General features: G+C 38.2%; 2 protein-coding genes across 2 annotated transcripts; both read left to right on the top strand.

Moving 5' to 3' along the window:
• Positions 1 to 260: 260 nt before the first annotated feature.
• LOC121656113 lies at positions 261 to 8,076 on the top strand. Its single transcript, XM_042011159.1, has 11 exons — positions 261 to 315; positions 664 to 822; positions 919 to 1,036; positions 1,130 to 1,191; positions 1,323 to 1,448; positions 1,561 to 1,655; positions 1,744 to 1,905; positions 2,001 to 2,197; positions 3,401 to 3,530; positions 6,714 to 6,907; positions 7,674 to 8,076. Exons 3-11 carry the CDS (start codon positions 963 to 965, stop codon positions 7,903 to 7,905), a joined length of 1,272 nt encoding a protein of 423 aa, XP_041867093.1. The 5' UTR covers positions 261 to 315; positions 664 to 822; positions 919 to 962; the 3' UTR covers positions 7,906 to 8,076.
• Positions 8,077 to 36,142: 28,066 nt separating this feature from the next.
• Positions 36,143 to 43,461, top strand: btbd3b (BTB (POZ) domain containing 3b). Its single transcript, XM_042011198.1, has 4 exons — positions 36,143 to 37,111; positions 37,982 to 38,072; positions 40,717 to 40,835; positions 41,154 to 43,461. The coding sequence occupies exons 1-4, from the start codon at positions 36,801 to 36,803 to the stop codon at positions 42,184 to 42,186; spliced, it is 1,554 nt and encodes a 517-aa protein (XP_041867132.1). The 5' UTR covers positions 36,143 to 36,800; the 3' UTR covers positions 42,187 to 43,461.
• Positions 43,462 to 60,770: the final 17,309 nt, after the last annotated feature.

A 60,770-nucleotide genomic window follows, 5' to 3' on the forward strand; every position in this document is an offset into this window, starting at 1 on the left:
GTTATTCATACAAGTTTTATAAGTACTAGTGTGTATGGTGTTTTAGTAGGACAGTATATTTATTATTTGTGTGTGATGTTAGTTTAAAGGACAGTATATTTATTATTTTTGTGTCATGTTTGTGAAAGTAGGTTTCCACAAGACTTTTGCTTGGTGCCCATAGAGAGTTTGTAGCTCAAACAGCATGTTGATCCTCTTCCTCTCTCCAGGATGTACAGAGGCAAGCAGTCAAATCTCTTACTGAGCTGAACACAGAAGAAGTCTGCCAGTGGTTTACAAGCATTGGACTGCAGAAATGCCTCCCTTTTATCAGAGGTAAAGATTTTTTGACTCTCATCAACTGACCCCATGGTGGCAAAGCGAAATCAAGCGCTGTCAGCTTAATATTTCATTATGGTTAATCTAATAAACATAGTTAGATTTTAGTAATTAAATTTCTGCTTTACAGATGACTCAGAACAAACATACAAAAACACAAACATGTAGCGCTACATGTTTGATGTCCATATTCATTAGTAATGCTATAACATAATATAATATAATGCCTTCTTTTACTGTATATGGTCAGGTCTTTTTTAAATGCTTGTTTTGAATCAACAATCATCAATTGTCACTCAGATTTCATGAAGAATCTGGCACTGCACTTAAACGCTTCTCTTTCAGAGGCAAAGCTGTGTGGGGCAGACATAGCGTCAGTGGATACAAATACTCTGGACGTCCTTCACATCATCACGTTGGAGGACAGAGAACAGCTACTGTCAGCCATTTATAATGAGCTCCACCCTCCAAGCACCATCACTGAAACACTTGACACTTTGATTGGTATAACTTTACCTTCATAATGTGTCAAATAAACATAAAGCTACATGCACATCATGTAGACTGTAAATGTTAACTAATGCTTCCTTGTTTACTAAGAGTCCTTAGGGCCTAATAATTTAGAGGCATTTACTACAACATTGATGTCAATGACAAAATCCAAGTCTTCTCCTCATGTGAGCTGCTTGAGTAAGAATAGACGTTCCCTCAAGCTCAGGTAAATGCAATTTACTGTATATACTAGAAAAAAACAAGCAAAACATTTAAAAAAGGAATTTAACTTTGATCTCATGGCTTTTTCCCTGTACAGGAGCAACAGCCAAAGCAACATACTACAGAAGAATTCTCAAATGATAGAGATTACTATTAATGGTGAGTTTTTGTAGGTTAAATAGTATATAGTAAATTGTTTCTAGCTAATCAGATGGGTATTTGTTTTTACTTGTTAAAGTAAATCCAGCATCCACATAAGCTGTGACTGTTCTGACAATTTTGTGTTGCAGCATCAGAACGAATAGTTCATCTCAGAACTCCAATGGAAACAACAGTGGGAAAAATCATGGACTCATGTATCAAAATGCTGGGAATGACTGATGATAAGAGCTTATTAATGCTGAAAGAAAAACAAGGTGCTCAGATCAGTATACATCACACACTCCCTCCTTTTTTTTTTACCTTTGTAAGAACATAAAGTGTGATGCACAGAGTGTATACATTTTGTTCCTTTGTTCTGATTTGAAGATTCACCAGAGGAGCTTTCCCCAGATCAACAAATTGCGACTTTACTGACATCAACATTGGAGAATCAACAGCTGGAGCTGCACTTGTGTAGAATGGTAAGTTTCTATGTTTTTCATAGCAGATATACTGCATGTAAGATAAGAATATCCACATAGAAACCATCTGTGTGATTTTACATCATAGGACAAAACAACAAGTGCTGCATCCCAAAACAGTCCAGAAGTCAGCAGTTCCAGTGGAAATGGTAATATCAACAAAAATGTCCAGGGTAACCAGCCAGCTAAAGAAGAGAGGATCAGGGAACTAAACCAACAAGTAGACTCTCTACAAAACGTCATCCTTCAGGTCCATAACTCAGTTAAAAAATAGAAAGGCTTACCCCTTTTACTTTCATCTGATATTAAGAATTATAATCATGTTGTTCTTTTTGACCCCAAAAGATCCAGGAGCTCCACCATGGCCTGGTAGCATTTTGCTCAGAATTAAAGAACATGGATACAGATGTGAACTTGGACAGACTTGGTTCTGCTGAGCTGAAAAAGAGGCTGGAGCTGGTTAACAGCAGACTCAACGACAAGAAGCAAAACCTGCAGACCCTCAGAGACAATGTTAACAACTCCGTTGCTCACAAAAAGAAGTAGGTGCTCTGTTTCTGTTAATTGGTAGCTTGTTCAGCAGTGCATGAACCCCTTTTCGCACCTCCCAAATGTGCACTCATTTTAGACACACCACTCTGTGAAATTATTGGACTGTACTCATAATTTGAAAATAGTTACAAACGCCTCAGTTCACTGATGAGCATTAAGACCAGGTGCTAAGGTGCTGGAATATGTAATTTCTGTGTATATTAAGGAGATAAATGAGCTATGGATGACTGCAGTCATAAGTGATTGCATGATTGTAGATGTTAGATTTAAATGCTGCCTTTACTTCCACTGATCAAAGCATTGTGTTAAATTGTCCAGAGACCTGGGTTGGAAACAAAAGCACATGATGCTCAACATTAGTTGATTGGAACTGATAACACTCAGTTACACACAATGTTTAAACCTCATTGATCCTTGCAGACTTTAAATCTTACAGCTTGCAATAAAATCCAATATTTCCTTGAATTAATTGGTAATCATTTTGTTTGATCCCTCCTATTCTACCTACTCTGCCTTGTTTTTAGCCTGTTAATAGCAATTTTTCCGTCTAGTAGTAATACTAAACTCTGTCTTGATGCTTATTATCAGCTTGTTGTATGTGGTACACCCTCTCTCACATTACCTGCTGTTTGGCATCAAATTCAGACATCTATGAATTTCTCCCTCATTGTCTCAAAGTGGATCAACATGCTGCTGATAGACTTTTTAGTAGGACCAAAAGGCATGAAAATTTTACCCCATGTGTTTGCATCCATCCACTCGCATACTGGTATTTTACACTGATTTTAAAATCTTACAGCTAACCTATAAAGACTCTTTTGAACTGCATCTCAGACTTCCTGCTGATAGTTCCCAGGTTGCCCTTGGTGACCTGGCATTATTAAGTACTGTGAACTTGAGCTCAGTGTGCACACATAAAGTCTCTAGCTAATTTTAAACCTATTGTTCTCTTTCTAATTGTGTTTTGTCTTTATCATCTTCCATGTGATGTTTTATTGTTTTACTTCTGTAATACTGTCAAGAAAGTGCTACAAATACCTCTGGGACCTCTGTGGGTGAGAAATGGGACATACTTTGACTCCCCATTTAGAACTGAAGAAAACCTTTAAATGCTAAGACACATTTCAGAAACCAGGTTTAATTCCATGTATGTTTGTCTCTGACCTCTGAAATGTTTGCATCTTATCAATCAGACAGCTGGAGGTTCGTCTCTTGGAAAAGATGAAGCTGAATTGCCAAGTGTTCAAGGAAGAAATATCCATCGTGCATCTTAACCGACAGGCAGCCCACCTTGAAAATGCTTTGCAAGAAAGCTACCTGAAGGTACTGTTGATAAAAAATGAATACCTTTCACTGATTATCAGCACAAGTGCAGAATTTAAAAGGCACCTGGAGCTCAGTCAGTTGAGTTTAATCAACAGCATGTGAAACATGGTTACACCAATATGTGGGAAAGCTGTATGTCTGAGACAGAGAATGTTTTGATTTCTAAAAATAAACACTGAGAAACTGATATTTACACCAAAGACACTCCAGATACTGAGAGAGGCATGTTTGGTATGAAATAATAAAATCTTACTTTTATGGAAGAAACAACAGAGTCAAATTTGGTGCTTTTGGAGAGTAAAGACGCAAGTCTGTTTTTTAACCTTATCAGAACAAATTGTGTAACCGACCGTTTCTTCACAGATAATAACAGGGTTAAAGGATAAATTAACCTGCAGAAAATGCAAAGGAATATTTCTGCTATCCTGAAAGGTCAACTGCTGAGTGAATTACTGCTCTTTATGAGAGGTTGTCACAGTTCTCTGAGAAGGAACTGTACTCCAGAAATTCACAGCATTATAACTTGACACGAACCTCAGTTCAGTCTTCTCTGTTTGGTTAAGGGCTGTAGTGAATATATAGAGCAATGTAAAGTCTTTTTAGATGAACATGCACTCTTTTTTAAACAAATGATGTTTAGTGCTGATATTCGAGAGCCTGTGACCATACCAACATTGGAATGTGTGTGACAAAAGCCACTGGGAGAGTGCAATGGATAAATGGGCCAGCATGTGTAAAACTATCTGCATGCATCCCCAGAGGAGCCCACTTCTCTTTTTAATGTGGCTCTTTTATCTCATCGAAGAAGCCCTAACGAGGTGCCATGAAAGGACACACGCGGCTTTGGCTTTGAAAGGTGCCCCGTGTCACATTGCCACCCCGGGGCCACGCTTTTTTAGGTACTGAGTTTGTGGGAAAAGCAGCAGCGCTAATGTTTATCATATGACCTAATCAGAGTTAACACACAGGTCAGAGCTGAGGAGCAGCCTGGGAACTGATAGAGCTGCTGTTCAAATAAGGAACAGACCGCCCTGTGTTTGGTCTTGTAGGCTGCTCCGCATTACAGACAATAAGGAAATATTTCATCATCGGCAGTCTAATCTCCAGGATCTATTGCAACTGGAGAGCATCAATAAAGCAGCTGAGAGGGAAGGAGAAAGGAAAACAGAGACTAAGGGGAGGAGGGAAGGACAGCAAATGGCGGAAATGACTTTAAATAAGCAGTTTAGCTGGGATAACTCAAAAACTTCAGACAGACAATTAAAGAGGGGAAATCAGGAGAAATTATTGCTTCACCCACTCTTTAGTCTCATATGTTCTTGGAGCATGGAGTGAGTTTTCAGAAAAATCTTACACTATTTGCCATCATGTAAAAATCTGTAAATCAGTTTAGTCAGATTACCTACCATATTTTCAAAGTCCATTATCAGTCCCTACAGATTCTTTCTGTCTTGACTAGTTGGGTCAACTTTACTTGGAGAGACAGCAGTGAATCTAGAGTTACTAACACTCATCACTGAAATGCAATTCCTTCTGTTCAGTACCAACATTGTCAGGTCTGTCAGAATAATTTTTCAAATTGGGTTGAAGTTTTTTTTCATAGACAATATTTATTGCTACCTATGGTCCAAGCAAATTATACTTTTAATGAAATATACATAATATAATATTTTGTCATCAAGAGAATAAATGTGGGTGAAAATCACTCCTTTAAGCACTGTTTGATCTTGAGTAACAGTGCTTTAAATGCCTTTAATTGGTTTATTCATTTTCTTTGGTGTAGATGTGTGATGAGTACCCTGTGTCTGGTCCAGGTAGACTAGGATTTGATCAGATCTTGTGGATAAACAAGTGGAATATGAAGAGAAAATTCCTGGGGTTTTTGGCGTGTGTCCAAAATTTGGAAAGTTAGAAGGGAAAACGATGCATATTAGAGTCTGCTCCTTAAGGGGCTTCAGCTGAGTTTCCGTTGATATATCCTGTCTGGCCCACTTGTCTGAAGAAAGAGAAGCCTTAGCTTTGACCCCTGACCCTTGAAAGGCGGCAGCTTTTGCTGCAAGGCATTCACACGCCTTGTGGGGGGAGTGGGGAGTATGCCAAGAGGCTGGATAAGAGAACACAGGAATTCAGTGGTCAGAATCACAAGTTATTTCTGATCCTTGCAAGCTACTTGTGGTGCGATCTCCTCTGAAGCTCATCATTATATCTTGGTGGTCGCTTGGCTTTGATGCAGCCACAGTCTTTATCTCATGGGGACTTGCATGTTATGTAGTGGTATAGGTCATTTTCAAGGAAATGGTAGCTGGATTTGTTTCATAATTCAGTGGCACAGAAACAAGTTTGATCAGCAACTTACAAAAAAAGTACAAAACTCTCCCAAAACCAAGACCTCCCAACATTGCTGGATACAGATCTGGATCAAAATCAAATTCTATACCTGAGCTCTGGTAAAATTCACATTCATCCATAACTTTTTGAATAATTTTGTTATGGTAAGAATGAAGAAACTTGCCTTGTAAAAGATCTTTCAGTGGTAAACATCTCTCATATATTCAGAATTTTCAATAATACATATTAATCTAATCATTTTTAAGCAAGGAGATGAACTTTTTATTATTCAAAAAACAAAAAACAATCAAAAAAACAAAACAAAACAAAACAAAAAAAAAAAAACACAAACACTTATTTTCTTTAAGAAAATGTTTTATATCCACAATAATGCCTGGCACGGATCTATAGAGGTTATTTTATACATCACTGTTTCTTCTTTCAGACAAGGTTTTAGGTAGTAAATGTTCATTTTTAGATTGATATGTTTCAACTGTCGAGTTGTCCACCTACGACATATATATATATATACATATATATATATATATATATATATATATATGAAGAGGGTAAATGTTCTTACCTGTCCGGTCCAAAGTTTTTAATCTAAATGTAGCAAACCATCCCCTTTAGGTGTACAAATATAAAAACTGTTCTGATCTTTTCACTTCACACATCAGGAAACAGTGTAAATATTGAACTACTCTTAAATTAACTGACTGTAGATTTACTATGAGCAAGATTTTATTATAAGAAGACATGAAATACAATCCGATTATTCCAAAAAAAAAAATCCAATCAATCCTTGCTGTTTTGAATGTAAACGTGAGTCTTTGCTTCATCTCCCTTCAGGAGAAAGTTCAAAAAAAGACCTTAGCGGTTGGTAGCCTGACCCAGCTGGTGTCACCACAGTCTCCTGCCATGTTGATGGTTGTACAGGAGAACCAGAGCCCTGACGGCCATTATGGCTTTACATGTCACCTCAGAGAAGATGGTGGACTGGAGGTGCTCAAGGTGGATAATGCTCATCTCTGTGTGGGGGACAGGTAAGACTAAAACACTTCCAGTAGTCTTTCTGACCAATCAGTTAATCCAAGCATACTGACATAAGTGTTCACAGATGCACCCTAGCTAGTGAGAGTGGTGTTCAATATCATACTCATCTCATCCAGTTCTTTCATCGCTATATTTTTCTGTGTTGGGTATCTATGGAAACTCATCAGATATTGGCCCCAAAACAAGCAATAGGGTAATGTGATACTTGGATGCAGAAGAGAGTAAAAAGGAGCAGATAAAAGGAGCTCATATAATTAAGCAATTATGGAATTACAGCAAGTACATTCTTAGAAACACAGCACGCTAAAACTCACGAACACACACATGCATTCACACACAGGACTGTTGACATGGTTCTTAGAAACCATGAAATAAGCCTGCATGTGAGTAAAAAGACAGAAACACAGAAGCTGAAAAGATTCTTTCAGACTCAGTGTATGAGTTCACACACATAGACTCCTTTTACAGCTAATAAATGAAAACAGGGATGCAGCTGTCTGGCAGGTACATAGGTAAAAGCTAATGCAAAAAAAAAAAAAGAAGATATTAACGAGATCCTCATTAAAGGGATGATTTTAATATTCAATAATCAGTGATTTGTAAGTTCTTTAATACTTGTTCATCATTTCATGACTTACCTGCAGAAAAGACTCCTCTTTTTATTTTGAAGTTAAAAGATATTCTTTTCTAAATTCTTTCTGCATGTTTTCTTTGACATATTTTTATTTGTTTATGTGTGCTTAATTGGCCTCCTAGGCTGGTGGAGGTGAATGGTGTACCAGTGCTCAATGCTACACTTGAAGAGCTGACTAACCTCCTGCTGCAGGGACCCTGTGCTCAAGTTGTTGTTCTTCGCCAGCCCCGGTCCTCCCTGGCCTCCCCTCTGTTCCTGCAGCACATGGTCAGCCCCGACCCTGTGCAAACCCTCCCAGAAAGTAGCTTAGTCACAAAGGAAACTCCTCCACAGCGAAAGGTGATGGCCATTTAATGGGAGGAGGGGAAATAAAAAGAGGCAACTAAAGGGAATGTAGTAAATAACCAGTAATGTAAAGTAGTTTATAATCTTTTGTCCGTTATTAACCTCCATATGTGAATGTGTTTATAATGCTTCAGAAATGTTTTTCTTAGATTGTTAACAACTGACCTTAAGTCAGGAAAGTCAGGTAGTAATGGACATAACTTTGTTGTTGGTTAGAGATGAGTAATCGTTTCTGTTTAGTGTACGTGCAGAGTGATTCCCAGGAAATAAAAATCATACAAAAACCACTCTAATTTCTTTTAACTCCTTCTTGCTTTATACGGTCTGAAATGAATCAATGAAAAGTCAAAGAAGAAAGATAAAGCCTAACATAGCTATACTCCATAAAAGTGAATCTTCTTCCATACAGTAGAATAATTCCTGGGGGTGCAACAATGTATGCTTGATGAGCAATCTTCATCTATTTTTAAGTCAAGATAAAACCAAAGTCTGAAAATATATGATGTAATGTAACCACACATCAAAAAGCTTTGTATATGCAAGCCTCCCTTCAACAGATGTAACACCAAGATGGTCTTGAACAGTGCTCAGAGCAGAATTTTTCTAAGAAATGAGTCAAGCATCCTCTTTGTAAGATGTAATGTAATCCCCTGCGTGGTATAGGAATAAACCCTTGGGTCCGGAAATGCCTCATTTATCAGCCTCGTTCTCCCTCGTTAAGTGGCAGTGGATCATGCGTGTCTGACAGAAAGACAGCACAAACACTACCAAACCCTGACCCAGACCCCTGGGGTCCAAAGAGCCTGAGAGGAAAAGTGATGTGACCAGTTTTGCTTGTCACATGATGAGAAAGGTCACAGGTCAGTCACCAATGCATTTGCGTCTTAATGGTTTTGTAATCAAAGCCAAATGCACTCCGTATAATCCTGATGATGAGAGAGATGGCATTTTCTGCTTGCCAAACAGAACCACAGGGAGGGAGGAGTGTGACGTTGGCACATTGAAGATTTGAGAGACTTAGTCACAGGCATGGGAAATTGAATTCGACCACGCCACAACATGTTCATCTACCCACTGACAAAGATAAACCATAATGACATACCTCAAAAAGTCTAACAATGCAATGAGAAGTTATCAAAAGCCACAAAAGAGTGCAATAGCAGGGTGTAGACATGTACAGCTTTAGGGAGACATTGAAGGAAAGGAAGTGGAAACAGAACAAGGAAGAAAGAAATTAATGATGATCATGCACAGTGTCAAAAAAACAATGTAGAAGCAACTGAGGTCAGTCTGGTGTATTCTTCCATTCAGTGCAGAGAGACATGGAGAGAAATTCATAGCTCAGTAAAACTAAGCCACACAGAGACAGAAAGGAAGGAGAGAATGTGTCATGGCTGCCTTCGTGGAAATAAATTAACACTGGAGAAAATGAGACAAAATCCTATAAACACTACTGCTGGCAGGAGTAGAAAGGCACTATGGGATTCCCAGTGACCAACACACCCCAGAACACACACTTGCAGACTTTGATACTTCAGCTATAAACCGCTGCATGTTGTCTATCCAAAAAGCAGGAGAAATCTATCAGCAGGAACTTGAACTGACCATGAAACCTACAGTTTTCAAAGACGCTGTTAAGTCAAGAAGACAAACTGAGGAACCAAAGTCAGAAACATCTGCAGTGAGTTTGAGTCATACAGCAGCATCTTCCCATACTACCAAGTTGCCTCAGGTTGACCCAGCTCTGTACCTGACACGTAGTGGCACAGAGCAACTTAAACTGCATCTGGTTTGGCTTAACGGCCTCAGTAAAGCTACATCCAGCGCACACTGATAAGCTCAGAGGAAAGTCCAATGTGGCTGGATTTCTCCCTTTCACCCTGCGAGCCACGGCTTTTCACTCTTCAAACCCCCTCCTTCCCACCTCCTTCAGCTCTCTAACCACCCCATGACATTTAAGGGTGCCTGGCATCCGTTTGAAGTGGGAGAGGGGGCATTAGCTCTGGTTTCCTGCCCAAATCCCACACAAGCCAATAAAATGCACACAGGTCTGAAGCAACCAAGAACCAAAGGAATTCTTCTTCACTAAACGTTAAACAAACAAGATTGGCATTTAGCCCTATATTATACTGTACATAACAAAGGAGCATTGCTTAACACAGAGACATTTCGGTCTTGTTTTTTAATAACCTCTTTTTATGTTGTGATTGTCTTCCTGCTCCATTAGCTCTAATAGGCAGCTAATGAGATGTTAATTAGACAATAATTAGTATTACATTTAAAACATTTCACAGTCGAAATGTTCGTGCACCTTTGTGCTACACAGCTTTATGTAGTTAATAGAGCTCTAAAACCTCTACCCCCTTATATTTCAGTAATCACTCACGAGGAGTGAGGGCTGGGAAGGTCAGAGTCAAATCCCGAGGGCTTTTGATTTCATTTTGCTGAGGTGGAAATGGGACTTCTCTCTTTTCCTCTGGTAAATCTCTTACTAAGTAGCTGCACTGGGTACTTGAGAGAGTCCCTAGAGTTATTTATGTGTTGACCCTCTCCTGGTCAACTTTGCATTTTTATCTGACCTTTGCGCCTGGTGTATTCTGGCTCTACTCGGCTCTGGTCCAGAGAGGGTAAGGAGGCACTGCCATCTAGTGGCATTCTCATATACTGTTGTTTCCTCCAATGTGTTGAGCTGCTTCGCAGAAGAGAATGCCTCTCAGGACTGATTATGAAGTGATTCTGATTAGATCCTGTTACTCACACAAATCAGGCAATGTATATCAATTATCTTCTGAATGAATACCCAAGACAAGAAAAACACACTTTAAACTGTAATCAGGGATGTAATCTGGTAGATTTGTAAAGTGCAAAACACATGCACGTTATTCTTGTCCAAATACTAGGTTTTAAACAAATTGACAGGTCCTGCCAATGAACTGATAAGATTATTGATCACTGATTTAAAATAGTTTGTCCAAGTTGATTTTGTGTGTCCAATTTCCTCATGAAATGTAGTTAAATATTTGTACTGCTATCTTAAATTTGTTTCACTGTTTTGCTTTCTTTAAATAAAAAGGAGAGAACATGTGGTTATGTTAACAGCTTGTTCAAGTGAGAAATCCGTCAACATTTTATAGCAAGATTATTGGGATTAGTAAAATCTGGTGTTTGCTGCTTCCCAGCGACCCAAGTGCAGCTAATTTCTAACTGTGAGCCAGGCTCACATTTCAGACTTTTTCAGGTTATTTACTATTCAACACAGTCAAATGAGAAATAAAATAAGTAGAATGTGACTGATTGATGACTACTCTTTGAGTTTAATGTGAGTTAAACTATCCCAAATTAATATGTATAGGCAGGAACCTAAATCAGGAAACACTTTGAAGCTGCTGAGGGACATTTTATCACTCTTTGCGCTGCTCAATTAAAGGGATAATGAAAAGACCATTAGGATTAAGTTTGAGGTGTGCTTTGGAAGAGATAAATATGTTGGAGAAATCACTCTGCATAGCCTTGCCAGCAGGCAGCAATTCAGAAAGGTCAGCATAAGGTATTAGTCATTTTTTCAATCTATTCTCTGAAATATAGAGAGCATAATGGCCCGTGTCTCTGTCCAATAAAAGGTTTAATTAAAGCAAGATGAAAATAGAGATGAGAAAAATCATTATGAAACCCAATCAGCAATAAGTGGCTGGGATATTTTGAATTGAGTTGAGGAAGTGTAGAGCAGACTACAAAGGAAAAGAAATTCATTACAAAAGGGAGAAATCAAATGAAATATAAAAACAGGTGGATAATAGATCAAAAGAGTTTTAAACCTTTGATGAGCCATGGCTTTCTATTTCTTTTGATAGCTGCTTTTGGTTTACTTATAATAAAACAGAAATATCTTCCCACACTCTGAACAACAAATAGTTCGTTTATAAAGCTCCAGGCAGTATCTGGCAGTGGAAACTGCTCTGGCATTATTTCTGTGCTGTGTGGGGTGAGCTTGTCAAAACAGGAAAGAGACAAGAAAAGAGGAAATCCAAAGCAAAGATCCGATATACATTTTTACCCTGTATAAATCAGTCCCATATTTTGATGCATGTGTAAATTATGATCTATGATATGTACAAATAAAGTGACAGCCATTTTATTATGTGTAAAATATAATTTATTATTGTGATCAAAATTATAAATCTTTTCTAGCAACTGGACTGTCTTTTGAACAAACTGAGATTAAACTCTAGATGGCAGTAGATGTCTCAGTATTCGTTTTGTGAGCTGCAAGAAACATCAACCATTCTCAGATGGTCTCTCAGTGACACTACACACTTGCACATAAAGATGCTTCACAAGCATCCCAGTTTGAAAAGCTGCCAAGCAAATCCTTAGCTGGGGCTGATTATTTGCTCCTCAATGGTTTGGAAAGTAGGCTGATTCTCATTTGCAATAAAGGTTTGACACAAGCAACAGAAAATCATCAAGTTGAAGACAAGAATATTGTATGAATGCGAAATTTTCCATTTCATAACAGTCTCTCAAAAGATATGACTGTGTCGCATATAAAGGCTCTTTATCCTTCTGCTCAGCTACATTATATTTGAAACAACACTAAATTCTGTTTGTCTTCTTATTTGAGAACATATTCAAATACGTGAGAGCAGTACTGTAGATATGACATTTTGATGGGAGACATCTGCAGTTAGAAACTTGTTGCTTCCAACACATGATGCATGAAAGGATGAGTAAAAACATAAATGGTGTGAAAAGGTAACAACATAGATTTTTTCCCCCCAGGTGACTGGTTCAAACTGATACCACAGTCTGCGGTACATGCAGTCTTACATTGCACAAACGCACACACTTTAAGCACTAATATTCCTATTCAGAAAGCTCTGAGACACAAGCACACACCCATACACACAAATAAAAGAGTGTATGTGGAGTGTTTGATGGTGAGTGAACAGGCCAGAAGAGTTGGAAGAAGCACACCGGGGGGAATGATGAGAGGAAATGATGCGCATGATGAGTGCTGAATGCTTGGCCAGTGGGACAGACGCTGTCAGACTGTCTGCTAAAGGGGTGGTAGACATAGAGAAATGAATGCAGAGAGGACAGAGGAAGGAAGAGAGATATAGCCTACAAGAGCTAAGGATGATCAGTAAAATGAAAAAATTCTATTTGTCTCGGAAAACAAAGGTTTTCTCTGTCTTGTGCTTCGGAATCACAACACTTGTTAGAGTGCTACAGTCAAAGCCAGCTAATTGATTGTTAACTTAAAGGTTTCAGAGATAGAGAAACAGGCCAGCAGCATGTTTTATTCAGCTCATGTTACATAAATTCTGCCTTGCAGTTCTAATTCTTCCTTTGCAGGAGTATTTTTGTAGCCCAGAAATGTCTAGGGCTCCCCAGTCTTGTAGTGAGCGTCATTTTCTCTTCTTGTCTTCAAGCTTTTCATGTGCAGAGCGGACCCTCACACAGAAACAATGATGACCCAGTTCTGAGTTAGTCTCTGTCTTACAGCCAGTTCTCTTCTGTCCTAATCATAGTCCCTGTGCTCCAAGAGCTGATATGCTACCAAAACAAGGGAAGGAGCAAGGAGAGATAAAAGGAACGGGAGAGGCGGAGAGAAAGTCAGTATGACTTAATCCAAGGAGGAAAAGGAGAAAGAATGACAAAATATAAGGATGGATGAATAGATCTGTTTGCAGATAGCCTCGAAATAGAACGACAGAGTAGGTTAAACCACAGTACCTTCTCTGATTCTCTCCCTATGGAGACTACATCTAAAAGGCAGGATTGATGCCATGACAGGTTGAAGAAGGGAAGTGGAGGCCTGATGCACCGTGCTCCTTCATCTGCACAGATGTCTCAGGAGATACAGAAAATCAGGTCATTCTCTTCTTCATCAGGTGTGACTATTTACTTGCAACTCACTAGCAGGGTTGAGGAACCCTGTTGTGCTTATGTAACCAAAGGTAGGAGAAAACACATCTCTTTCATATAATTGAATCTCACATAAACATATCCAGATAAAAACTGGGATCATTTGCATTCTCTAACAAGCTGAGCAAATGAAAAGAGAGATGTTGGAATAACATAAAAGGTTTGAAAGCCTGTGAGATCTCTAGATTTTCTTGGAAGCGTTTAACATGAGCAACTGTGTATTTTCTGTGAGCAATTTTCACAGTGTTGTATCTTGATAATCTGTTTAGATGGGAAAAATATGCAGCATGTCTTTACTAATTTACAGACAGATAACAGGTTATTTTCAGCATTATTTAAGATGCCTGAGTGGTAGAAGGTGGAGTTCTTTTTCTACTGCATCAAACAGGCCTTGTTTTGTTTTTTGGATTTTACCCGTATCACCACTATATTTCAAAGCTTTTTTTGTGCGTGTAAAAGGTTTGTAAAGATCCCAAACCCAAAGTTGACACCAAAGGGAGTTCTATTATCCCACTATCCCACTTTCAGCTGCCTGAATTACTGCCAACATAAAATCATGAACCCATGAATGAATATAATATAGCGCATAATATTCCCAATTTGCATCTCAGCACTTCAGAGTCAAATGTGTTCAGAGTGTCTATGTTCTTGCCATTATGGGTGTAAGAGGAATATTTTAAATTTAGCAAGTTTTACTTTACCTTTTCATGTTCTGGGTCAGATGAGAAAATCAATTCTCCTCTTGTACCTGCCTGTCCTGTTAATGAGCAACCGCCAGGTAATGTTTACCTTAGAATTAAGACTGGGAACAGATGAGCCATTTATCTCTGTCCAAAGCATAAAAAAGTTCACCTACCATCATCTAATGTTATGTCTTGCTCAATAAAGGATGACTTTGTTATGAGCAATGTTAGGGCTGGTCTCCAGCAAGTTACTGCTCTTGTTAAAGGAGTAACCCACTTATTTCTGTGTACTTCTTCAGTACTATTTCTACACTGGATAATCTGTTCCCCCAAGTCTGTCCTGCTCTGATGCTAAGGCATGAATTGCTGTAATATATATTTTTTTACCATCTACATGTAGACCTACGCATTTGAAGTAGAAGGGTAAGGTTAATATTTAAGAAGGACTTATGTTAGTTGCACATTGAGTGGGGACTGAAGTTTGAGTGAAACATATTTATAGTGTATACTGTATAAGTCTGCTTCCTTGCATCATATACATTTCCCTAAATCCCTAAATGCATGATATACAGAAACTGGGGGCTCGTCTTTAAGCTACCCAAGAAAAGCATGCTATAATATTATGTGACTGTGGCTTCATGGTAATGTCACTCATGTCTACTGTAATGCAAATGGACCGAAGAGTAAACAGTGGACAAATTGTGCATCCAGCATGAATCCCTCCTTCTCCCAGACATCTCTGTCACTGGGGTTAGTGCCAGATGGGGACTGTAGGATTTGACCTTGCCTTTCTACCCATATCTGGCACAATACCCAGCAAAATTATACTAGATACCTATGGTTTACTGGGAGTAAATGTCACTTGCACAGTATTCTTTGTTTTTAAATGTAGCAGGCAGGATGGTATTCAGTGTGAACTGTTAAGGGTCTCTCTGCATCCCATGTATCTGGGGGAGGGGAAGTGTGAATCAAACAGTGAGCGGTCAAGGGTGCCAAAGTTGGAGAGTCGGAGAGTTGAAGCTGTGCTGGCAACGGACTGATTTTTTTTTTTTAGAAGGAAGGGGGGTTCTTGCCTGGCAAAGACTGTCTATTGGAGTAGAGGGACCACATCTCAATGGCTCCTAAGCTGTCTGTATTATGCTAAGACATGTATCCTTGGGGTAGTTGAAAGTCACACAAGGACAGAGATTTAGCAGTGCCAATAAGAGGAGACCAGTTACAAACCCTGGATGACATACACCACTGCATCTGCATAAATTAGTTTAAAAAGCTATGCTTACACTGGTTGATATTGCTTCACCTTATGTACAAATCTTTACAGTACCACTAAACGCCCCTTGCTATTTGCAGTGCGGTAAAAAAAAGTTTAAAGTTGAAATTTATCGCTATAAACTTAAAATCGACACCTTTTAGATGTATGGTTTAACAGGGTAATAAATACAGACATCTGTGCTATGCTTGTGCTTGTGTTATTCCAGAGTTTAACTGCAAGTGCTTCGATTTCCTTCATGTGATATATGTCTTTGACATGAAGAGATGAATTACACCCTCAGCTCATTTCCTCCTCCTTCCCAACCTTTACACAAGGTGACCTTGCATAGAACGTAATTTACAACTGAATGACATGTTTGTTGTTCAAACGTCTGCTAGGCTGCATCAACCATGCTAGTGTTGTGAGACACTGCTTGGTTGGTCTAACTAAATTGCACAATTCAAGAAGTGAATCGTATTCATATGCCTCCGTAATGTTTTCTTTATACTGATGTTTTCTTTCTGTGATGAGGCTGGGAACAGTTATAGCATGTTTGTGTGGATCTAAAAAGAACGTGATATTTCAGTGCTATCAACAACCTTCAACTTATCTTCCTGTATTTTGTGAGCTCAGCCAGAGCTAAAGGGTTTAATGTGGATTTGAAATAGAAGGGTACACTAACTTGTAAAAGATTTCCCCTATATATACTGTGCATCATATACATGCAACAAAAAATACAGCCACTAATGCCACTAACTTCCTTGACTTCTTTTGTTGTCTAAATCACTGGGAGTATCGGCTGCACCTCTTCATCCTGTCCCCATGCTCCACCAACCAGCAACTGATGATGTGAAATATTGATTTGCATGTCTATCCATATCACCATGCCTTGGCTTTGCTGTCAAGTTCATTTAGAAGAAGCCTCTTTAATGGCCTTTTGATGCCAATCTTGTGGCAGCAGCTAGAACAGAGGTGCAGAAGGACTGGGAAGAAGTCCCTTGGGGAACAAAACAAATATAAACAAGGGAAAAAAAGGACAATGTTATGTGGACATTCTCATAATCTCATAATCTTGCACTGGGTTTGAATTTAACACAGCTACTCTCTATTTAGAGCATAAACCTGCAGTTATTCATGCAAAGGGAATAAGTTGCTCGGTGCATCAAATGAGGTTGTACACTATATTTCCCAATTAGTCATTTCAGCATGGATACACTCTTCTGCTTCATGTAAACAGCCAACAGCCTTGCCTCAACTTAGGAACACACAAACTAAGACACATATATAAGATGATACACACAGGCATATACACAATGAGGGTAAGAAATGTTGCTTTATGACTTGCAAACAGAGGCAGGATGGCCTTTGCAGAAAACATGAGGTAAAAGGTTATTCTGTTGCCAATGAGTAAGGGTCAGTGTTACGTCCCTGCTTCAGTGGTCTATAGAAAGATTTCGGGCTGAAAACTAATGCCACATAGAAACCATGGGAACCATAACAACATGACCTTTTCATGTACAAGATCTAAATGACAAATCAATGTTAATGCCTTGACTCAAAACCCCATTAGTTGTCTTTTGCATGGCTACTTTTAGTTGAATTTCTTGTAATAAGAATGAGTACTGCAGCCCAACCTGAGCAACTCAGTCTAAAAAAAATCATCAGCAGCTGAAAGCTGACAGGTTCTGTTTTCCATTGTTCCCCCTCTCTCTCAGTGATTTTTGGACACTGCTTCAGTCAGACAGCAACAGTTCATCATGAAGCAAAAGAATCCAGTGGCCTTTATTCTCACTGCTCTGGTCCCTGACACTGGCTGGCTGGCAGACAGAAGAAGAAATCTACAGGGGGAGGCAGATCGGATGAGGGTTGAGGAGCAAAGACGGGAGGCAGAAAAAGAAGATGGATAGTCATAGTCTTGGGAAAGTATGAGGGAGAAAGGCCACATCACAGTCAATAAGAAAAATACTCCAAAGCCCACTTTGTGTCAGTGTCAGTGCTCTTGCAAAACACACCAAAACATATAAACCAGAGTATTCTCTGTTCTGCCCTGAAGTGTACAAAGAGAGGTGAGTCACAATATACACTTGAGCCAAGAGAGGCTAATGTAGAAGCAGCCCATGCTGGCATTGATATTTCAGGCAGCATTGTGGCACAGTCTGATTATAGGAGAAGCAGGGAAGAAAAGGTAATGGATGTGAATGGCAGGATTCCTCCCCTCGTTGCACACTCACTGAGAAATCCAAACTCCTTATTGTTATAATGTCATTAGCTCATCCTGTGGCCCACTTCTAAAGATTTGCATCATCCCCTCTAAACCCCCTGTTTATTTATTTATTTGCATGGGAAATATAGGTCATGTATTCATACAGACCATACATTTTTAATAGTTTTGCAAGCAGCCCCTGTGAGCCAATCTTTCACAGATGCAGGGTATGAATTAAGCACAAACAACACACGCAGAGCTAAGCAGAGCAGGTTGTCTTTTCAGAAGCCCGGGGGTCTTTAGAAATACCCCTGATAATATGTCTGCGGTGTGATGAAAAAACTGTTTTCAGAGTGTGTGCTATGATATTCAAAGTGAAGAGAGAGGACTGAAACTTGTAGCTGTTACTCAAGCTAATTGGCAAAAACTTGAATTTGTTATTACTCTGATAATCAATCACTTTGGATTGTGAAAACTCCATTTCTAGGAACCATAAAGGAGTCCAGAGGCTATGACTGACCCATTCTCTTTCACAGCACTTTCTGGCATTTCTACTTTTCAACAGTGTCTCTAAGGGAGAAATAGAGAAAGGCACTCTGTCTTGTTATCAGTTATCAGTACTAATCATCTTACAATCATCTTATATGAATCTTACATGTGTGCTCTTTCAAATAAGCACTCTTATAACCCCATTGAGAAAACTTACAAAACAGTCTTGACAAGGCTAAATTATCTCTGAACATGTCCCAGAATTTTCATGTGGTTATTCCAGTCTCTGAAACTCACAAAGACTTACCTGTGGAAGGAGTTTGCTTGTATTGTCTATATGGACAAGGCTAAGAGGCAGTTACGGTGTTCTGAGTATGAGTAGTTTGGATGTTTTACTAACAATACATTGCTACTGTCAGAACAGCATCCCTGTGGTATTTAGGTGGGATGGAAGAGGCAGGATTAATTTTGTTGTTCAGTTCTTCATTTTACATCCATTTAAATCTGATCAGTGAGATGTGACCTCCCAGTTTGAGAATAAGGGAATATTTCTTCCTTTTAAACAAGGTTTCTGTTGGGGATGCCACAAAGCAATAACTAGGCAATAACTGTGTCTTGGCGATAACAGGACATAAATGAAAGAGACAGGAAGATGGTTAAAACTATTTGATTCTTCACTTATTACCTTTCTCACATCAGCAGTTTGCAAAATGAGAGTGCATTTCAATTACCACCATTTTCCCAGGATGGTTAAAGCCCATTGCTTTCAATCTCCAAATTGTACAAACCTTGGTTTGGTGCTTTTGATCTCATCAGAGATGCATCAATTTAAATTGTGTTTACTTCACCATCTAATCTAATCAGTGCTGGAGACATTTAACTGCAAATAAAGAAATGTGATTGCATCAATGCAGACACCTTTCAAAACCTAATGTAATATGTTCAACATGCAGTAACACTTTAACAAGTTCTCCTCTTCATGCATAAAAGCACAAATTTCCTACAAAGAACCATCATTTAACCACAGTAACATTATTAGAAATTCAGCAACTGGTGTTAGTTAAGCTAGATAAGTAAAAGAAACATCAGTTTCTCAGCTGAGTGGAGTTAAATATTATATCTAGAATGTAATTGAGGAGGGGACAAAGCAATAAATGTCTGTTTGGGAAGTTTAGAAGGCTGAAAAGACTCTAAAAGATTCTTTTATATGTAGTTTTTTTATGCTCTGAAAATTAAACTGCAGAAAGTGCACAATGCAACCATGATTACATTAAAACATTATTTTGGTTGTTTTATCTGGGCAATCCTCTGATTACAGCCTCCAGTTTGGGGCAGACAGGTCAGACCTGCAAATCTTCTTATGCAAAATCTCAAAATTCATTCTGTATCATATCTTTTTTTTCTACTATGTTTCCTGACCATTTCTAAAATAGTAGCAATGACCAAAATTAAGAGGTACTCCTTAAAGCAATGCAGCACCTCAAATAAGAGAATTTAGAATTTTTCCCATTCCATGATGGGAAAAAATAAATCATTCCATGATTTTCTGTGTAATTTTTAGCCCTGTCCTGGTTTTTGGTGGGACGTATACCTCATATAATTTGTGAATCAATGCCATTGTCAAGAATATCGTTTAATAAACCACAAAAGAAGAAGAAGGGGTGGTAGATGGGACAGTTTAGTATTATGCTAAACTGTCATGTTTTAAACTAAAATACATGTTTTCTATAATAAAACGTTCACCTTTATGGATGCAATTTCACTGGTGACCATGGTTCAATGTAAACACAACACCTCTTAGTGAAGCTTTCTTATTTCTTAAATTGGCTAAAGGTTGTAACATTGCAGATGATCTCAGAGGTTGTATATTCTTCAAACATAATTACTGTGTGGATGAACAAATAGCCCACGGTCACATTTTGAGGAAAGAAATAGTCCCAGATTTTAAATATTTTGCTGCCTGCCTTCATTTTCCACTACAACTGCTTTAACGTAGTTGATGCCTTTATTCTTTTAGCTGATCATCCTGCCCAGTGCTTTTGAACCACAGGAACTCATTTCTCCGGTGTGAATGCCCCCTCTTCTGGTGTATGCAAAGCAGGAACTGCAGCTGACCGTGGCTCTTAGAATTCCATTTGTTTGGACTTTGTTTTTAGCTCCTACCTCAAAGTAGCAACTTTCCAGCTCAAACATGGGAAGACCACACAAACGCTACACAGAAAATCCCAGCTGAAGCTTGAACCAGGAACCTTCTTGTTGTGAAGCAGCTGTGCTAACCACATGTCTAAAGACATGTATTGCACTCTAAATCAGGGCTCACAAACTCCGGACCTCTTGAACTAGTGTCCTGCAGGTTTTTGATGTTTCCCATCTAATGTTTCATAAAGGGTGTTGGCAGAGTGCGAACCATACCGTGGGCTTAGGGGGAGCCGCTTTTTTGCATTTTCTATCTTTTTTCGGCAAGTAAGAACATGATGCCAGCTGATATTACAGCTTGCCCCACAGAACATAGGCGTACCAATACATAATGGTTAACAACTCTTATGCAACAATAATACATAACAGGTGCAAATGTCCCTTGCAAAAAAATTTTTTACCACTCTTTTTGCGAAGATCAACTTACATAGTTAATATTCCCCACATATCACACACGTACACAGCGATGCTTGCCATACACAATATAATGAGTAATGATAGTTTCCCATATTGTAAATAGTTAAAGCAGGTCTTACCTTACCTTTTATGCATTTACTTCTTTTATTTTGTATTTAACGTAGATCTACAGGAAGTTTAACTTGGAGCGCCGCCACGCTTCAGTGGTCACAATAATTATAGCATCCATAGTCATACTTTAGGCTACAGTGAATTTGTGAGCAATCAGCATACATTTTATTGTCAGTATTATATAGCTCCCCCAACATTTCATAAATCCTGTTTCTAGGGGAGCTCATGTTTCATTAAGGGGAGCTATAGCTCCCCCAGCTCCCCTGTGGTTCGCACCCTGGGTGTTGGGACACTAATCATTTAAATGTTGGGATGGAGAACATTTCCAGTTAGCCACTCCCATTATAGGTATTCATATAGCAACAAAAGATTTGACTTTGAAAACAATAAGATAACAAACATTGCCACACACTGGTTTATGGGATGCTGCCCTGTTTTTTATTTCAGGCATTAAATTGTTCATGTTAGCATAATAAACTTTAGCATGACAGCATTCTAAATTGTTAACTAGCAAAAATAAAATAAAATAAATATGTACACATACATATGTAACAAAGCCTGATTAATGGTCTCTTAAGAAAACTCCATTCAAATATATAGAATAAATAGTGAGAAACTGTTTCTGTATCAGGAAATCAGCAGCATGAAATATCACTGGGGGAACCCATCTGTCCTTATTCAAAATACACAATGTTAATTGTTTGATATAATATCACTAACTCAGTAAAGGGTAACACAATCGTGTAAATATTTTGTTTTTTTAATACTTTGTCCCTGCAGCATGCTGAATGCATGTAGCATCCCAGCTGTTGCAAAGGCAAAATTTGATTTAGGCCAGCAGGTTTGCAGTTTACCGGGTTAAAATATAACGTCATTATTTCATAAGGTTGTGGGAGCAGCTGGAGTGGAGGCATCAGTAAAACAGTAGACAGAGATTACCAGGATAAAGCTTGACACTCATGTATGCATTGTTGAACTGGTGATTTGATTTGACATGCTCTCTGTCTGAAAGTAAATTGGAGCATTATCCCATAAAACTCATACACTTACTTCACGTCCTTCAGCATAACCTGCTAGTAATTTTCATGTGCAGCTTAAACTGTGATAATTTTTTATCCTTTATTCTTTACATTGTGTTGTAAAATCCAACTGAATTAAATGTTTGGTCTGTCAATAGGCCACATGAAGATTCATTCTCTAATAAGACACTGACCTAAATTTTAGACGATTCTGCAGTGAGGTATGTTTGTGGGCAAGTATGCATGAGTATACATTTTCATCACAGTTAGCACTACAGTAAAATAACAGGCCTGACAGGAGGAGCATGAGCCCTCTGTAGCACATCAGAGACAGCTGGATGTTGTCAGGCAGCTGATGGAAATGGGCTGATTGCAGCTCACAGACCCCTCCCACTTATAAATCAGTGTTATAGCAGTCAGGGATTGAATAGAACAGCAAAAGGCTATGCAACACCTACTGTGCTATACAAGAAAATGAGAAACCCTGCAGCAAGCAGCACCTTCTTATGGTTTTACTCTCCTCGCAGATCTATGGAAGTTGTGGTGGAGTCAAAATCTGACAGTGAATATGTACTAAATCAATTTAAATTTGCTTTTTTTTAATGTATATTCTTTTTTTTTTTTTTAACTAAAAACAAAATGGTGCATGAAGCTTAGCATGAAAGATACTCTATATTTATTCTATATAACATGACAAATATTTGTCTACCTTCCTATTCTGATCTCACATGTGTGAAAGTCTTCTGTGTATGCATGTTGAATGTGAGCTGCCAGGCATTTATGCCTCCCACATGGGCTGCAACACATTCAAACACATCTAAAATTAGAGAGCTAAATAGTAATATGCAATCTTTAGTTCCATTTCAGAAAGAAATTAAATTTTAAAATGATTGCTTTGGTTCTAATGTGAAGTTTAATTTGACTGACATCAGCAAGAACATGAAATAACACATTTAATATCATTTTAGCACATTATTACCTGTTGTGACTTGTGCTTTCATTTGAACCTCAGTGACAAGATGAATGCAGACACCACATAGAACTAAGCTATTTAGCATGTCATGCTAGGCAAATATTACTTCAACAAATGCTTTATATTTGTATTTGGGTATGCCACAGAAAAACTAAATCTTAATTGAAACAAACTATAATCCATCATTCATTGCTGACCTTTTCAAATGTTGGCTGAAACTGTTAACCTAATTGTGCTGAGAAATTACCAGATGCCCTGAGGGTGAGCACACACAACAAAGAAAAAAAATATCTTCAGCTGACAGTCTAACATGTTTGATTTGCATGAATGTGAGAGTTAAGTTACAGATAGGGCTTTTCCATTAACCCAGTTGAAACCAAAATATGAAGTGCTTATCCAAGCCAAACCTTGATGACATTCATTTCTACCACTGCCTGACAGCGGGGAAACTATGGCTCTGTTTGTTGGCAGGACTAACAGAAAAGTGACAATCTTTGCTTCGCCTTGGTAGCTTTAACTCATTTAAGTCTGTGCTGGAAACTAGTTTTTTAACTTCGTAGTTTCTTTGTTTTATGTCTGCATAACTGAGTTTCTACTTCACTTAAAACCTGGGAAACCTCCCCTTAAGCCCCTTTTGTTTTCTAAAAGGTAAAGCCTAAAGCCAAAAGTCTTCAGTTAAAGAGATTTTCTTTCCAACTTGAAATATTATTCCTGAACGACAGTATTGTGCAAAAGACTCGAACCACCGCTTCTTTTTTATATTTTCCTTCAGATAGTTTAGTAAAAAAAAAACAAAAAAAACTGCAGTTGCCTAACAGTGTATGAATAAATGAACACTGCCTCAAACCTTTGCACATGATTGCACCTAAAAACATCTGGCTTTTAGTCCAGGCTTTTGTTTTCTCACTGACATCACCATAAATCATTATATTTGCACAATGCCTATCTAGTGCCTCAAACAAGGGTTGAGCACCTGCCTGCAAAGAATTATTTTTGACCAATTAACTAATAAATCAAAGCAGACTAAACATTTCAGTTAGCTTCTCCATAAAGAGAGGAGATAAAATAGTACATTCAGACAGAAACAGACAATGGAAGTAGCAGTGGTAGTTGTAATACATGAGTTAATTTATGTACTAATAAATTAATATATTATGGGCTCTTTAACCTTTCGGTTTTTGCAAATCATATTTCCCCATAACTTATAAATTGTTTTGATGAACGCAGCCGTGAGCAAAGTGTCAGTTCTGAAGGCACATCATATCATGGATGATGTTTCTATACAACTTTTTTGTTTGTTTTATGGACCATTCTCAGTGGCGTCACACTATTCATTTATGTCGTCATGTTGGGTGGCAAAAAGCGAGCTGGGAGCTCGCTTTTTTTTCGATGCTGAACTTGGCGTGCTGGGGCGACTGCGGGGGGCTCTGGCTGGGGCTTTCTCTGGTCTTTGTGGTGGGGCGGTTTGGGTTTGTGCTCCAGGATTGTTGCTGATCGCCTGGGTCTCTGGGCCACCTTAGTCTGCCTCTAGTCTCCACAGAAACAAGTTTGCATTTACATGATCACACTCATCTCTGTTCACTCCTCGTATACTCTGCATGCTGACACAGTCCCAGAGTTGTCCAGTGGGTTTATACGCTAAGAGCTACTTTTGTTTTTTTTTAATGTGTGTGTTTATGGCATGGTTGTGATACATGTTTCTATTTTATTTGATTTATTTATTCATTTTTGTTGTTGTTGTTGTTGTTGTCTTGGTTATTTTTTTATGAACTCCTGATGGCTGTCAGTTTTGTTTTCCAATAAAAGCCATAGGAAATTCTTTGTCGTGTTTCTGTGCAGGTGTAGCAGTTGGTTGTGTTAGTCTGGAGTGAAGGGTTGGTGCCTTCTATCTTCTATCTTTGACTCCTCTTTCTTCTTTCCTTTTAACATGTCTTCACTGTTCTCCTTTATTTCCTTTATTTCCCCTCTAGTCAGGTCCCATACCCATAAAGTTTCCCTTGGCAAAGTACATTTGTTCAGCACAACACAGCAGCCAGACCACAATTCTGCTGCTACCATGCTGGACAGGAAAGTAAAAAAAAAAAAAAATAAAATAAAATAAAATAAAATAAACGCTATTCTGATGTAAAGAAGCAACAGTACGGCTCTACATAATAAACAACAAACTCTGGTTTACCCATTTAGGGGCATTATTATTATTTTATAACCACAAAATCCCATATTTGAAAGAAAAATTCAAAAATTACTAATTTTATTAACAGTATAGGTGGCTTTCTTCACAATTATGTAATACTATGTTGTTTACAGCTCAAGAAACACATTTTAGGGCACACTAACCTTTTAAAGAGGTTTTAATGCTATTTTTTTTTTCTATGTTAATGTTAGTTTATCTATTCAGCTGCCCAAGAGAACTAAAACACCCTACCACAATACAAAAAGAAATATATAAAACAAAGAAAAGCAAAATCTTTTTTTTTCTTTACTCCCATCTGCTACAATTTGAAACTCAATTTTTATTCAGACATCATATTATCCTGATTAGTGTCATTTTGTTTGTATTGCTGATAATAAAACTGGAAAAGGTCACATTTTAACCTACTGGGGTTGTGCTAAAGCTTTGGAGAAATCATGAGAAATTAGCTGTGAGAAGGTTAAACTATCCACTCCCATCTCAGCAGTAGGTAATTAGTGTAAATGAATAAATGTAGGTGGTTGCAACATACACTGAAATCAAATTGCTGTGAAAAATGTAAATGTTAATGTGGTGTCAGAGATTAAACTGAAAGAAGGGGAAGGGAAGCGGTCTGGGGTAGGAAAAAGGATTAAGAGTCAGCTTTGAGGGGCTTTTCCCATGTGCTCCACCGAAGCATATCTCAATTTTTTGCTTTCTACAGGTTTCTATAGGGAGTGTTTTCACTCAGTTCAGAGAACCCAATCTCCTCTCTGACCTTCTCCTGCCCAGCGGTCTCTCCTGATTAACACTTACACACTGCAGGCACACACAAACAACAGAGCAACTTCAGAATTTCATGTTATAGTATTTGGATCCTTGGACTGCATCCCCAGTGGACTAATCTGCAAAATGACCACAATGTTTGAAGCACATTTCTCAAAAATTGATCATTAAACGTTTCTGTTTAAATTAATAGTGGTCTTGTTGATCTTGCATTAAATAACATATCTTTTAACATTACTATATGTTTAAATGTTATTTGTCATTCTTTTATAAATAAGATAGGTATGATCTGGTAAACTGAGCACATCTTTGTTTTCTAAGGAAAATACGGAGACATTTGTGCATTCTCAATAAAAGAAACCTCATTACAAACTATCTCCATATCTTTTTCCATTTGTCTGCCCCCGCTCTCTGTTCTCCATGTGCCTATGTGTGCCTGGTCAGCACTCTGCTCCTCTGGGGCTTTTTCAGTGCAGCTTGAACATGCATGGAGTCTGTTTAAATATTCATCTGCATATTTATCACAATCTGAGACAGTACAAGTATTATTGCATGACGCCGTTCTAATATGCTTAAGCAGATGCAGCAGGCTGTACATTAAGATGTCTGGTTGTCTTGTGTAAATACACAGATTTCTGCATCTGCATGGGTTGCAGACATGTTAAATCATATCACAGGATGAACCATATGGTCAGCCTTTTCAGCACCAGAGGGACTCCCACCAACACTGTAACAGCTTTGTCAACACCTATGGCTCCATATTTCAGGCGCAGCAAAGTCTGGTACATTCTGCAGGAATAAGCATCTGTGTTCCTCACAAGTCTGAGAACATGCACGTTTTAGCTTTTTATCTCTAAATAGCTGATTCTATAAGACAAGTCCCATCTGACTGACTGCCATTATGCAAATCAGTGAAATCATCTGCTGATGTGATGTTTGGTTGGAATGGGAGCTGCATAATTTAAACTCTGTCACTGATTCAAGTATTTTGAATTTAGCATCTGAGTGATGATGCGGCTGAGTCTGTGAAAGTGAGAATGAGGTCAAGATTACTGTGAAACTCAGTGTTGAGCTGCAAGAGGTCCAGGATGTAAGAACCATGAAGATACATAAATACAACATAGAAATATTTCACAAGAAGGCTGTGATAAAACTTATCAAAATCTTGATATTCACAAAACTGAATCACAAATCACCAATGAGCTGACATCTTTGGAACTACATGTGCCACAGATGTTGTGGCATCAACCTTTCACTTGTCACGACCAGACAATAACTGACTTCCAGGGCAGATATTTTGGCTTGAGATAATTGTTTTATAAACTATCTAAATAAAAACTACAGAGAACTAAATGTTGTGGCTACCTTAAAATAATTCCAACTCCTCTCTTAACAATGTTTCTTGAAATGCTTGACAAGCAAAATAAAATTTCTGAGACCTGAAAACATCAGAGACAACTCATACCTCCCTGCAAAAGTGTCAACACATTCCTGGATATATCTGCAGTTGCATTAAAATGATACTAAAGTGAACACTTTTGAATCTAAGCAGAGCCTGAATATCAATTTGAAAAATAATTTTGAGCTTCAAACTGGAACTGTCAAAAACTTCTGGTGAATATTTTAAGGGCTCTCCATGAGCGTACACTATAAGACTTGCACAGGTTACTGCACAGTAGCTCCTCAGAACCCACACTTACTCTGAATAACATCTCCTTGAGGAAATGTCAAGGAAAACTGTTGTAGTTTGACATAAAACCTCATGGAAACAGATGATTTAGTTTTTAAACTACACAGCTTTATAAGATTCTCCAAGAAGTCTGCAAAAGAGACACGCTGTGCCCAGACAAAGCAAGTTCATATAAATAGCACATTTCATGTACAGGACAATTTAAAGTGTGACGTATAAAACACTGATGCAGAGGAAGCATTATTAAGTAAATAACATAAAGCAAAACAAAATCATAATACATTGCAAAATAATATAAAATAATTAAATTAAAACAATTAAAAGTCAATTAAAACAGCCTGGATACGTTAAAAGACGTTTCTATATTAAATAATAACGGATCATTTTAATCTTTAGAGACTTCAATACATGAAAATGATTCCTTTAAAAGGGTGTGTTTTTCAGGATTTGTGTAAAGTGTTTTTTGTTTTTTGTTTTTTTTCTCCTTTTCTTTTCAAGTATCCTCAGTTCTCAAACAACTTTCCCATCCCACTGAGTAATAGCCTGACTACTGTAATGGTTTACCAGAGAAACTCATTGTGGTTGAGAAAACTGAAACTATAAATCTTTCTCTATTACCTCTCTAAAGTCCTACCATATTAGCTGTCCCTTCTGGGACAGAAGGTAGTCCAGCCTTCTCTCCTTCTCAGGGGCGGTAAAGGTGAAGGATTCTAGGGGCCCACGACTGACAGGGGACACAGAAGGGCCCTCAATGCAATTGTAATACTAACAAAATTATCTAATAATCAATGATAAACCTACAATCACGCAAACATTTTAGTTACATGCATTGTTATCGCTAAGTTTCTTTGTTTTTGGAAACATTTCTGAACACCCCCCCCCCCCCCCACCCCCCCCTATATTTCCCTTAAATGGTTCAGTCCACCTGCTCCTTCAGCTGCGGTGCCGCAACAGACAGCGAGTGGATGGTAAGACAGCAGAATGCCTCAAAAATCGGGAAGTTTAAAAAGAAAAGAAAAAAGCTGAGACTGGAGAGAGAACAGAGGGGTGGACAGTACATCACCCAGTTCTTACAGAGGCAAGGTGGGTCAGTTAGTTCGTCTGATGGAAAGCTGTGGAAAATCAGCTTGTTGTCTCTTCTAAACTTTGTTCATATAAGCTAGCTCACTTTGCTCCCATATTAGCTCATATTTCTGAAGAAAACTCTGATTTTTTATTCATTTCACTGTTGTTTTAATCAAATAATCAAGGCAAGCAAATGATTAGCAAGCTGCTCTGCTAAAAACAAATCAGGCATGTTACGAACAGACATGAGAGCAGCCGAAGACGTCCAGGGAGCAGCTGAGCATTGAATTAATTGATTATTGTGGAGAAAAAAACATTATATAATAGAAAAAAATAGTTCTGAATTATTAATAGTAAATAAAAATAGTTTGTATTTATTTTAGACTGATTTGAATGGTTCTCGGCTATCACTGTAATGTTAGGTTAGGTCAGTATTGGGACTCATCCTCCTGCTTTGCAGTAGGAACAGAGCACATTTCTAGTGCAGCAGACTGGGTGACTGCTTTTAATCCAATCAGAGAAATATTTAAATTTTCTAGATATCAGCAGATTAACTTGCAACAACCATACAGCATCATATATGATTCCCCACTAATCTAATGCTTCACCTGTGAGTCTACAGATCTGGTGATAAATTAGACTTCACGTGTTGCTACATGAGAGAAACAATGACGTGGAGTATTGGTAGTCAGTCCCTTGACATTGTTGGTGAAATCACTAAAAGCACCTTTAAGTAAAACAAAATCGCGGGAAGCCACCAGAAATAATGATTGTGATGCTATTACACATGACATTACATCGTTGGAGATACTATATAATAGAACAGCTGGATAGAATAGAAAGCTGGACTTTAAGGACTTGATAAGTGATCTTTCCAGGGAGAAAGCTCCACGCTGGGTTCATGGTGAAAAAGGCTGAACAAGGCCAGTGATTGTGAATGACATTGCAAGAGCTTGACTCAGCAATAGTTCACCTTTGATATCTTTATTACACAAAGTTCTACCTTTTAAAATGTGATTATTTAATTTTAAAGATGGCTCTCAGCCATTGTTTTGCTGTAAATCTCCACAGTGGTTTGCTTGTGACCATATTACACTCAGTTCATATAATACAATAAACCATGTGAGGTTCGGCTACTTTTTGTTTCTGAGCCTAATTTATTTTACCATTTACTTCCGATTTAATGATGATAATGTTCGCAATACAATAAATCATAAAAAATGAGTGGCCATTTTGTTTTTGATGGTGTTTTAGTTGGGATTTGATTTGTTTCTCCACAGATTATAAATGCATTTCATTTTCATGGAAGAGGTTATTTTGTATTAGTAATTTGTTTTGTAATTATCATGAGATAATTAATTGTTTAAGTATTTAAATGAAGAGAGAGGGGTTTTTAAATATGAAGTATCTGTGTTGCAGCAAATAACTGAATCTAAATTAACTTTATTGTATTTTCAGTGCTTCCCCTGCCAAGTAGCCTGTCATGTTTTTCTTTTCATTTATTTTAATTTAATTTCTTTTAATGCTATTTTGATGATCAAAATATCCATACATTTTCTTGAACAAAGTTCGGAAAGTTCTGTGTGCTGCTTACCTCAACATAGAAGAGATTATCTAGTTTCGCTCATGTAAATGGGTTTTGAACTCTTCCAAAAAAATCAAGTTTGATCAAATTTAAAAAAGAAATAGACTTACTTTAAAATTAAATGCCTATACCAACCATAGATAAAGCTTCAAACCTCAGTATGTGAACACATCCCCACCAAAAGCTACAACCATTTCACAGGAAATGTTGCGTGTAAATTCATCCCGTGTGCTCCTAATGCTTTCTGCAACATGGACAGCTGCACAGTTTCTTCTCAGCTTCTTAGTGCACAGCAATTAGCTCCCACGAGTCTGAAATGTAGTGACTTGTGACAAAGCATGTGTGGCAGGTAAAGTTAATCTGTGGTTAAACTAGGTGCTTTTTTTTTTTTTTTTTTTTGCCAATGGTTGTGGGCATCAGTTAAAAGCTATGTTTAAAAGGTAGGTCTTGAGCCTCTTTACAAAAACATCTACTCTCTTCAGCCCTGAGGTTCTCTGACAGACTGTTCCACGGTCAAGGGCTATAATGATGGAAAGAGGCCTTGCCAAAGTTTTAGTTCTCACTTTAGTAATAATTAAAGGGCCAAAACCAGGTTTCATAATTTAAGAGCAGGTCCAATAAATAAAGAGGCCAAAGACCATTAAGACATTTGTAAACAACATCTATCTATCTATCTATCTATCTATCTATCTATCTATCTATCTATCTATCTATCTATCTATCTACACACACACACACACATATTTTTTAATTTCATTTTCGTTTCATTCTCTGTACCGTTTAGTCCATTAAGGGTCGCGGGTAACTCAAACCTACTCACATATATACATACATATCCATTTATACACACACACACACACACACACACACACATGTATATATATATATATATATATATATATATATATATATAGAATAGAAATACTTTATTAATCCCTTCAGAGAGCCCTCAGGGAAATTTGGGATTATATATATATATATATATTACAGTAAAGATGTAATGTTTAAGTACAATTACACAGCCAGTTTATTATTAAGTCAGTGACCTAGAAAAACATTTACATTTTGAGGAGCAGCCTTGGGGTCGCTTACTTGAGAAATACCCCAAAAGACCCAACAGCCCACCCAGTAGGCTTTCCCCTATATTTTGAACCTTCTGGATCACCAGATCCAGAACATCAACATGATCTGGGTCAAACAATGTCAAATAATACCATTATTTTATTTATTTATTTACTTATTGATTGATTGATTGATTGATTGATTGATTGATTGATTGCCAATGATTCTGGGTGTTATCTGATGATAGTAAAGAATCCTTAAGAAATTCCTGGAGCCAAAATGTAATCACTTTTTCCTTTATTCAGTTTCAGCCCTTTCTTGAGAATTTAATGAAAATCTGTCCATAACTTTTTGAGTTATAAAAAAATGAACAGAAGCAGAAGAATGAATGCAGAATAAGCTTTGGCTATGCTCCAGCAAATGAATGAGAAAGACTCAGATGGGGGAGAATTGATCAGCTCCTTTTACTACAATAGGACCAAGTTAGAAGTAGACATCCTTGACAAGATGCTGAGGCAGTATTCATCTGGAGCTGCCCTGAATACATAGGTTGTCTACTGGAGCTGCATCGATGCCAGAATGACCCACGTTCATTATTGTAAAGTGATCCCACATGATAATTAATTAAATACTTATTTATTGAAGCCTTGCCTACTTCCAAATGATAATAAAAAAAGAATAAAATGAAACAAAATTGTCACCTTTGTCATTGTTATGCTGCATCAGCTGCATCTGGATTTTTTGAGTCAATTGTTCCTTATTCCATTTTGGAAATTTCCTGAAAATTTAATCAAAATCTGACCATTACTTTCTGAGTTATGTTGCTAACAGACAGACAGAACAGTCATTTAGCAGACACTTTTATCCAGAGCAACTTACAGTGGTTAGGCAGTAGCGTTAAGGGTCTTACCTAAGGACCCATATTCATCCCCTGGGGGAATTGAACCCTGGTCTCCTGCATGGGAGATGGCTGCTCTGCCAACTGAACTATCCAGAAAGACAGACAGATAGACAGACAGTGTATTTTCATACAATATGCGAAACATATAAAACTCATGTTGACTGTGTTTTATATGACAGCAGAGAGAGGGCGAAAAGTGAGCAGAAAGTGTGTGGGAGTCAGAGTGTGAGCATGTGGTGGGCCAGGGTTATAAGGTCATCTCTACACTGTCATTACTGTGTCCACACACTCCACAACAGCGCACACACACAAACACAAGCAGCTGCTTGATAGATGTATATAGATAGACTGATTAGGAGACACATGTAGGCTACGTGGACATAGGAATGCACCTATGTTGAAGTGGTTGTTCTTGTGCATGTTATCCAGAGCTTCTTACACTTCCTACACTTTCTGATTATTCTGTGCTTTCCCGGCAAGTAAAATTACCCTCATATATCTTCTGAGTGTGACATATTGATTGTAAGCCAAAGGAAAGGCTATCATCTCATCTATGCTGTTGTTGCCTTTTCTGGTCAGTTAAAGTGTGTTAGGCTATTTGTTGGCCGAGATACTGTTAAAAATTTAAAGTTGATAATAGATCATTGTATTTTTCTGATGATCTGTTTTTCCTGCCATCTTTAAAAATGCAAAGAAGGCTAAATCTGAGAACCCTGGCAAAATTAATGCCACAGGAGGGGGATGTAAACTACAAGGCAGGGAAAATGGAGAAACAGTGAGGTGTCAGAAAGAGAATTTGGATAAACCACAAGTCTCATAAACAGACATTATCTTGTATATGGGTATTTATTTTCACATGCATACACACACAAATACTCAGTTCCTGTGATTGACTGCCAGCTTTCTCCAAGACCCCGCTGACTAACAGCTCTCTCTTTTAGGACTTCTAAGCCTCATGTCTGGGCAGACGCCATCACTTCCACCCCTTCCACCTGTCAGGTGCCCTTGCACACTTTAATGGTGGCAGCAGAGAGGGAGGGCTGCCAGGAAGGTGTGTGTGTGTGTGTGTGTGTGTGTGTGTATGTGTGGTTGGGGGCAGTAGACAAGCTACTGGATCCTGTCCCTGCCTCCATGTGCCAGCCCTGCATGACAGTTCATTTCGCAGCCTCCTTTCTCCTCTACTGTGCTCAGCCAAGCCTCTCAGCAGGTGTCTCTCTGCAGAACAGTTCTGTCACCACACAGGCTTGCATCTCTGCTCAAACTTAGAATGGCAAGCAGCCACCTCCACAGCATAACTAATGACCTCAGCATTCAGAGAGTTTTGCAGAAAATGTAATTAAATCTCACAACCAAACTGCATAAATTTATTACAGTTAACAGGGTTAGAAATAAATAAATAAAAAAACACCTATCTCTACTACCATGGAACTGCAAATTGATGTCTTCCAGGACTAAATTTGAAATAATTTGCAATTTTGGGGGAAAATTTAGGAAGATATAGTAGAAAAAAATATGATGACTATAATTGAATTAGCTGATTATTTCTGCTGTCTTGGCTTTTTCTAGCTTTTACGCATGGTCTGCACTCCACCTGCAGTTACACATGAGGGGGCCCTGGTATAACTACTTTGAAGATAAAGGTATTTCATTGCATACTATCATCAAGAAGCAATCAACAAAGGCACAGCTGGACTTCTGCTGCTTTCAAACCTCACCTTTTGTTTATACACCGAGGCTGAAGTATTGCAGAGCCTTGGAATATGAGGGTGATGTTTAAACGGTGTACTCACTTCACAGTATAAACTTACTTAATATACTCATTCTTAAACGGGTGACTACTACATATATGTTAATCAGTCGCTATATCATGATATCATGATGATTATGTGCATTTTGTACATGCATTTTTTTTTTTTTTTTTTTTTTTTTGCATGTTTCTTTAAAATGATTGTACACATAAATATAGAAAAAAAAACTACTAAGAACTACTGGCCCTTGTTAAACACATTGTTAATTGCTGTACTGATACAGTTACACTAATGTTTTACTTTTCTGTGAACATGAGTGACTATCTGCTGACAAAGTGTGAGACAAAGGTGATGTTGATGCTGTGACAACACCATCATTACTTCCTCCCCTCACTCCCACCTCTAAATGTGTGAATAACAAGATTCCACTTTGTGCTGATGAATGGAGGGAAATGTAATTAAGCCATTTAGGGTGATATATAGTGACATCCTATTTATCAAATACTGAACACAGCTGCTAGACCATGATGTTTGATAAATCACAAAACTGATTCATGTGTGTTTTTCGTCAACATGTATCACATTTACATCTTTAACATTAACATTTTAATTTAAGTGAGTAGGACTGACACTATTTTTTGATATAATAACAAATATCAACACAACAACAAAAGGCATTTTCTCTTATAATCATTATTGTTTTTATGTCTGCATAATACTTTTTTCTGGTGTTGCTTGTGGATGTGGTTACCAGGGCAACATCTCTAGTGGCCTGCAATTTTAGAGTATGGTGCCCTGTAATTCTGGCTCTATGTTGCCATAGCAAATTTTTCTGTTCTACAGCACACACTGTATCAGGGGACTTTGTGGGCTAATGCTCCTCAGTGCAGCAAACAGTGAGACAGTTAATTAGGGTTTATGGAAAAATCAATATTTGTGACGCTGGTTCAAGGAAGACTTTCTTTATTAAATAAATGTACCTATTCCTGCTCTTTTTGTCAATTTTGTTTTCCCTATTACAAATATACAGTATACTGTACATACAGACAAACTCTATTTGATAGCACTAACAGTGCTATTTAAGATTACATGAGTAACACCAGCAAAGTGCTGCATAAAACACAGAGTTTCTCATAAAAATGTGACAGCATTTTATATTTCATACCACACTCATTAAAAAGTTATTCAATGACATTTAAGAGAATACTGTGCATAGGCTCAAGCATACAAGAAAATCAAATCAAACTGTATACATTATACATTGTGTAAAAAGTGCATGATATCCATGGCTCCATGTACTCTACTGAAGCAATGACAGTAAAATAAATGCAAGTACATCTTTGGAAGTTTTTTTTTTCTTAAGAGCAGAGCAGTTTTGTATTACTATACTGCAAAGAAATGATTAAAGACACAGAAATGTGAGTAAATTGAATTATGTTGCGTGTTTTAAGTATTGTAAGAATTGTTTACATATGAGATTTTTTCTTGCTATGAATCTTCTGTAATCTGCAGGAAGTATTCCCAGGTTAAATCAAAATTCTCAAGTGAATAATGAACTGCAAATTTACTGTTTGCATGAATACATGACATACTAATTTAAAAAAAACATAATCCTTGCATGATGCATGAATTAAGCTAATTCAGCCCTTAAAAAGAGCATGTAAATTTACACTGTCCTTTAGAATGATACCCTAGCCTGTATTTACTGAAATGTATGTTGAATGCTGTGGCTTCAGGTAAGGGAAAGAGGAGAAGCAAAGCTGTGGATGAATATATCATTCTTATGGGGCATGGCTGTCACTTTAATTGAGACGTAGCCTTATTGCATATTCAAGTACATGCTGCACTAGGATGCATCAGCCAATCATGAATGCTGTCTGCCGCCATTGGTTGAGCTCTGGAGAGAGCTCTAAACTGTGCTGAGAGGGGGTGGAGAGGCAGGGGCTCTCTATCTCCTCGGCTCTCTCCCATTCAACCTCTGTAGTCAGCAGAACGAGTGGCTGAGCAGAGCAACACAGCATCCACAGCTACAGCATCCTGCAGATGACTCTGCTCTATGGATGAGAGGAAGGGAGAAAAGAGCCTGTGTTGAAAAGAACACGATAGACTCTCAGATGAAGAAAGGCAGAGAGGATAAGAAAAGCACAGAGGGAATAAGAGTGCAAAATAAAAGGAAGTGAGTAAATGCCGCTGCCTGAGGACCACTGCAGCTATACTAAATCTGGAGCTGTCAGGGCAACCCTCAAAAAGCCAGTGAGTGAGAGAGGCAAGGGAGCACGGAAGAAAAGAAGTGACTTGAAGAGCTGATCTCATCACTCTGGACAAGCAAGAATGGGAACCCCGGGAGCCTCTCCGTCAGCAGATCAAACTTCACACAGGAATAACGTCTTCAGATCATCAGTCTAAACCTGCTTCTTCAGAGGAGCGATAAAGCAGAGTAGAGGTATATCCTGATAGGTCCTGGAAGGTTGTACAAACCTTTTACAGGATCTCCAACTGCTGCGCCACTCAGCACAGTTTAAGTCCCTACTGTCCTCTTCCCTCATCAGTTCTCCATCACACCTGCCTGATCCTGGTGGATGTCTTCTCTGCATGTCCTCTCACTGCTCAGCAGTTGAACACACTCATGGTGGATGCCAAGGGAAGGAACATGAAATGTCTGACTTTCTTCTTAATGCTACCCGAATCTGTGAAAAGCAAGTCAAGCAAAAGCTCCAAGAAAGGGAATGTCAGTGGCAGCTCCAAGCTGCCCCCAGTCTGTTATGAGATAATCACTCTCAGGAGCAAGAAAAAGAAGAAGATGGCAGCGGATATTTTTCCCACCAAAAAGCCGGCATCCACCACCACGGTGCAACAGTATCAACAGCAGAACCTCAACAACAACAACACCATACAGAACTGTAACTGGCAGGGACTCTACTCCACAATAAGAGAAAGGTAAGTCAAACTAGAAAGCATTTTGCTGCACATCTAATTCTTTCTGATGATACAGAAACAGTTTCCACTCGTGTTACACTGAGAGAATAAATAATTACTAATTTTGTGTTTGAAATTTCTGCTCAAGCGAAACAGAGATCAATTTTAATTGCAGATTATCTGTGCAAAGCCACAAATTTCTTAAATATTTCACAAACAAAAAAAAAAAAAAAATCTTTTTTTTTTTTTGGTGCCTTTACTCTTAATATAAAATTGTAAATGATTTAATAAAATTGGTGATGATCTCTCTGCCCTGCCCTAAATCTGTTGGGGGACCCTCTGTTTACAACCTCTCCTGCTCCTGCAGACTTCACTGCTCTGACATAACAGAAAGCTGACAGGCAGTAGGTGTGTTTAATATGCACAACAGGCGTGATCTGTACAAAAAGCTAAATATTTATCTTGGCCTATCAGTAAAATGCACCAGCTGTCCAGAGCATAATGTGTGCTTCCTGACCTGGCTTTGTTGTCTCTCCAGAACATCATGGGGCTGTTTACCCACCCCTGTGACATGTTCTACTACTCAATTATATATGAACACAGCTTCATTGTTGGTCCCATTCTTTCACAATGGGGATTTTTCATTGAGTTCATTGTTTTGTTTCCTTATCTTTATGTAGAAAGAAGAAATAATTGAGACACAAGGCAATGATGTGTGTTAGTGTGAGACTTTAACAGTTCATATCTAGCAATTACGATCAATTATGTTTATGACATTATAGCAAATATTGCAAACACCGAATGAAAATTCCAGTTAATTTAATATACATGCACTGACCCACCTAAACTTCCTCTAATTTATCTTATTTCCCATCTCTTTTTTTCTTTTAGAAATTCAGTTATGTTCAACAATGAATTGATGGCAGACGTTCACTTTGTCATGGGTCAACCTGGACGGACACAGCGGCTGCCAGGACACCGAGTAAGAATTTATCAACCAATGAAATCACAGTTTCAGACAAGGAAATGAATAAACATGGGATCGGGCAGGCTGGCCCATTGTTGTTCATATCATGCAAACATAAAGATAATCTTTCTCAGTGCTTGCAGGAACTGAAGTCCTTTGTGCTCCGTTCTCACTTCCGTACCATGTGTCTTTTCGAGACAGTCCTCAATTATTTATGTAAATGAGGCTGAAGGAGAGTGAGCGACAGAGGAAAGGGTATCCTTCTCAGCAGTCATCTCACACATAATGCATCGCCTTTGTCGCTGCTTTTCAGAAACTGCTCTGCAATTAACTAACTTTTAATCCTACACAGCTGACAGCACGCAGTTACAATGATAAGACACCGAGTTAGCTGCATTCAACTTTTGTACTCATTTACTTGATTGGCATTTGAATTTTTAGTTTAAAAGATGCCATTATACTAATATAAATAACACTGATTATTATAATTGTCCACATTCATCCTACTTTTATCTTCTGTAACCTGAAGGTTGTTTTGTCGATTTCTTTGTTTCATCCACCCTTTGACCTTATTGCTTTTTCAAGATGTTCACATAAATGATTAAGCTCTACTTGGCCAAGACCATGTGCCTCATCTAATAGCATTTTATTCCTACACTATTTGAACATCATGATATTATTAACATAAATCTGGTAAGTGATTTTACAGCCTTTAATTTGGCCCCAGTTATCTATTCAATGCCCACGAGCGGAAACCAGCTCTGCATGTGTTTTCTTTTTTCTTTTGTTCTTTATATGGGACCTGAATTAATTATATATGAGTGGTAGCTGCAATGCACTTTGTGCATTTAGAGAAAGCATTTATAGATGGACACTGAGGAGGGCTTGACTGCACTTTATGCTGAGACATTATTCCCAATGGGATTTAGATCTGTTTAATTCAGCTATCTTCAAAATGTCCAGTTGGAAGGAAATATATAAATACATTGTGATTTAAGTTAGTTGTCTAGTCATTATTTACTTCCAGGGGGCAGGAAAAAGTTTAATGCTTAAATATTGCTTGAAACCTGCATGTCAGTCAATCTGCTTCATGACAGAAGAAACCACCCTCACAACAAACAACTTTATTTTCATTTGGCTTCCTTGCAATTTACATAAACGTATTACAGAAAATTGTTTCCACTCATATTCACAAACACAAATTTGTGCCACATGGACACACACAGATCAAAAACCTGAGTAGATCAACAGAATTTGTGCCTTCTCCACGATGCTGATTAAAAGCAGCATAAAGTGCTCATTACTAAAAAATATTAGTAGCATTGTGTTGCATCTGATTTCATCATAAACTCACATAAATCATTTCAGTAAACTGAACTTTTGCTGCAGTCTGTTCAATGAATTGAAATTTGCCTTCCCATCCCCAGGAGACTAGTAGCTGGCTAAGCACCACTGTAAAACCAGTGGGTAAAATAGAACCACAGTTCAATCCTTCAATAATCAGTATAATTTGTATTTTTTGTGTTTATTTTACGTGTATGTTTGACATCCTCCAACCACTCAGTGGGTGACTTGATTCGCAGATCTTCCATGTTTACTTGTTCAGTTTGACATGACTCTGTGTGAGACTGATAATATGTGCTCATCGGCATCTGATTGTTTAGCAGTGTACACATAGAGACTTGCAAACATAGGACAAGAAGCCCCTTAATAAGTTTAACATGCATTTAACAGGTCTCCTTAGGGTCAAGATGACATAATCTATTCATAAGATTATGTCATTCATAAGTAGGTGATTGTGACAGAATGAGAACTATTTCTGTATTTTTTATATTTTTTATAAATTTCACCACATTTATAATTATTTAAACCTCTGACTCCCTCCAATTAAACTTATCAGCAGGAATGCATTTAGTTGCCATCACAGAGGTCAAACTCCTCTTGTAACTTCTAACTCTCAGCATGCCTCTATTGGGATTTTGAACTGTTTCTCTTCTGCTACATTATCCAGGGCTTTTGTTGCCTTCTGATACACCACCATCAATTCATCTATCTGTTTGTGGTTGAGGCACAAAAGCTTGGACCAGTTTTTACCTGAACTGTTAGCTATGGCGTTAGCTTGGTTTTCAGGTGTGATGACAGTTAAGATGGTGACTCTCTTCACTGACCCTACACACTGGTTTTATGTTGATTTATCTGACTGGAAAGACCTGCCCTTTACCAACTGGCTTCTATGAAAAATTTAAAAGATTGGTTATGAAACAAGTCTACTGACATATCAGACGTCTCTGAAGTTGAAGGCATGAAAACAATGCCAAATTTTGTAGTGGCATAGGTAGGGTCTAAGACCTAAACCCCTTTCAAACTGAATCCCCAGTTTGAAAGGGGTCTCCCCAGTGGAGACAACAAAAAGACTAGCAATGATATTGACTGCTGTAATTGCAATTAACTGCTTTCCTACTGATTACTGAGAATAGGTGTGCATCATTTTGTATTTTGACATAAAAACACACTAAAGATAAATACGTTGATTAAAAAATAATTTTGTACTTAACTATATATTTTTTCTAGACGTTCCTCCATGTTGTGTGGGTTTGTTTGAAATAAACCTATGTTTTCATTTTTCTTGGTCACTATGTTTTTCTCCTTCTTTCAACAGTATGTGTTGGCTGTGGGTAGCTCAGTTTTTCACGCCATGTTTTATGGTGAACTTGCTGAGAACAAGGATGAAATCCATATTCCAGATGTGGAACCAGCAGCATTTCTGGCAATGCTTAAGTAAGGATTCTCTGCTTAAACATTTGTCATATAGGCTCTTTTAATCTATTTTTTTCTTTCTTTCTTTCTTTTTTGGAATACTTAACGTCCAGCTATGTAATAACATATCAAGTTTGATCTAAATAAATAACCTAGATGCAATGATGGCAGTGCTATGATACTGTAAAGTTAATCAGTTTCAGATAAAAGCTTAAACTTTAGTGTTTTCTGTCGTCTTTATTATGTGTTGTGGTCTTTTGCAGTATATTCACCATCTGTCATGTTGCTTGTCAATTCTGTTGTGTGAGAAAGCTGAGAATGTCATGTTTACATCAACAGGTACATTTACTGTGACGAAATTGACCTGACTGCTGACACTGTGTTGGCCACTCTTTATGCTGCCAAGAAGTACATAGTCCCTCACCTGGCACGTGCCTGCGTCAACTTCCTGGAGACGAGCCTTAGTGCCAAAAATGCCTGTGTGTTACTCTCCCAGAGCTGCCTGTTTGAGGAGCCAGAGCTGACGCAGCGTTGCTGGGAGGTGATTGATGCCCAAGCTGAGCTGGCGTTACGTTCGGAAGGCTTTTGCGACATTGATGCCCAGACCCTGGAGAGTATCCTACAGCGAGAGACACTCAATGCTAAAGAGATAGTGGTGTTTGAGGCTGCGCTTAACTGGGCTGAGGCAGAGTGCCAGAGACAGGAGCTCACTTCTTCAACTGACAACAAGCGTAAGGTTTTGGGAAAGGCCATGTACCTGATACGTATCCCTGCAATGGCTCTGGATGACTTTGCCAATGGAGCAGCCCAGTCTGGCGTGTTGACACTTAATGAGACTAATGACATCTTCCTGTGGTACACAGCAGCCAAGAAGCCTGAACTGGAGTTTGTCAGTCAGCCTAGAAAGGGCCTGACACCACAGCGTTGCCACAGATTCCAGTCTTGTGCCTACCGGAGCAATCAGTGGCGCTATAGGGGCCGCTGTGACAGTATACAGTTCGCTGTTGACAAGAGAGTATTCATTGCTGGGTTCGGCCTGTATGGATCCAGTTGTGGCTCAGCAGAGTACAGTGCCAAGATAGAGCTGAAACGCCAAGGCATACTGCTGGGGCAGAACCTCAGCAAATACTTCTCAGACGGATCCAGTAATACCTTCCCAGTATGGTTTGAGTATCCAGTCCAAATTGAGCCTGACACATTCTACACTGCCAGTGTAGTTCTCGATGGGAACGAGTTAAGCTACTTTGGACAAGAAGGAATGACAGAGGTACAGTGTGGGAAAGTCACATTTCAGTTCCAGTGTTCCTCAGACAGCACCAATGGCACCGGGGTGCAGGGAGGGCAGATTCCTGAACTTATCTTCTATGCTTGACAATAGCTGTGCACATTATTGGACTGACTTTCAGTGCACTTATTGAAAAAAAGAAAAAATATATCACTTTGTGCATACTGTCACTTGTTATTTATTTTTGTCACAGCTAGATCTCAGACCTATGTGTGGTTTTGATTTTCAGTAAATGGTCCACTTAAGTAGGACCTGTTGACATTTCAAGATGTTCTTTTATCCCAAAAAATGGATTAACTGTCCTTAAGTCCTAAAATAAGTAATACAAAAAGATATCTTGCACCAGATGTGGATGTAAATATAAATATATGTAAATTCTGAAATGTATACGATGCCGCAGCTGTGGCCAATGCTGTCTGTAAAGATATCTTATATAATGAAAATGCTACCGTATGTTTATTATTTCTATGCTTGCATAGAGTGCACATAAATAGCAGCAATAGATCACACTTATGCTTTGATCATTTCATGACGAGTCAGTCTGGACTATCAACATCATAGTAGAAGTAAAGAAGGCTGTATGATGAAAACACTTTCTTATTGTAGTATGTAGTCATTTTTTCCAACTGGTTTGTTGAATCTAGACCAGTAACAACCCACTAATAGAGGGCTTAAAGACTTAGATTAGGGAGCACTACATATGCTGAGTCACATAACTTCTCCAGTAACATGTTGCTCTGTACTTGCACTCATTTCAGTGAGGTCTTATTAAAGACATATTTATTATGTTTACAGTAAAATCGGGACTGAGAATCATAATCATTCATCACATGTTAAGTAGCGTTATCTATCTATATGTGTTTCCACTGCATTTCTCATAAACTAGTTCCTTTTTATCTGAAATGTACCACTAATTGTCCTGGCTCCTGGGTTCTGTTTACAGTAAAAAGATCAAGGATTGATTCAGTGTTAGAAGCTGCTTTGTATCTTATGGACTTTTATTTCTCTCTGTTAACAACCCTGTGTGTTCTGAAATGTGGAGCACTCCCTCCCAATGTGATCCAATGGTACCAACATTTACAAAAGCATACTGTATATGCTACACAGTTGCACTGATGTCGGTTTGTGAATGAGTTATTTTGGTTTACTTGCTTGTTTTAATGAGGCTTTTTGTTCAGTTTTTTCTTTTTTCTTAATTTTCTGTGAGACTTAATATTCTTTCTGGTGTAGGTTGAACATCTAAAGTCTTGTCTGCTGACAGCAATGGATGGTTGAACTGGTGTTCATGTCCTGTGTTTACGTGCTGGAAGACCAACGAATGTGTATGGTTGTTAATAATGCAAATAAACAAAGCAAGTGGTATATGTTGATTGTGCATCCCATCTGTAAAAAATGATAAGGCTTCATACTACTGTGTGTCAGAAATTGGGAGATGTCGCCCTTCTGTGCTGCAGTGATTTACAATGCCAGTCTGAACTGTCTGTGACTGATGGCCCCTGTCTTCATGCCACTTTTACTCCCTGTTTTTTATGTCAAACACAAACTCTCTTCTGCATCCTATTTACACCTCCCACCTTCCTAAAATAAACTAAAAAATAAAACTAAATTATTTAAAAGTGCAACCACTTCAGGCAGGGAATATGGCAATACTTATCCTCAACCTTGAATTTTTACTGCAGTCACAAAAAATGCTTGAAAAGACCATCAGAAGTTTTAAAGTTTCCACATTCAGAGGGAAAATATTACAATGTGTTGAATTTCAACAGTCTTCTGGCTGCTTTACCCACAATTGATCTTAAGGGGCTAATTTGAGACTGATTAATTTATTAATATTATTATTATTATTATTTTAAAGACAGTCTCAAAAGATAATTTCTAACTTTCTCCATCCTTCACTGATGAAAAAAAGGTAATTGACTATAAATTACAAAACCTATGCAAGGGATGAAATTCAAACGTTAAACACAGACTGGCTAAAAACATTACAAAAAATACTATTCTCAGTTTCTGTGATTGCACGACATGGTAAAAATCCAAAAACGATGACTCACACTGCATCCTGAGACAAACTATCTTTTATATTTATATTGCTCTGATCTCATCAATTATCCCTCCCGGGAGTGTATGACATGTACTTAATTACAAAATGTACTCAATAACACTGAAAAGATGTTTGACATTGCCAATGAGCATTGAGCCATGATAAATTGAACTCAGTATGTTAGGGGAGATCCCATTAATTTGCTTCATACTGATTTTTCATGAATGTGGCACTAATCTAAACACCATCATTAATTGCACTGGAGGTGGCAAAGGACTACAATAAGCCAGGTGTTAGCTCTCAGTAGACACACAAACACACACATGCACACATACATGGACATGATTTCACAGAAAACTGTGCAGTTTCAGTGCAGTTTTGATTTGGTTTATCAATTAAAACAATTCAAAAACAGCCAGTTGTTATTATCTATAAAAGCATAAAATAAAACCCATGTCCACTAAAATGACATTTTAAAGGTGTTTGTCACCATTAGCTTAGTAAAACAGCTGCTAGAGGGTCCTTGTTCACTGTCAGAGATGTGGTGGGAACAACTTTGCTCTTCATGTACTGCATTACCAAGAGTGTAAATTGAATCACTAGCAGAACCTCAGTCCACGGTTGCTCTGGGAGATTTAATTACCAACAATTCAAGGAACAGATGTCCCTAAAGCCTCTAAAATATAAATCTATCAGGCTCATTATTAGTCTGTCCTAAAAGAAATGCTTATTTTATGTAAGGTGATTATTACTTTTATTCTAAACCATTTCAAAAAGCAAATTAAAAGAAATGTAAGTGAATCTTGTGGGGTTTAGAATGAAATGCATGGTTAGGAGTCTAATTATAATTATTTTACCAGTCAAGAAATGGAAGGAAAGAAAAAGTTAATTATTTGTGTTATCCTTTACTACAGATAGTTTAAATACTAGATGTTTCTGTATCTGCCATGAACAACTTTGGGAAATATTTCTAACTGAAATTAAATGTACTTTCAGCTTTAAAACTGCTTGTCAGAGTATATGAAAAGATTACATGAAGGAAGTCATAATTAATCACAAATAGGACTTTGAATTCTTAATTTGACATAGATAAGCTCTGGATAAGCTAGACAGATAGCATATATAAGCTTCCCCTCACTAAATATTTAGCAAGGAAAGAGAAAAGGGAAAATGGACTTGGTGGATATTGACTCAGACTGGGCACATATTGCCCAAGAACATCTCACTGAGGGTTTAATTACTGTTCAGCTCAAATTAAGGATAAAAAGATTCAGCCCAGCTTGATGGAAGACTGTGGATTACTGCTGATCAACATTCTTAAGATGCTCTAAGGTTGACTTCAAGAGTGGTTACAGCAGTGAACAGAACCAAAAGATCTTGTGATATTAGAAGGATGGTGAGTCCTTCACTGACTACTTGGTATCATTGTGGCATGAATGGATAGATGGAAATGTCTACTAAATCTACGCAACAATATAAATACTGCACATCTTGGACAGAAGAAGAAAGACACCATTTTCCAACATGTGACTGCAACCCACATCAGCCTGTTTGCTGCAGGCAATCACTCAGTGATATCCTGATAATTTCTATCCCAGCAAAATGTCAATGAATTAATAATGGCCAATGAGAGGAGGGAAATACAGCTGTGAGTTTCAAGAATTCATCAAAGAAAATAATTCAAAATACATTTTTTAATTCAACAAACCTCAAGGGAAATATACTTCTCCCCCTATCTACCTTTAAACCATATGTTAACATTTACCCATTTGAAAGTGGAGTTTGCATTTTACAATATACCGGTGAATTCTAAGTGCAAAAAACTCCCCGGTAAGTCTTATGAGAGCCTGTGGCAAGGTCTGCTGGAGGTTATGATGAATTGCTTGAAAAGCTGACAAATTTAAAGGGTGTCTGGGTTTCCCACCACCCTCAATGCACTAACCACAGTCTAGTGGCTGCAAGTAAAGCAGTGAAGCAGACATGAGGCAGGGTGTGAGAGCAGAGGCTGACACAGGGATATATGACAAATCTTCAATGACTAGTATTCAGGTAGTCAGTCCCTTGATGATAATCACAGGCAATTAATCACACATAAGAATGGCAAAAGGCCACAAAATTCAGATTTAAGGTGCAGTTTGAGATTTTAAAAAAATAAAGACAGGTGTTTAGTAACTGCTGACAGCTGCTGTCACTGCTTTGTCATCCCCATAACACTTGCAAAACACAAGAGACATTATTCCAAATAATCTACCATCTCATAGCATTTGCTGCTGGTCACATGTAATTGCACAGCAGGGCTGAAGCTGCATTTGTGTTTCATTTATCTTTTTATTCATTCATCGCCACCAGATCCAGCAAAATCATTTCAACAGACTGGGACAGTGAGAGGCAAGCTTTTATGTTAGATTAGCCTGTTTATAGCAATGCTGCTCTGCTCCAGTTGGATCAATATGGCTTGGATTTCTGGAGGTAAGTGCTGCATGTATCAGGTGAATTATGATTACTGAAAAGAGTTGAAATACACTTTCGGTGGACAATGGGAGCTGCAGAGCCTATTCAAAACAGGAAAAAATACAGACAACATAGTAAAGGATTATCTGACACACACTGGAAGTGAATTATTTCACCCCGAGTTGTGCAGCGGTAAATACCCAGTTTACATAACTATGTTTTTGTCCTGAAATACAATCCCAGAAGGTATATGAATGCTGCAGTCAGGCAAAAAAGAATAGTCTTTTTACATGCAGTGTGAGCTAAATTTGTTGGTGATGCATTATGCTAATCAACCTATTTATTCCCATGACTATGGATTCATATGCCTGTCACCCACAGCCATTACAGCGAGGCTTGATCAAAACCTTGAATGCTGGCAGCTTCCTACAGCAAAAGGTGATGAGGCCTGAGCATGCTACTTTTTGTTTGTACTCCAGAGCCTTTATTCAAACTGAAGCCTGTCCTCTAAGGCAGCTCCATGGCTTTGATAGTATGGAGAAAGCGGGCCCTTCTCTCCCCAGGGTCTGATATAATGAGAATGAGCTTACTAAACATGATCTGCAGCTCTCTCAAATAAGCTACTTGAAACAGCTCGAGTCTGAAACAGCACAACAAACAGCCCTGATTCATTTGTACACATGCTCTCGCTCTGTCTTTCTCTGGGCAATGAATGGGGGAGGATGGTGTGGTGGGGGGTTAATGCATTTTAATCTGGGAGAGAGTGGAGATGGAGCTAGCCCACAGGAGTCTCACTTTGTATACTTTTATTTAGAACTCACTGAAGAAAATCTGGCTTTACAGTTTAATTATTTCCTGCTGGCACAAAGAAAATGTGAAGTAAATTATGTTTAATGGTTGTAATCATGGTTTGCATTTGAATGCACATTAATGGAAATGTGCTTAACTGTTTCTAAATTCAGCCATTATCAGCTAAATCTTATCGCTTATGCAGCAGCAAGTCTGGTAATCAAGAGAGGCATTATACTGGATTCAAGGTATTTCTTTTGTCAACCAAATCAGAAATTATCAACTAGTCTGAGAGTCAGCACAACGCTTTCCTGTCCATGAATACACAAGCACAGGTGTGCATTTTATGTGCTGAATGCCCACTTTCTCTCCATTTAACCTTTATGTGACAGAACATTTTCCAATGCTGACAAGTTGTGTATGAATGATAACAGTGAGTTCAATACCAGATATAACAGAATGATGTTGCACTGAGAATATAAAGTATGACTGAGCTCTTACAGCCTGCTTTTTGTGTCCTAATTTAAGAAGTGGAGCCTTATCTCTTGTTCCTCTGCCCTTTTTTTAATGTCCTGCTTACCACAGGGAAAACCACTTTCTGTATCTAAAAGTCTATTCATTATGCTCAAAACAGCATTTCCCAGGCAACTGTGGGATGGAGCTAACAGTAAAAGCTGGTGTCACACAATTCATTGTAACTTTGAAGCACAAATTTATTGTTCAGTTAAAGGGGATCTGAGCATGAAACACCTGCTTTAATAGCATCTTCACATTCAGGAGTTTCACAGATGTACAACTCAAGTCTGTCAATCTGATGATGAGTCTGATGCTGAAGAAACAAAGGAACTTTTATCAGCTTAGCCATTAAGTTAGATAATTACTTGAAGCTGCCTGATCTGTCAGGCGCAGACATTGTTGCAAAGCAGATTTTTTTTTATATAGAGTAAGATAAAGAAAATATCAGTAAGGATTTAAATGCATAAAAACACAAAATTATTATAGTCTGCCTATAAAAAACCAGACCAATATGTCAGAGTAGAAATTTAATGTTCTGTATCATTTTGGAGATTAATTCCAGCTGCCATCAGTGTTCACCTGACCTAACTAAATGTCTTTTTCTGTCTGTGCGTTCTTGAGTCAACCCTCAAAATATTACCTGCCTGCCCTCAATAATGGCCTCAATTTAAGACTTACCATGCCTTACCTTCCCCCCTTTTCTCCACTTCCTTTTGAGATAGCCAAGCTTTTTTTTCAGACTGAGCTGCTGGAAATAATCACAGCACCTGAGATGAATGAATGTGTCTTGTTTTTAAAAGTTGTCTAGCCGACTTTGAATGTTTTATGTTTGTTCACGAGCAGCCTTCTACTTCCATGTTATATGTTGTAAAGCCAGTTGACAGCTGTGAAAAATACAGCCACTAATAGTGTCAATCCAATAAAAGAAAAAAATGTAAATATACTTCAAATATAAAAAAAGATGGCATCACTCATCCCAAACAGATCCATTGTCTATATGACAGAGTAATCAATGTTTTTTTATTTATTTATTTTATTTTTATTTTTTTATTTTGTTTATTTATTTTTTGTGGCAGGCACTTATATAGGTACATGGGCATGGGATGAGCACTACAGTCAGGGGAGGTGGGACATATGCATCTTGTTTTTATTTGCAGGATTGTAAAAGAGAGAGAAAATACTGTGGTTGTTGTTGTGTGGGCAGATGTCATTTCAGTAGCATTTCCACTGCACCCATGATGCAGTCATCTTTATCTAATAAATAGCACTAGTGGATTGAAAAGTAGCAAAAAAAAAAAAAAAAAAAAAAAGAAAGAAATGATGCAAATCAGTGTTGTTTACCTTTTTTTCCTTAAACCTGCCCCAAATCAAAATCTGCAACTGGCATTGTAACTTTTAAGCTTAATAACTCATTGTAATGAATTCATTGTTGTCATTTATAAATGAGAGTAATGAATTGGATGAATTATATGAATTATTAGGATTCTCTTTTATTGTTGCAGAACGTCTTAGCCATTCCAAGGCAAGAAAAAAAGGAAAAAAATCAAGAAAGAGATGTAATAACAAGCAACCTATAATGCATCTAATTCTAACATAACATCAATTATTGTGTTGTCACCTAGGGCCATACTAAAGCAAGCAGAGCAAGAACAAAGCATTTGCAACTTAAACATAAGTGCTTGCAATTTTGCAGAAGTAGCATTTGTGAAGAAAAATGTAACAATAGAGTAATTTAATATGCTCAAAAAGTGCAAGATCAGGAAATTTGCACTGGTACTAAAGTATCTGAATAATTAGTTGTTTTTTTTTTTTTTATCAAAGTATCATTCTGAGTGCTAAACTCAAACATTTGCCAGCATGCCAAATCCCTTTCATATGTTTCTAGCCATCCCTTTGTTACATAGGAGAGATATCAAAAGGCTAAATACGTCAGAGCTCAGGAGATTGGAGTGGAGGGGGATTTTCCTTCAGTGTGCAGTTCTGCACCTCCAGCAACATTCATGACCATGGGGAAGAGGCGGAGTAGCTGGAATTCTATTTCTCAGTGATGAATTTTTTTTCATCATGCCTCTTTTGCATAACAAAGCTGTATAAAATACATTATGTATGTCAAAGTGTAACTGTAAACCACCACCATCATGGCTTATAGAGCAGACCTCTGTTCTTTCAGGAATAAAAACAAATCATGGTGCCACTGCTTTATGGAGTTTAAAAATATCACCACCCACTACCACCTCAATACAGGCATGATTCACTAACCATATTTAATTTCATTAGAGGGCTTATGTAATTTCCCTTGTAATTCATCCAATACCTACAATATGAAAGGACTGCATATAATTATTCATAAGTATCTGAATACATCCTTTTAATTTGCTTTATCAATAAAGTCTCACGCACCAGTGACTTGTTTCTTTCAATGCCAAACAGAATTCAATAGAGCACAGAGAAGGAGCTGTGGATTTGTAATATTTCATCAGTGGTCTATTAGACTGATAAAAGGGATGGGATGAAAAGAAGGCCCATTACAGCTGAGGATCCATGCCAGGTGTCACTCTAATTTAATCGAGCCTCTAAAGACAAAGAGGTGGCCTTAGGGAAACCTCTCAATAATAGGCCTGACTGCAGATGACAAGTGGCACAGTAACCTGTGATTGAAAGGACAGACAGGGGGCTTTAGGGCAGCTTCATCCTGCACAAATAATGAGTGGTTTTAGGGGCTCAGACATTCAGAATGTGTTTTCAAAGGGATTGAAAAAGAAATTATATGATGTCTAGTAACTGATTCACAAAGAAAAAGGCAGTAAATGCATGGAGCATCGCAAGTTGTAAACAAAGAAACAGGAAAGTTTGAAATTAAATTAATCTAAATGGTATGACATGAAATGTAATTGTATAAAATAACATTAAATTCTATGAAATAAAAAAAAATCTAGTGACTAAAATGAGAGATGTGACATTCAGCATACTGTAGGCTTGACAGGTTTTAATATGGAAGTTCAGTGGTATACTGGATTTGTCTGTGGTTAAATCAACTTTGATAGATAACTGTAGATGTTTGTATGTTTAATATACCATTCAGCTAAAGATAATCCATAATACGATCTGTATCAAAGAACGGATAAACAAAACAGTCTTGAAAAGCAGCAGATAAACCTGTATAACCAGTTTTAAAGTTTCTGTGCCATGGCCTCATTGGGCACTGCAGCTAAATATATTCTGATGAAAGAAAGAAAAATTATCAGACACCAGTGGAAACGATAGTGGTCAGGATAAGATGCCTCAGATAAATTATGCTTAAGCAACGCTACCTAAGTCATTCGGTTACTCAGATATTCAATACAGCACTACAGGTCCTCAAGAAGATTTGCAGGATTAGAGGTTGTAAGCCAAGCAAGTTAAATATATTGATCCCCTCACAGAGAGCTGCATTCAATTTCCCAACAATTAGATGTACCTGAAGGTTAATATGGTGCTTTGTTAATTTGTTTTGTTGCCCAAAAATTGACTCTCTATTTGTTCTTGTTATCGTACTGCATATGCTGCGACCGCTCTAGCAAACTCTTAGGTTGAAAGGCTTAAATCTCTTATATCCACACTGCAATCATAGAGGTCATTTGCTAATTAGTAATGCAATGACATTAGCACATTAGGAGAAAGCCTTTTCTCACAGTGCCGCTTCTGTAGGTAAGTACTTGTTTCACTGCTACCCAGTAGATCATTTCAAAGCACCAAGACAGACAACCGTGAATTAGATCAGCCACAACCTTGTAACCACGGTTACTCCTCCCATGACCCCAGTATGTTTGTAATGGCCTTTAATATCCACACATAGCAATTTTGTTTATGTCTCCTGGCTGATTTCATATTCTGAGGATGTTGCATGACATGGGGACTTATTTCTCGCATGGGATTTGTGGAATATGTTTCTGGTGCATGTGCACTGGGTTCAGATAGAGTAGAAATGACAGCAACATTACATGGTTGAAATGAAACCTCCATAATGCTATCCATTTTTATTCATAAGAACCTGACATGACTCTCAATGGTTTCTGTGCATGAACGCAGGGTGGCGGAGGGATTTTGAAGCTATTTCAGTTGTAAATCATGAACAAGAAAGAATTATGCAGCCAAACAGAAAAAATAAAATGTTAGTGTATCTGTGGATGTGTAGCATGCACGGCTTGAAATACGTCTCACATGTGTTCATTTTAAACTACTGCAACCATGACCAGCTCAATGAATTCATTCATTCACACAACCAGCTGAACCAAAAGACTACAGACCAGTCGCCCTGACATCTCACGTCATGAAAGTCCTGGAGAGACTCTTACTGGCTCACCTCAGCAAGCAGGTGAACACCTTTCAGGACCCATTACAGTTTGCATACCGTAATGGGCTTGGGGTTGAAGATGCAATCATATACCTGCTTCAGAGAGCCCACTCTCATCTGGACCAGTCAGGCAGCACTTTGAGGGTCATGTTCTTTGATTTCTCAAGTGCTTTTAATACGATTCAGCCTGCTCTGCTGTGTGAGAAGCTGCAGAAATTCCAGGTGGATCCCTCCACAACCACCTGGATTTACGACTACCTCACAAACAGACCACAGTTTGTGAGACTGAAAGGTTGTGTGTCTGAAATGGTGGTCAGCTGCACTGGAACACCACAAGGGACTGTACTTTCACCATTTCTATTCACGCTGTACACCTCAGACTTCCAGTACAACTCTGAGTTCTGTCATCTGCAGAAATACTCTGATGACTCAGCAGTTGTTGGGTGTATCAGTGATGGACAAGAAGCAGAGTACAGAGAACTGGTCGGTCAGTTTGTGAAATGGTGCGGTGACAATCATCTCATCTTGAATACCAAGAAAACAAAGGAGATGATTGTTGACTTCAGGAGGAACAAGAACACACATAGAAGTGTTTCCATCATGGGAGAGGAGGTGGAGGTGGTGGAGGAATACAAGTACCTTGGAGTTCAGCTGGACAACAGACTTGAGTGGAAAAGCAACACTGAGTACATTTACAAGAAAGGTCAGAGCAGACTCTACTTCTTAAGGAAGCTGAGATCTTTTAACGTCTGCACCAAAATGTTGCAAATGTTCTACAGGTCTGTTGTTGAAAGTGCAATCAGCTTTGCAGCAATCTGCTGGGGCAGCGGCATCAGAACCAGAGACTTGAAAAGAATTAACAAACTGATCAAGAAAGCTGGTTCTGTGCTTGGAGTAACTCTGGAGCCGCTGGAGTTGATCATCAAAAAAAGAACTCTGTACAAGCTGACGAAGATAATGGAAGATCCTTCACACCCTCTACACAACGCCGTGACGAAACAACAGAGTGTGTTCAGTGGGAGGCTTGTTCAAGTCCGATGCAAGACAGAGAGATACAGAAGATCCTTCCTTCCAGCAGCTATCAGGCTGAAGAACAAAGCCCTTAATTAATTAATGTGATTGTTTTACTTTACTAAAAAAAAAAAAAAAAAAAAAAAATTACTACTACTACAATATTGAATTTCCCTTTGGGATTAATAAAGTATTTTTCATTCATTCATTCATTCATTCATTCTAATCTCAGCTAAAAGTGAGCAGCAGAGCGAGGATGAGGGTGATACTGGCCAACCAGGAAGGAGGAGATTAGCTACAGAGGTTTTTACTGGCATCGGCTATTTTTAGGGGAAAAGTAATGGCAAATGAAAAAGCAACAATGACTTCAGACCTGGAGGAAAAAAGTGTCTGAAGCAGACGTGAGAAAAAGCTTTCCAGATAAACATGTACAGTAGCATTTATTGTTCTAGTCGCAAATATCTTTCTACAGTTTTTTGTGAAAGAAAACATCAACCTCTACTCCAAAGGTGACTGCAATCACCAGTGTACTCTGCCAGATTTTCAGTCATTTTCACCTTCACCGTCCTCCTATCAGTACTATCACGTTGTCAGCTAGGCTGCAGCTGATTCTGCAAAAATAAAAAATAAAAAAAAGGGGTGAGGGCTGTGTGTATGGCCTGTGGCAGTATTTTAAAATTGTATCTATCAGTGGAAAAGATGGATGCTGAACATACAGCATGACTGTACAACACCTACAAGCAACCTCAAGGCATCTAATTCACACTGATTTGAGAGGTCTGCTTGCAGATGATGCAGCATGTCTGTGGGCATCAGGCCAACTATGCGAACAAAGCTAAATAATAGTATGCACTTTCAATTTTACTTCATCCTGTGGAAGAGCTAATTCAAGCCATTAATTCAAACTCACACTGTTTTCTCAATCCTTCCATTTTCTCATCTCCTCACACACCCTAATACTTCACCCCCTAGTGCTGGATGGGAAAGTGGTTGGGGGTACTGCTTCAGTAATTGGATAGACCTTCTAAAACATGCAGATGAAGCAGGGTGAGAAGACGTAAAATTGGAAAAGGAAAATTGAGCATATTCCTAATTATCTATGTTTCCTATACTCCTTTTCTTGCTCTGTCGGGGCTACAGTCCTACAGCGGGGTTCTTTCCACAGCTCATGCCGGCCACTGAATAATTACGTGCATTGCATGTGGTTGTATGGGGACTGATGCCCTCATGAAGGCCAGAGTGGAGGGGGTTCAGAGGAAAGCTGGGGCTTTGATGAGAGGGCTATGTGCACTGTCAGCACACTCACGTTCATGCCTCACAATAAATCACCGTGTCACATGACAGACAAGCTGCCTTAAAAAAAATCTAGACTTGTGGCTGCAACGATAGCCAGCACTGTAGAGTAATCAAAGACCAATGTATTTACATGCATTTACCAATTAAAAATAAATTTAAAAAGGGAAACGTTAGCTCCAAACAGCAAGTGAAATCAAACAGATATCACAGATGTTACAAGTGAGGTTATATTTGCTTTCTTTCAGTGGGTGAGAGAAACATTAGAGACCGTCTAGTGCCCTCATTACACAGAAGAGGCACGAGAAGTGGCAGATAAGGTCTTTTCTACCATTTAAACCCAATTACTGAAATTTCTACTATTTGCAACAGTATGGACAAATACCACATTATGTAAAGTGACTGTCTCTGCTGGTTTGACTTGTTTGTGTGCTTGTCTCAAAGAGGACAAAGTTTATTCAGAATAATTCTATGAACATGTTAATAAATCTGAAAAAAAAGAAAAAAGTTTCTATATAAAACAAGTCTTTCATCTAATATAATTAAATAAGTCAGGAAGCATGTAAGATTTTTATGTAAATTCTTCATGAAGTTTAGATGGTTGGATGAATCATTAGGTTTAGGTTCCACTCAAGCAGTGATTTGGCCAAAAGTGGAACATATTCTCTGTCTTTCATTGACAGATAGAATTTTTAAGTGGCAAGCAAGCATGCAGAGAGAAAAAGTATGGAGACTGATTGGTTGCATCTTTTGTTACTTCCTGGTCTCCATGCCAGATCATTTGGAGATGGCAGCATCAATGTAAGAACGTCTCTTGTACTCCTTTAAGTGGTTTGCAACAAAGTATGTTACTACTATGTTCTCTCACTGAAAAGATGATTTGAGTAAATCTGTGGACTGGTATTCACCAAGAATAAAATGTAGGTTAGGTGTTTCTACAGTGGTACTATACAGTATTTTAGTGGCTGAAAGGGAACTGAGTTTGTATGTGTCTATTCACATTTGTCCATAAACTTTGGGTAGTGGATGAAAGCAGAGGATTGATAATCTGCAGTAAAGCTGAACTTACTTTCAGTAAGTGAGAAGTTTAGAACTCCGACCAAAGGGGTAGATCAGGGGTCGAGAGCTACTATTTTAGAAGCTGCAACTTTTCGATGCATTCCTTCTTGAACACACCTGGATCTGTTTTATTTAAGATATAGATTTTAGAGTTGTTCGATAGACTGTACACAATGTTTTGCTTTCAAGTTTGGATGTCTTTGTTTTGGTCTGAGTTGCTACTACTGAAGCGCATCACACACTATCTTCTCACAGCCATCTATTACCCTTAAAGCCATACACTCTACATAGCTGGGCCTTATAGAAGAGTGCCCAAAAACAACATTAAATTATGAAAATAATTTAGAGCTTGCTTAGATTAAAAAGACTTATTATGCAAAACTCCCTATAGAAAAACATATTTAGGTCAGATGAGAATAAAATTAACCATACCTGTTAAACACAGCTTGGAGCAGCTCAGGAAGACTGCCCAGTGATGGTAGTGGCAGTATCATGCCATAGGGATGTATGTCATCAGAGAGGCCTGGGAAAATTACCAGAATTGGAGGAATGGTGGATGCAGGCAAACACAGGCAAATTGATGAGAAGAACCTATTTTTATCTTCCAGTGGTTTGAGAGTGGAACAGATTTAAGCAACACAACAATGCTAAACATAAGGTTCAAGCAAACAATGGCTTAAAAGCTTAAAAGATAAGTACATTGTTTGGCTCAGGGTCTGAGTGAGAAGCTACATCCGTTTTCCATAAGTCATGTCCATAAGTCAAATCCATAAGTTGGGCCAAATGTATAGAAACATGCCCTGGGAAGACTTGCAGCTGTAACTGAAAGGGGGTTCTACAGAATATTGATTTGGAAACCGTGCATTCTTACATCATATTTATCTATTGTTTCACAATCAAAATGATGTTTTCCGCCTCAAAAGCCATAGGCATGCTTTGTTGGTGAATTGAACCAAAAAAAAAAAAGAAATAAATTCTTCACTCCTAGTTGTAGGCAAAGGTTGAATACTGAGCACTATAATTGTGCAGTAAATATAGCTGGGTCTGAAAGTCAAAGACAATTTAAAAAACTGGCTAAATTATAAGTCTAATAACTTTTAGGGTAGGGTACTTTATATACCTCTGTGCAATAAACTAGCAGTGAAACATGATGGTGGAAATGTTTAGAAGGTTGTTTGTCTTACTCCTGGTTTGAACACCTGCATCCTGACCAGAGAAAATAATCACTCCATTTTTCAAAGAAATTCAACATTGTCTGGTTTGCATCTTTGTGGAAAAGGATTTAAACTGCAATAGAATAAAAATCTAAACCACTTCAAATAAAAGATTGCTAACTGTCATGAACTTCTCTCCACTGTCACCCAACCTAAACCCCATTATACATTTATAGAGACACTTGCTGCAAAAGCCTAGCATTGCTGACATCCACGCTTGCATTCTAATTGAGAATTAATGGACCGTATTCATTGCAAAATGCAGAGAATTGACTTTTTGGTTAAACCCATACTAAAATAGGATGATCTGATTCAACATCCAACCCAACCCAGCCGTCATTCGTGAATGGTATTGTAATGTGTTTTTTGTTGTTGTTTTTAAGGTGATTAAAAATCTATTCAGTTTTCTATTCCAATGAATTCCTATTTTTATCCAAGTCTTTTTCAGTAAATCTTGTGTCACTGTATACATGTTTGACGGTTATATTGTTGTTTAATTTCCTGAATGCAATTTGATTTTCTACAAACATACACACATCTTTAAAAGCTTACACCCACAGAAATGAGCAACAGCTCTGCAGAGCATCCTTCCCCTGATAAAGCCACCTACCGCAGCTAAAGGAGGCTCAGAACTACCACTCTCGCATATTCTGCCAGGCTCCTCTTATCACCAAACCATGAGGCCATAGAGGGGTAATAGGATTGTGCCTCACAGAGAAAGTGCCCTGCTCATCAAGCAGGGAAGGGCTGAAGCATAAATGTAAATGGCCAATGCAGTTGTCCAGCACCAAGAGCAGAGAAGAGCAGGAGGGGAGGATGTGTTCTCCTTGCTCCATAAATAACTGTGCTAAATTGCAGGCTTTGGGGGGTCAGCAGGACATTGGTCTGTCAGTGTATATCTGAAGCCCTGGATAACCCGTAATCCGGCATCCTAGAAAACGAACAGCACAGCAGTAACGGCAAAATGTATTTTCTATAAAATTAAACCCTGGGCATTTATGAGCTCTGGGACACAGAGAAACAAGTCCAAGTGAGAGAGAGAGTTGAAGCAGGGCGTGGAATTTTATATTTTCTAGTCAGTGTCTGAGTGGTGGACTCTTTCCTTGGCTGGCTGGGTCCCAACAGCAGCACAGCATTCACTTTGTACTCAGAGGAAGGAGATGAAAAGCAGCTCTGGGTTAAACAGAGATGGATGGTGAAGGAAAGGAAAAGCAGATGAGGTGGGGGCTTTATTTGACAGACAGCCATATCCTTTTGGTTTCAGATGACTGAAATAGGTGACTCTTACAATTCAGCAAAACCTCTTGGGGTTAAGCATACATTCAAAGATTAAATACAAATGTCAAGTTGCACAGATCTTCTGTAATGATTTGTCATACAAATTCCAAAGCACCACATTGAAATCCTTTATACCTATCTGCAGTTACATCGGTACCCCAGTGCTTAAGGTGGGGGCAGTAAAAGACTGTCCACTAGGAGTAAGATGGAAATAGACACTGGTTGTTGAGTTTTGTATTTGTGGACATAGGTGTCTGAGGCAGTTAGCAATGCATTTGGTTGCTATTGTGAAGATTTAAGGTTATTATTGAGACGCAGGCTTGGTGTGACACTTCAGGATGCAGAAGTTATTGTTACTGTTTTTTTTTTTTTGTTTTTTACAGAATTTACAACACAGTTACACTTGGTACACATGCCATTTCAAATACGGTCCATCAATTTCCTTTACCAGCTTAGTCACCAGTATCTTAATATCCTTGAAAAAAATAGACTGATACAAAATGAAGGTCTTTTGACATGCATATGCACACAAACACTTGTATGTAATACCTTAACCAGAAACTCAAAAGAGAGTGTTTTTAGTGATGTTGCTGAGTGCTGTCACCATGTGCTGTTGCATCAAATGAAGTTTGACCAATAATCCATCAGAGCAGTTTTGTGCCTTTTAGACCCACCAGATCACTAGACAACAGCCAAGAAACCTGAATCAATCAGCCCATATGAATATTTCTGTCATCAGGGTTTTAGGGTTTTTTGTATAAAATATTTCTCCACACAAAGTGGCTAAATTAAGTAGACCTCAAATCCGGAGGAAGAGAAAGTTAAAAGAAACACAGTTGTTTTAACACTGTGTTAAAAACTACATTTTTAAAACCTTACAGCTTTGTCTTTAAATCAGTTTTTATGTGTCGATTCTTACATGATGGTATGTAGGTAAATCCAAATGTGATTGACAACCAAACAGTTCAAAGCACGTGTGCTACCTAAAAATGACTAAATCTAAAAGTAAAAGTAAAACTCTAAAGTGTATCATATATATACTATCAAAATGCCTCAATTAGTGTCTAAATATATCTTTTGGTTTACTTTTATCTCATTCTTCTTAGCATGTTCACCCAATCTCTATATGGGTTTTTGGTTCTGCTGAGTTTTGTTCTTGTTTCAAGTGTTGTTTTCTGGTTTTATTTTTAGGCTGTCTTTGAGTTCAGGTGGAGTCCTCTGTGTAATCCTCAGCCTCAATTCAATTCAGCTTTATTTCTTTGTGCCAAAACACAATTAAGTTATCTCAAGGCACTTCTACAGATACGGTCCAATTCAATACAATTCCTTGTAGCCCAGTAATTTTACACTTTAAACAAATCCATTACAAGAGCCACATCAGTCCAATTTATAATAACTAAGTTCTCCTTTCTATTAAGAAGAAAAGACCTCCAGCACAAGCAGGCTCTTGTTTCCTGTTTTATTTTTTAGAGTTTATTCATTGATTTATTCTGTTAATTTACTTCCTGCGTCTGTGTTACATCTGGTTCTTAGTTGCTATCATCCCTACTCCTCATTTGGCATCAGTCCTTCAGTATCTTTTCTGCCTGGTTTCCTGTGTTCCTTGCCAGATGATTGCTTGCCACGCCTGTCTGAGTCAGTGAGTTTTCATCAGTCTATCTTGAGCTGTCATTTGAGTTTTGTTTTTATTGGTTTCAGTTTTACTTTATTGTACTTCCTACCTCTGCAGCACCTTGTGTTTGTGTTGATATAAAGTCTTTGTTAAGTACCCCTGCCTCCTCCAATCTAGTTCAGCGACTGGGTCCTACTCCTCATATCAATGGATTGACAATCTACAGAATCCAGGGTTTCAGTTTTTTTGTTTTTTTTTTATTTATTTTTCTTTAGGTCCTTGTTTTGTTGAAATGAAACTCTTCACACCAGCATGAGATTGCAAGCACTCAGATAGGTTTTCATTCAGCTCTGTGCTATATTTTTTTTTTTGTATCTACAAGACTAGTTTCCAAGCCCTTGTTGCTGAAAATCATCCCTAGAGAATGATGTGGCCTTCATCATGTTTGAATGTAAGGTTGGTATTAGTGTTCATTAACTGGTAGGGAACTGTGGCACAATAGAACAATCTTTTTTTTTTAATCAGATCAGAGGATTTTTGCCTTTCCTTGCAGATCATTCCGATGCCTTTTGGGCAAATTCTCAGCAGACTGTTATGCACCTTTTATAAAGGAAAGGCTGGTCCTTCTGCCATGGAGGCCTAATTGGTGGAGTGCTGCAGTAATGGGATTATTCATAGGATCTATCAAGTTGCTGGTTTCATGGTTACCAAAGCTCTTTATCCTCAATTACTCAGTTTGGCGAGTTGCTAGGAATTTGTAGGCTCTAAATTTGTGATGAAATTATGGAAGATATTAAGTGTTTGGGCACTTTACATGTAAAATGACTAATGTATTGTCTTTTCTTTTCCTCAGATCTGCACCATAACACAGTCCTGTCTGACAGGTCTAGAGGCAGTTTTCTCATTCTCATGGTTTGGTTTTTATTCTAACATTGACCATCAACAGCAAGACCTTATTCATAAAAAAGGAGGGTCGATTAATTCATGTATAACAAATTCAGCAAGGTAAATGTGGACTGGAGGCAACAGAAGTAGGATCCACCAGAGCTGAAATGTAAGTGTATTAAGACCCAG

This window comes from Melanotaenia boesemani, chromosome 16 (genome assembly GCF_017639745.1).
Source record: "Melanotaenia boesemani isolate fMelBoe1 chromosome 16, fMelBoe1.pri, whole genome shotgun sequence".
NCBI lineage: Eukaryota > Metazoa > Chordata > Actinopteri > Atheriniformes > Melanotaeniidae > Melanotaenia > Melanotaenia boesemani.

What these genes read in the sequence shown, in the direction of transcription:
- LOC121656113 (XM_042011159.1), top strand. Translation starts at nt 963, where the DNA reads ATGTCAATGACAAAATCCAAGTCTTCTCCTCATGTGAGCTGCTTGAGT. An exon ending in AGACGTTCCCTCAAGCTCAG is followed by an intron (nt 1,037 to 1,129) that starts GTAAATGCAATT and finishes TTCCCTGTACAG; the next exon opens with GAGCAACAGCCAAAGCAACA. An exon ending in TCCGTTGCTCACAAAAAGAA is followed by an intron (nt 2,198 to 3,400) that starts GTAGGTGCTCTG and finishes CTTATCAATCAG; the next exon opens with ACAGCTGGAGGTTCGTCTCT.
- btbd3b (XM_042011198.1), top strand. Translation starts at nt 36,801, where the DNA reads ATGGTGGATGCCAAGGGAAGGAACATGAAATGTCTGACTTTCTTCTTA. An exon ending in TACTCCACAATAAGAGAAAG is followed by an intron (nt 37,112 to 37,981) that starts GTAAGTCAAACT and finishes TTTTTCTTTTAG; the next exon opens with AAATTCAGTTATGTTCAACA. An exon ending in GCATTTCTGGCAATGCTTAA is followed by an intron (nt 40,836 to 41,153) that starts GTAAGGATTCTC and finishes TTACATCAACAG; the next exon opens with GTACATTTACTGTGACGAAA.